We start from the raw sequence: 59811 nt of genomic DNA, 5'->3' as shown, positions 1-59811 counted from the left end.
TAATGATCTAATTCAGTAGCTGATGAACTATTTCTGAAACTTGTTACACAATCACAAGGCAGCCCATTCGTTAAAGCTTGTAGGGGTCACTAGATTGTGTGTTTACAGTGGCATACTGATGAACTTATTTATTTAAAACAATGTTGGAGTCCAGGTTTAATCACTTTGAAAACAAGTGTCTGTTTCAGTGTTTTAATGAAGACCTAGGCAGAAATTCTCAGTAATAATCTGCATACGAGGAAGAATGGTGAATAATTGACCCTATGATCTTGAAAATTACTACTTAGGTAGTCTGAGGGCTACTATGAATTTCAAACACTGCTTATGGAGGGTTAAAACTGAAAAGAGAAGCTAAGTAAACTTGCAAAACTCTTTAAGTTGCAAATATTACAGTTACAGTAACCTTTAAGACTATTTTATAAAACTCCATGCAAGAGTGAATTTTCATATCCAAATATTCTAAGGATATTTCATCTTTTGGAAGGAATTCCTAGTAATTCCTGCTGCTTGGAATGGTGGGGGAGGGGGGGAAATGGAGTGCGGTGGGGAAAGTATTGCTTTCAATTTGATTTTCTGTAATTACCTTAACCATGTTTATTGAAATTAAATAGCTATTTTCAACCTACTTATTGACAGTCCAGCAGCATGTTCTAACCCTCTCCACCATGTGCACTGTTTCAAATGATTTTAAATCAACATTTCTGAACATGAACGATAGCAGTTTGTGCAACTAAGTTTCGTATGACACAAGCGTTATGTTATTCCACAGTAGATTTCAATATTACAATGTGTTATTGTGTATTTATATTTCAAGTTTATTCAGAAACTTCTGGAATACCGAAATTAGTTATAGAAAATATGCAATAAGCTTTGCTTCTAGTTGGATTACTCTGTTTTTCCTCTGAACAGGACGCTGTCTACCAGACCCACGCAATTGTGACCCTGCTGTTAACAGGAAATATGTCCCTGTTTTATATTTGTTTCTAAAACATCTCACTAAGTGATGAACATTTTCAATAAAACTTCTTGAAAAATGGATTTTCTCTGACCAGTAGATTTATAAAGTATGAACAGGGGCTTTTGTGCTAAGTTGCTTTGTGCACATTTTCTTTATTGCAGACTCTGTTTTAAACCAGCAGATATCTGGAAATTTAGAGAATTAATTACAGCCTCATAATATCTCCATATATTCCAGATCAGAACTGCCTTGAACAAGAGCTCATTAGAGTAATCATTCTCATCATTAAAAAACCTATTAAAAAAATTAAACATTTGCAACATGTGCATTAAAAGTGAGCGTTTATTTTTGGGAAGCTTTTATTACAGTGGTTTATATCAAAGCAACAGTTTAAAAACAGGTTAGCAAAGGTGAATTACACTGAAATGTACTAGGAATTTATTTTACGGTGGAGTATTTTGACTTGACGGCAAACGGAGATGCTTGATCAAAGTAAAAATGTTCAGGATAAAGGGGTTAATAAAATGGTGAATAATTTTGCTGCAGATTAGGAAATGATTGTCAAGTGATCGATGTTGGAAATTCAAATTGGCAGCTCAGCTCAAACTAATGAATGATCCCAGATCAAGATCATCTATAACATCACATACCATACTGAATTGGAAGGAGATCGCCGTTCCTTTCCCGAAGAAGGTAATTAGGGATGGGCAACAAATGCTGACCTTGCCAGCAATGATCACATCCCATGAAAGAATTTTTTAAAAGTGTTGAGAACTGCTGGACTGCCTGGTCTAAGCTCACTGCCTGGTCTCCCAGACTGACACCATAGTTTACCCTGTCAAAGTATGGACTAAAAAGTAGGGTGGATTGATCCTTTGGGTGAAGAAGGAAACCTAGGGCCTTGAACTAGGCATCCATTCTCACTCATTAAAAACACAATATGTACCACTTCCCCAACCCCCACCAATTGACAGTTTCAGATCCCTTTTGCTGAGACTTAGCCAAACTGCTGGGGACCGTTCTTGTGAGTCCACAGCAGCGGCCTCCTGATCCCCAAATTAGTGATGCTGCCAGCCGACCAGGTAAGCAATCCTTGTCCAGGTCAAGCTGAAATTCAATTCCCAAGTCCAAATCCAAATATGAAGTTAAATTCTCTGGCAGAAGTGTTTGTCACTTGCTCAGACACCTCCCTCTCGCCAACTCTGAAAATCAAGGCCATTGTTTTTTTAAAAGTAAGGAGGGAATACAAGTGCCACGTCACAGGACACTCCAAAGCACTGGAGTGTGGTCACTATTGCATTGTAGGAAATGGGATAGCCAATTTGTGCACAGCAAACAATGATGTGATAATGACCAGATTTTCTAGTTTAATGATGTCGATTCACAGATAAATATTGGCCCACCAGGGTAACCACCCACCACCACCACCCCCCTCCCCCCCCAAATCCCCCAACTCATTTTGGAATACTTTTAACTGCAGCTGAGAGGCCAAACTAGGCTTTGGTTTAAAGTTTTCATCTGCAAGGCAGCACCTCCAAAAGCACAGTACTTTGTCAGTACTGCATTGGATTATTAGCCGAGATTTTTTGCTCAAGTTTCCTGGATTTGAACTCCACCTTCTGACTTAGTGGTGAGAGTGCTACCAACTGAGCCATAACTGATAGATAAACATGGTGAGCTTAGTTCCAAAGCTATTGAAGTTAACCCCAGCTGACTGCAGAACAAAATAATAAAAATTACAAAATAAAATAAACAGCTGGTTTGTATTGAACTGGAGCAAATAGGTTAAGAAATGACTGGCCTTAAGTTCTCTTGATAGTGATTTAATTTGCCAAATATTTATCATGCACATTGGCAATCTCCTTCAAGTATGGGCACCAATGGAAAATTCAAATAGGAATGAACCATAGAACATTACAGCACAGAAGACAGGCCATTCGGCCCTTCTAGTCTGTGCCGAAATATTATTCCGCTAGTCCCATTGACCTGCACCTAGTCCATAACCTCCAGACCTCTCCCATCTATGTATCTATCTAATTTATTCTTAAAACTTAAGAGTGAGCCCACATTTACGTCAGATGGTAGCTCGTTCCAAACTCTCACCACTCTCTGAGTGAAGAAGTTCCCCCAGACCTTTCCCCTTTCACCCTAAAGCCATGTCCTCTCGTGTTTATTTCTCCTAATCTAAGTGGAAAGAGCCTACTCTCATCTACTCTGTCTATACCCCTCATAATTTTGTAAACTTCTATCATATCTCTCCTCATTCTTCTACACTCCAAGGAATAAAGTCCTAACCTGTTTAATCTTTCCCTGTAACTCAACTCCTTAAGACCCGGCAACATCCTAGTAAATCTTCTCTGCACTCTCTCAATCTTACTGATATCCTTCCTGTAGTTAGGTGACCAGAACTGCACACAATACTCCAAAGTTGGCCTCACCAATGTCTTATACAACCTCACCATAACACCCCAACTCCTATACTCAATACTTTGATTTATGAAGGCCAGTATGCCAAAAGCTTTCTTTACAACCTTGTCTACCTGTGACGCCACTTTCAGGGAACTATGTATCTGAACTCCCAGAACCCTTTGTTCCTCTACACTCCTCAGTGCCCTACCATTTACTGTGTATGTCCTACCTTCCGAAATATAACACCTCACACTTTTCTGCATTAAATTCCATCTGCCATTTTCTGGCCCATTTTTCCAGTTGGTCCAGATCCCTCTGCAAGCTTTGAAAGCCTTCCCCGCTGTCCACAATGCCTCCAATCTTAGTGTCATCAGCAAACTTGCTGATCCAATTCACCACATAATCATCCAAATCATCGATATAGACAACAAACAACAATGGTCCCAGCACAGATCCCTGAGGCACACCACTAGTCACAGGCCTCCAGTCTGAGAAGCAATCATCCACTACCACTCTCTGTCTTCTCCCACACAGCCAATTTCGAATCCAGTTTACAACCACTCCATGGATACCAAGTGTCTGAACATTCTGAACTAACCTCCCATGTGGGATCTTGTCAAAGGTCTTACTAAAGTCCATGTAGACAACATCCACAGCCTTTCCTTCATCTACTTTCTTGGTAACCTCCTCGAAAAACTCTACAAGGTTCGTTAAACAGGACCTACCACACACAAAGCCACGCTGACTATCCTTAATCAGCCCTTGGCTGTCCAAATAATTATATATCCGATCATTTAGAACACCTTCCAATAATATACCTACCACTGACGTCAGGCTCACTGACCCTGTAATTACCTGGTTTACTTTTGGAGCCTTTTCTAAACAACGGAACAACATGAGCTACCCTCCAATCCTCCAGCACCTCACCTGTGGCTAAGGACATATTAAATATTTCTGCCAGGGCCCCTGCAATTTCTACACTAGTCACCCTCAAGGTCCGAGGGAATATCATGTCAGGCCCGGGGGATTTATCTACCTTTATTCACTGTAAGGCAGCAAGCACCTCCTCCTCTTTAATCTCTATATGTTCCATGAAACTACTGCTTGATCCCTTCCTTCCTTATACACTATGCCAGTTTCCTGAGTTAATACTGATGCAAAAAAACTGTTTATGATCTCCCCATCTCGTGAGGCTCCACACATAGACGACCACTCTGATCTTCAAGGGGACCAATTGTGTCCCTTACTATCCTTTTACTCTTAATATAATTGTAGAAACCCTTCGGGTTTACCTTCACATTATCTGCCAAAGCAACCTCATGTCTTCTTTTTGCCTTCCTGATTTCCTTTTTTAGTATTTTCTTACATTTTCTATACTCTACAAATACCTCATTTGCTTCTTGTTGCCTATACCTGCTATACCTCTCTCTTCTTCTTAACCAGATCGCCAATATCCCTTGAAAACCAAGGTTCCTTATGCCTGTTAACTTTGCCTTTAATCCTGACAGGAACATGCAAACTCTGCACTCTCAAAATTTCTCCTTTGAATGCCTTCCACTTACTGAACACATCCTTGCCAGAAAACAACTTATGCCAATCCACTCTTCCTAGATCCTTTCTCATTTCCACAAAATTGGCCTTTCTCCAATTTAGAATCTCAACTCGAGGACCAGACCTATCCTTATCCATAATTAGCTTAAAACTAATAACATTGTGGTCACTGGACTCAAAATGTTCGCCTACACATACTTCTGTCACCTGACCTGTCTGGTTCCCTAATAGGAGATCAAATATTGCATCCTCTCTCGTTGGTACCTCTATATATTGATTTAGAAAACTTTCCTGAACACATTTGACAAACTCCATGCCATCCAGCCCTTTTACAGAATGGGAATCCCAGTCAATTTGTGGAAAGTTAAAATCTCCTACTATCACAACTTTCTGTTTCTAACACCGGTCTGCTATCTCTCTACAGATTTGCTCCTCCAATTCTCTCTGACTATTGGGCGGTCTATAATACAGCCCTATTAGTGTGGTCACACCTTTCCTGTTCCTCAGCTCCACCCATATGGCCTCTGTAGACGAGCCCTCCGGGCTGTCCTGCTTACACACAGCTGTGATATTTTCCCTGACTAGTAATGCCACTCCTCCTCCTTTCATCCCTCCCGCTCTATCATGTCTGAAACAACGGATCCCCGGAACATTGAGCTGCCAGTCCTGCCGCACCTGCAACCATGTCTCACTAATAGCAATAAAGTCGTATTCCCACGTGCCAATCCATGCCCTAAGCTCATCTGCCTTTCCGACAATACTCCTTGCATTGAAATAGATGCACCTGAGAACATTTCTATCACGTACGGACCCTTGATTTCTGTCTATACATGCATTCCTCGCTTGACCTTTATCCTCCTCCACCTCACTATCTGCTCTAACACTCTGGTTCCCCTCCCCCTGCAAATCTAATTTAAACTCTCCGGAGCAGCACTAGCAAACCTACCCGCAAGGATGTTAGTCCCCCTCCAGTTCAGGTGCAAACCATCCCGTCGGAACAGGTCCCACCTTCCCTGGAAACAGAGCCCAATTGTCAAGAAACATGAAGCCCTCCCTCCTGCACCATCTCCTTAGCCACGTATTTAGCTGCATTATCCTCCTATTTCTAGCCTCACTAGCAGGTGGCACGGGTAGCACCCCTGAGATCGTAACCCTGGAGGTCCTGTCCTTCAACTTAGCACCTAACTCCCTAAACTCTCTTTGCAGGACCTCCTCCTCCTCCTTCCTATCCACGTCATTGGTCCCTACATGGACCACGACATCTGGCTGCTCACCCTCCCTCCTGAGAATACTGAGAACTCAATCCGAGATATCGCGGACCCTGGCACCAGGGAGGCAACAGACCATCTGGGATTCTCGATCTCTCCCACAGAACCTCCTACCTGTCCTCCTAACTATCAATTCCCCTATCACTACTGCTCTCCTCTTTTCCCTCCCTCCTTTCTGAGCTGAGGGTCCAATCTCGGTGCCAGGGATGCGACCACTACAACTTGTCCCTGGTAGGTCGTCTCCACCAACAGTATCCAAAACGGTATACCTATTGTTGATGGGAACGGCCACAGGGGTGCTCTGCTCTTTCTGTCTATTCCCCTTCCCTCTCCTGACATTCACCCAGCTGCTTGCCTCCTGACTTTTGGGGGTGACTGTCTCCCTGAAACTCCTGTCTATTACTGCCTCTACCTCCCGTATGATCCGAAGTTCATCCAGCTCCAGCTCCAGTTCCCTAACTCGGCTTCTCAGAAGCTGCAGCTGGATGCACCTTTTGCACGTGTAGTCATCAGGGACAATTGTGCTGTCCATGATTTCCCACATGCTGCATTCGGAGCACTTGACTGCCCCAACTGCTGCCTCCATTACCTATTCCTAACTTACTTAAAGGACTTTACGCGGCCGTACCCCACTGGGAGCAAGCAAGATTAAATTCCTGATTCAACAAGGGATGAATGAATAAACTAGACACTCAGACAGAATTGAGACAAAAGTGTTTGGAATGGAGTTGACAGCAGGCTAGTAAAAAAGTCTGAAACGCCCAGTGTTACTTGACACCACTGTGCATCTCGTATATAAGTCAGTCTTTGACCATATAGAGATTTTTTTGTAAATTTGTAATGATTAACATGGTTTTCCAGCACATTTTGGAACTTAGGAGGACTTAATCATCACAACTCGGACTTGTTTTGTGAATGCCCATTTGCCAAAATGAAGCAAAAAGCTAAGCCCAGGAAATGCATAGGGAAGCAAGATGAACACTTAGGGTGGCATTTTACAGTGCCACTGGTAGGTTTTAAGGTGATGGGTGTCTAGTAAAATGCAGCGTGTCACCTGCATGCTGCCTACGAATCCGCCCCTGATGAGTCTTGTGTTTTATAAGGGATGGAAGAGGCGTTGGGCAACCCGCCCACCCTGAGGCCATGATCTTATTGAATGGTGGAGCAGATTCGAGGGGCTGAATGGTCTACTCCTTCTATTTCTTATGTTTCTTAGGCTTATTGAGGCCGTTAAGTGAAATTTGAGTGTCTCCACACCTCTCAAACCCAGCCGCCCAACTTCCTCAGTCCTCTCACTGGGGTCAGTTAGCCAGGCCCCTGCTGATACACACGGGATTACCTTCAGTCTGGCCTTCGTCTTCTTCGGGAACAAGCTGCAGTTCCAGCAGTGGCCACCACACAAACCTAGCACTGCTGAGATTATAGAGCTGCTGGCCATCTGACTGGCCAGCTGGTCTCCAAGGAGGGATTTCTTCCATAGATGTAGGCAGATGTCTCAGCCTTAGTCAACTAACACCCCACTGACCGTAAAATGGCTGAAGGGCAGCCGGTATTGGCAGGGAAGGGTTCCCGCCAATGTTTCATGTGGCAGGGTGGGAAACCTGACCATCCAAAAAATCCTACCCTTGATTACAATCATGATTGCAATGTCAGATTCACTAAATAGACAGAATAATCTTGCAAAGTGTCAAATTGTTTTATATGCATCATTTCAAATACATAAAACTATACAAAAATTGCTTTATGTTTGGACAAGACAAATCTTCACATAAATTGTTTTACAAGTATATGTGAGGTAGAGCCAAGACAAATTTGATAAACTTATTACAACTTTTAGCTATTCTAGATTTAATCAGACATGATTAATTCTCTAAATTTAAACTGAGCAGCATTCATATAACTCATTTGCAAAAATTCTTCTTTTTCATTCTTGCGACAGGGAGAAAGACAGAGTTTGAGTCACCTTGTAAGCAATCAATGTGACCTCCAACAATCGATCTCAAGCTTTATGGGCTCCACTGTGCAAATCTGGCCAACAGTAGTTTCTAAAGTAAATACATTTCATTGAAGTAAAAAACCTGACCTTGTCCAGAATAATATAATCCCCAATCCCTGTCAGACACCATGTAAGAAATGGTGGGAATAAAGGCATTGCAATCTTTAACGAAGCTCACATCTGGATTTTCAGTTCAATTAATATCATTTTAAAATCCCATGATCTTTCAGCCATAGTACACACAAAAGCATCTATGTTTTCCTAAAAGAATGCATGTTTAAGGCATTGATCAAGTCAGATTAAAAAGTTTGGTAAGACTGATAAGACACGTGGCATTCTTAAAAGGGAAGGCAAGTCTGAGATGAAGCAAAATTTTTAAAAGGGCGGTGTGTATCTTTTACACAAAGAAAAAATACACCAACTAGAATTTGCTGATATTTTTGGAAATATGTTACTTTCATGGTTCACAGAGAGCGTCATGTAGGGTACCTCTTCTTGCTCTACTGCTCCAGTGGCTTCTCAATAGTGATCATTCCTATGCTGACAGGGAAGAAAGTGCAAAGCCTCAACTTCAGATTGGCCTGAGAATTATTCTAGATTTATGAGCCCGAGGATACCATGCAGTTAGATTAATATGCTGCATCCATGGAGAGTCCCATTAACCTTGGGGCTCCCATAGTTCTCAATGGCAGCTCACACTGGCCAGAGGTCTCAGCCCCCATCATTTTCAACAGTCTAGCTCCTGGACTCAAGGGGACACACTAAGTTGGCAAAACTACCACAGTGGCCTAGAAGGCACAGCTACTCAATTAGACAGTCTTCAATAAAATAAAATGAATTAAAAAAGGAAAACTCTGCTAACTATTATTTTATATGAAATGTACTCTTTAAGAATCATGGAAGTGTAATTCAAGTACTGCAGCCTTGTCTAAATACCTGAGTGGATGCCAAATGAAGACATTTTCCCCAACAACACAGAAAAACAATTCCTGGATTCAGTGACAATCCTTTAGCTTTAATATAGCCCATTTATTTGCTCCAAGGTGATGGGACTGTCCTGTCACCCTTCTCTCATTAGAAGGGGTGAGAACTGAACTCCTCTGGTAACATCTGGCAGTAGGCTGGAAGGGCATACAAAAGCAGTAGAGCTGCTGAGAGCCACTGATGAAGATCCATAAGAGTGATCCATAATCAGTTTATAGACGAAATTACAAATGCTGCAAAACCCAACCCCCAAGGCAAGCATGGACATGATCAGATTTTTTGTCCGTGTATCTCAACTTAAGAGAAATGAAACTGAAAATAAAATATTCAAATATCCTAGAATGTGGGTGAAGAATCATATTTAAGTTATGCAAAAAGTTGCAATTTTTTTTGCGAGCCAATAAATCACAAGCTATAGTAATAAAGCCAAAGTGATACAGATTTCTACTGGCCATTTGAAATTCAAACTTGAAACATGATCCAACTTATGTCTATAAATGCCAGTACCTGGCAAATTTACACCATCAAGGGTGTAGCTAAAATAGATGCTGTGTGAACCTAAATACTAATGCGTAAGCTTAATTCAAAAGAGATGCCTCACACTGGCTCAGCAATTGTCCACATCCAAATCCATACAAAAAAGAACGAACATAATCTCAAGCGGAATTCATACCAGTCGTCTCTTTTTGGAGCAATTTTCCATTGAATCATCACCTGTTGTAGTGAAGTTAACACCAATTGGTGAAATAAAGTTCAATAATGCATCATCTGTTGCACGACCAAACAATGCTAGAAGAAGTGCTACCCCATAGCCTGTAGCACGTGCTCCCTGATGGAAAAAATGTAAACGTTAGTTTTCCTGTTCTTACACTCTTTGCCCTGTTTACAGAGAAATGTGAAAATCAACTGCAATGGAACTGGGATGAGGAGAAACTTCTTCAGACAGAGGATTGTGAAGCTTTGGAATTCTCGAGAGAGCTGTGAATGTTAGGTTGCAGTCTAAGGGAATCATGGGATATGGGGATAGATTGGGAGAGAGGAGTTGAGGGAGAAAATCTGGCATGATCTTATTGAATGGCAGAGCAGGCTCAAGCAGTCATATAGCTTACTCCTATGCCCCATGTTTTTAATGGAGAATCCTCCTCAGGAAGCTTCTTAAATGCGCACTTAGAAAAAAATCCTTTGCATAGAGAGGAACAATTTTACATTATCCCATCTTTTTGAGCAAAATTAAACCTTTACAATAAACTATTATAAATTAAACCTCTAAAATGAGACTAAAATAGTACAGGAGATTTGAAATGTCAACAACACTAAAATGTCACTGTAAAACTGAAAAACAATTCTCTTCCAAAATCAATTTGCCTTGCTGCTGTAGTGGCAGGTGATTGGTCACCATATACCCTGCTCTTCATTTAAACCACTCCGAACATTCTCAAACTGCCAACACCAACCCCCCTCCTCCACCACTCCCGAGTTCTCCTCAGGCCTACCTGCCTTGAGCAGTCTTGGAGCCACTGTGGCATCCATGTTTTCCCAGACCCAGGCATCATTAATCCCTCTCCTCCCAAGAGCAGAACTGAGAAATAGATGTAGAAAGAAGTAGAAAATAGAAGAGCATAGAAGTAGTTGCAGAAAAAAATTTGGCTGAACACCACCACAGAGGAAATAGTATGTAAATATCTGCAGCTTTAAGTTCACAAAATTAAATTAAAATGGAATTTCAGTCAGTCAATTACACTTGAAGATATAAACAAATTGGTTTACTACACTAATATGCATTTGGAGATATGGTATAGATTTTACTGAAAGCCTCTGTACCGTTGGGACGGTCTCTACCTGAACCGATCTGGGACCAATGTTCTAGCGAACAGGGTAAATAGGATGGTCAACAGGACTTTAAACTAGAAAGTGAGGGGGGAGGGAAGGGTAAAACTCCAAGAATTATGGCTAATGGGAAACAAAGCAGCAGGTTAGCGTGTAGGAGGGTGGATTCAATTTCATGGAAAATTATGAAAAAACTGAAAAGAAAGGAGAGCCCAGGAGAGGCTATTAAAATCCCCAGAACAAAAAATAGGACAGAGTGTTTGGAAAGAGCTAGGAATCTAACTTCAAGCACATCAGATAAAGGGACGACAATGAGAAAGGAGATGGGAAATATAGGACTGAAGGTTTTGTATCTGAATGCACCCAGTATACGAAATAAGGTAAATGAGCTTGTGGCGCAGATTGAAATTGGCAGGTATGATGTGGTGGGCATTACGGAGACATGGCTGCAAGGGGATCAGGACTGGGAGCTAAATATCCAAGGATATACATCCTATAGAAAAGATAGGCAGGTTGGCAGAGGGGTTGGGGTAGCTTTGTTAGTAAGAAATGAAATTAAATAGATAGCAAGAAATGACGTGGGGGTGAGATGATGTAGAATCTGTATGGGTAGAGTTGAGGAACCGCAAAGGTAAAAAAAACATAATGGGAGTTATGTACAGGCCTCCGAACAGTAGTCAGCATGTGGGGCACAAGAGACACCAGGAGATAGAAAAGGCGTGTAAGAAAGACAAGGTTACACTGATCACGGGGGATTTCAATATGCAGGTAGACTGGGAAAATCAGGTTGGTAGTGGATCCCAAGAAAAGGAATTTGTGGAATGTCTACGAGATGGCTTTTTGGAGCAGCTTGTGGTGAAGCACAGTAGGGAACAGGCAATTCTAGATTTAGTGATGTGTAATGAGGCAGATTTGATAAGGGGGCTTAAGGTGAAGGAACCCTTAGGAGGAAGTGACCATAATATGATAGAATTTACCCTGCAATTTGAGAGGAAAAAGCTGGAATCAGATGTAACGGTATTACAGTTGAATAAAGGCAACTACAGAGGCATGAGGGAGGAGCTGGCCAGAATTGACTGGGAGATGAGCTTAGCAGGAAAGACAGTGGAACAGCAATGGCAGGAGATCCTGGGAGTAAATTTGGAGACACAGCAAAAGTTTATCCCTAGGAAGAAGAAGCATACTAAAGGGAGGATGAGGCAACCATGGCTGACAAAGGAACTCAGGGACAGTATAAAAGCTAAAGAGAAAGCATACAATGCGGCAAAGAGCAGTTGGAAACCAGGGGATTGGGAAGCCTACAAAGACCAACAGACGACAACTACAAAAGAAATAAGGATGGAGAAGATTAAATATGAGGGTAAACTAGCCAGTAATATAAAAGAAGATTGCAAGAGTTTTTTAAGATATATAAAGGGTAAGAGAGAGGCAAAAGTGGACATTGGGCCGCTGGAAAATGATGCTGGAGAAGTAGTAGTGTGGAACAAAGAAATGGCGGAGGAACTGAATAGGTACCTTGCATCAGTCTTCCCGGTGGAAGACACGAGTAACATCCCCAAAGTTCAAGAGAGTTGGGGGGCAGAGGTGAGTATGGTGGCCATTACCAAGGAGAAGGTGCTAGGAAAACTGAAGGGTTTGAAGATGGATTACACCCCAGAGTTCTGAAAGAGATAGCTGAAGAGATAGTGGAGGCGTTAGTGGTGATCTTTCAGGAATCACTGGAGTCAGGGAGGGTCCCAGAAGGCTGGAAAATCGCTAATGTAACCCCCCTGTTTAAGAAGGGAGTGAGGCAAAAGACGGGAAATTACAGGCCGATTAGCCTGACCTCGGTCATTGGTAAGATTTTAGAGTCCATTATTTAGGATGAGATTTCAGAATACTTGGAAGTGCATTATAAAATAGGGCAAAGTCAGCATGGTTTCATCAAGGGGGGGGTCATGCCTGACAAATCTGTTAGAATTCTTTGAGGAGGTAACGAGTAGGTTACACAAAGGAGAGCCAATGGATGTTATCTACTTGGACTTCCAGAAGGCCTTTGACAAGATGCCGCACAGGAGGCTGCTCAGTAAGATAAGAGACCATGGTGTTAGAGGCAAGGTACTAGCATGGATAGAAGATTGGCTGTCTGGTAGGAGGCAGAGAGTGGGGATAAGGGGGTCCTTCTCAGGATGGCAGCTGGTGACTAGTGGAGTTCCGCAGAGGTCAGTGTTGGGACCACGACTTTTCACTTTATAATTAATGATCTAGATGAAGGAACTGAGGGCATCCTGGCTAAGTTTGCAATTGATACAAAGATAGGTGGAGGGACAGGTAGTATTGAGGAGGCGGGGAGGCTGCAGAAGGATTTGGACAGGTTAGGAGAATGGGCAAAGAAGTGGCAGATGGAATACAACATGGGGAAGTGTGAGGTCATGCACTTTGGTAGGAAGAATAGAAACATAGACTATTTTCTAAATGGGGAGAGAATTCAGAAATCTGGAGTGCAAAGGGACTTGGGAGTCCTAGTCCAGGATTCTCTTAAGGTTAACTTGCAGGTTGAGTCGGTAGTTAGGAAGGCAAATGCAATGTTGGCATTTATTTTGAGAGGACTAGAATATAAAAGCAGGGATGTGCTGCTGAGGCTTTATAAGGCTCTGGTCAGATCACATTTAGAATATTGTGAGCAATTTTGGACCCCGTATCTCAGGAAGGATGTGCTGGCCCTGGAGAGGGGACCAGCGGAGGTTCACGAGAACGATCCCAGGAATGAAACATATGAGGAACGTTTGAGGACTCTGGGTCTACATTCGATGCAGTTTAGAAGGATGAGGGGGGATCTGATTGAAACTTACAGAATACTGAAAGGCCTGGATAGAGTGGACATGGGGAAGATGTTTCCATTAGTAGGAGAGACTAGGACCCAAAGGCACAGCCTCAGAGTAAAGGGAAGATCTTTTAGAATTTAGATAAGGAGAAACTTCTTTAGCCAGAGAGTGGTGAATTTATGGAATTCACTGCCACAGAAGGCTGTGGAGGCCAGGTCATTGAGTGTATTTAAGACCGAGATAGATAGGTTCTTGATTGGTAAGGAAATCAAAGGTTACGGGGAGGAGGCGTGAGAATGGGGTTGAGAAACTTATCAGCCATGATTGAGTGGCGGAGGAGATTCGATGGGCCGAATGGCCTAATTTTTGCTCCTATGTCTTATCGTCAAAAATAACTCATGCTACTGCTGTATAGAGATAAACTAGTATTACTTACAGTGTGGACTGGGGAAGCCATGTCAATATGCACCCAGACTCCTGGCCAATCAAAACCAATATGTGCTTCAATAAACAAGCCTGCACATGAACTCATAGCATTGGCTCGATCCTATAATAAAACAACCAGATTAGATTTGAGTTAAATCCATTCAGCTGGTTTCCTTCTGCAATTAAACACAGTTTGCAAGAAAATGCTTGTTTATAAGTAATCTCTATGTGTTCATATATTGAACATTTGTGAATAAAAACATAGAGCAAAATATAAACTAGTTTACAGATACTCTTATAAAATCATAGAAATTTACACCACAGGAGGCCCATCATGTCTGTGCCACTGAAAAAGAGCTATCCAGTCTCATCCCACTTGCCAGCTCTTAGACTGCAGTCTTAAAGGTTACAACACTTCAAGAACCTTTGCGAGTACTTTTTAAATGCGCTGAGGGTTTCTGCCTCTACCCCACTTTCAGGCAGTGAGTTCTAGGCCTCACTAATGGCTGAGTGAAAAAAATTCTCAACTCCTCTCTAATCCTTCAACTAATTCCTTTAAATCTAACCTGTTAGTCATTGGCCTCTCTACTAAGAGAAATAGGTCCTTCCTATTACCTCAATTATACAACCTCAAATCAATTCATACAGGCCAGTGCAAAAAGACAAGGCTGAAGCATTTTCAACCAACTTCACCCAAAATTGCCGAATGGATGATCCATCTCGGCCCCCTTCAGAGGTCCCAGCATCACAAATGCCAATCTTTAAACAATTCGATTCACTCCACGTGGTATCAAGAAATGGCTGAACGCACTGGATATGGCAAACGCTACAGGTTCTGACAATAATCCAGCAATAGTACTGAAGACTTGTGCCCAGAACTAGCCACGCCCCTAACCAAGCTGTTCCAGTACAACTACAACACTGGCATCTATTTGGCAACGTGGGAAACTGCCCAGGTATGTCCTGTCCACAAAATGCATGACAAATCCAACCCGGCTAGTTATCATCCCATCAGTCTACTCTCGATCATCAGTCAAGTGTAAGATGTCGTTGACAGTCTATCAAGTAGCACTTACTCAGCAATAGCTCACTGATCCTCAGTTTGGGTTCCACCAGGGACACTCAACTCCTGATCTTATTACAGCCTTGGTCCAAACATGGACAGATAAGCTGAACTCCAGAGGTGAGGTGAGAGTGACTGCCCTTGAAATCAAGGCAGCATTTGACAGAGTGTGGTGTCAAGGAGCCCTAGCAAAATTACATTTGTTGGGGATCAGGGGGAAAAGCCATTCACTGGTTGGTTCACTAGCACAAAGGAGGATAGTCGTGGTTGTTGGAGGCCAATCATCTCAGCTCCAGGACATCACTGCAGGAGTTCCTCATGGTAGAGTCCTAGGCCCAACCATCTTCAGCTGCTTCAAAAACTTGCCTCCATCATAAAGTCAGAAGTAAGGATGTTCACTGATGATTGCGCAATGTTCAATACCATTCGCAACTCCTCAGATACTGAAGTCCTTGCAGCAAGGCCTGGACAACATTCAGGCTTGGGTTGATAAGTGGCAGGTAAGATTTGCACCATGTAAGTGCTAGGTAGTGAACATCTCCAGCAGGAGATAATCTAACCATCTCCACTCAAGATTCAACAACATTACAATCGCTGAATTACCCTACTATCAACATCCTCGGGGTTAACATTGACCAAAATCTTAACTGGACTAGCCATACAAATAGTGTGATAACAACAGCAAGCCAGGTGATGGGAATTTTGCAATGAATAACACACCTTCCAACTCCCCAAAGTCTATCCGCCATCTATAAGACACAAGTCAAAATTGTGATAGAATATTCCCCACTTGCCTAAATGAGTTCCAACAAGACTCGAATCTTGACTCAATCCAGGACAAAGCATCCTGCTAGATTGGCACCTCATCAACCACCTTAAATATTCACTCCCTCCACCACTGACACAATAGCAGCAGTGTGTACCATATCCAAGATGCACTGCAGCAACTCATCAAGGCACTTTTGACAGCACCTCACAAAGTCATGACCTTTACCACCTATTGGGACAAGGGCAGCAGACTCATGCGAACACCACCAGCTGCAAGTTTCCCTTCAGGTTGCACATCGATCTGACTTGGAATTATATCACTGCTTATTCACCGTTGCTGGGTCAAAATCCTGGAATTTCCTTGCTAACAGCATAGTGCGTGTACCTATTACAGACGGGTTGCAGCAGTTCACCACCTTCTCAAAAGCAATTAGGAATGTGCAAAAAATGCTGGCCTTGCCTGCAAAATTCATAGCCCATGAAAGAGTTAAAAAAAAACCTAAATCTCCCCTCAGCATTCTCTTTTCCAAAGAAAATCAACCCAGACTGTCCAACTTTGCCTCCTAGGTAAAATTTTTGAGTCCTGGCAATACCCTCATGCATCTCCTCTGTACCCTTGCTGAGGTCACATTCTTCCTGTATTGCAGTGACCAGACTATACACAGTACTCCAGCTGTGGCCTAGCTAGTGTTTAATAAAGTTGTAGCATAAATTCCTATTCTTATATTTTAAACCTTGGCAAGTAAAAGTATCCCACACACAACCTTAACTTGCTTACCAACCTGTCCTGCTACCTTTGAGAATCTGTGGGCATGTATTCCAAGGTCCTTCTGCTCCTCCACACTTCTCAGTATCCTATCCTTTATTGTGTATTCCCTTGACTTGTTTGCCCTCCCCAAATATATTACCTCACACTTTTCGAGGTTAAATTCCATTCGTCACTTCTGTTTAGTCCATTTTTATTGTTCTTTCATGGGATATGGGTTTCCCTGACAAGGCCAGCAATTGTTCCCCATCGCTAACAGCCCTTGAACTGAGTGCTTGATAGGCCATTTCAGAGGACAATTAAAAGTCAACCACATTGCTGGGATCTGGAGTCACATACAGACTAGACAGCAGATTTCCTTCTCTAAAGGACATCAGTGAATCAGATGAGTTTTTGCAGCAATTGATGATAGTTTCATGGTCACCATCACTGAGACTAGCTTTCAATTTCAGATTTTTTTTAACTAAATACTTAAATTGGGATTTGCACCCATTGTCCCACAGGATTAGTCTAGGCCTCTAGATTACTAGCCCAGTGACACTATGCCATCATCTCCAATACACACACACCACAAAAAGCAAGAATTTTCTTTAAGATTCTAAGGCTCATCCTATAACTATACAATCATCCCCTTACTTATTTTAATTTAAAATCATTTAAAATCAAGAAAAATGTGCAAAGTGTCCAGGTTGTTAAAGTTCTGATGACAGGTTATCGACCTGAAACAGTATTTCCAGCATTTTCTGCTTTTATTTCAGATTTCCGGTATCCACAGTATTCTGCCTTTCAATTTTTGTCATAAAGGCCCAACAAATTCACTAATATTCTTGTAGGACTCGAGTATGGTCTGGCCTGGTCTCTTTATTAGATCGACAATATATAATTGACTCATTCCCTTTTGAAATGACATTGCAAGCCACTCAACTATGGGACAATAAATACAAAATAGGATCATAAGGGAAGTACTGGACAGAATTATTGCCAACAACCAGAAATTAAATCTTCACAAGAATGTTGTGATGAAGATTTTGTCCATGGTTCACATTAGTATTTTGGAGGTAATGTTTAGTTCCAGGAAGATTAAAGTTTAACTGTAGAAAATACACTTAAAAGACTGGGCCATATTGACTTTAGGGGTTAACAGCTAGAAAGGTAAGAGCCATAGCAGGTAGGCTTACTTAGCTGGAGACATGATGTCTACACTGTTTGCAAAGAAGTTCAGTCCAGAGAGACGTTTTGTTTTGGGAGTTTGAGCTAAATTAGTTTAAAAGCATTCAGCGGACCCTGAAAGGCTACGTTGTTGGGTCAGTTTCAACCCAGTTCCTAGCAATCCTTCGTCTTACAGCAGAAAGCTGACCCTGACTGACAATCTATTCAGAAATGTCAAATGGATGGAGGGCAAGGGAAGTGGATGTAGGATAGAATGTTAGTTAGATGATGGTGTTAAAGATCATTGTTGGGACAGACCTTACCTCTGCATGCAGCGATTATAAGTTTGAAGCGAACTCTGGGTACTTAAAATGAAAGATGTTTAATTTCCCAACTCTGACATTCCTCACCTTAATAAAAGCTGTTTTTACACCTTCATTTGGTACAAACATTAGGACCTTGTAAACTGAATAGCAGTTATTTAGTTTCTTCAGTATAGTAAAGGTGAGGATGACTGGATTGACCAGTTAGTTCTTCTGTTAAATTTTACACTAGAGTCTACTTTGCAAATCAATGAAGAATGCTCTATATAGAACAACTATGTCTCACAGAGAAGCTACACAAATCTAAAATAATGAACAAAACACAATCATCCCAACTAGAGGTGCCCATCTGGTTAGCTTTGTTTAGTCCATTAACTTACGGCCACAAAATTTTTCATGTCTGCCACAGCAGAAGTAAATTCGCTGAAATGCAGTTCAGGACAGTAAACCATCGGCTGCACAAGATCACCACTGTTCTGCCCGGCTTTTACACAGGCGCGTTCCCATTCTTCACTATTGGTCAGCAATCCAGCATGGTATTTTCCAGTAGCAATACCCTAGTTAAAAAAGAAAAATCATGCAAGATTTGTTCACTTAGCTACAACGTATTGAGAGCGAATTCAGTAGTCTGATACGATCATAAAGGTATCACCTATTAACCATATAGGAGCCAAAATCTGAAAGTAGGACAAGTTGGATTGGCGAAAGACAATTTATACACCAGTTTTATAAATTACTTCCATCCAAAAATGAATTGGAAGGCTCTACATTGTGACAGAGGACTAGTAGGAGAGTTTGTACTCAGAATCCTCTAAATAAGGCTAGCAGAAGTGCTTAAATTTTTTTTTTACTTTTGGGCTGATGTTGCACATCACCAATGGTCAACTGCAAGTGTCACTAGGAACAGACTGCCCTTCTTGACCAGCAAGTGGGCAGAGTAAGGACATTGCACAATGATGAGGGGGATACTAACAAAAGAATTCTGGTGTGACTGACTCCCAGAACCAACTAAGCTTCCCAAGGCAAACAATGCGTTTTTAGTCAAACCTTGTACTCAACAGTAAGTTGGGTTTTCACATTAAACAATTCTCCGACATGATTATAACCATCCTACGCCCTCAACCGATGTGCAATTGAGCAAATTCCAAGTAACTCTATTGTTCACTGAATAGTAAATAAAATGCAAAACAGTTGCTGGCGTAAGGCTTAATGCCTTGAAAATATAAATCAGCTAGTAATGATATTGCTTATATTTAACAGCTGCTTTTTTTTATCTTCAATTGTTCATAATTAGTGCTACACGCCCAATGGAAACTACTACTTCCAGTTAAAATACCACTCCAATAAAATGCACTCCAACATTATTGGGGGGGGGGGGGAGTGGGGGGGTGGTGGTGAGGAGGGCAGGAGCAGGCGCGTGCAGGCACACATCCGATCAGCGCCCCCAATTGGGGGTGCGCCGCCGTTTTACATGGACGGGCCATTTAAGGGCCACCCATCGTGACGCCAGCCAGGAAGCGCTATGCACTCCCTGTGCGGGAGGGGAGGGTGGGAATTCCCTCAGCCGAGAGTGCGTTCTTTTGCGCATGCACACGAAGGAGCACACTCATCTCTCTGAGGCTAAGTGCTGCCTCAGGGAGATCAGCACCAAATTCAAAAATGGTCAATGCACAAAATTAAAATTTCCCTGACATGTCCCCTCGTGTGGCACTGTCACACGAGTTGTGACATGTCCATCACTTTCATTCAAACGTTTATTAAATTTTTTAAAACCTACATGAAACCTCATCCCCCCAGAGCTCCCGGCCTGCCCGCCAACCTTATGGTTGGACGGGCAGGTCCATTAACTAGCTCAATTACTTTTTAAATGGCCTCAATTGGCGTTGACAGGTCGGCGGACGGACAGCTGATTCGGCTGCACCCTTGCCGACCTGAAAATTGAAATGACGCGGGGCGATGTCGTTAGTTCTGCCCGACATCATCCTGCATCATTTTACGTGTCGGCGAGCAGGCCCCGCCCCTCGCTCGTCAACCTCAATATCTTGCCCTTGGAGTTTATGTAAATTAAGACTAGGATCAGAATATATGAATGCTTGGCTATTGTAATTGGAATGTTTACCTACCTGAGCTCCAGTTAAAGTAGCGATATCTAAGATGATGTCTGCTTTGAGATCTTTACAAGCATACGACACCCCATCAGCCAAAACCAGGCGACCCTCTGCATCTGTGTTATTGACCTCAACAGTTCTATTGAATAATGAAGCTTTGGTAAGCTGAAGATTAGAACTGATATTGCTTACATCTTGAGTTAAAACCTCACTTCATTTTGTTCATACAGCCACAGCGTTTGCAAGATTAGGATGTGGAAAGTAGTCATGGGTTGTAGAAAGCATAGAATTGCAAATATCCAAAGCAATAAACCAGTCTGAGCACCTAACCAAAATATTAACAAACAGCATTCAAGTCAACTTCGTAATCTCTTCTAAAAGCTACTGAAAGAATAAAATCCGATAATAAAAGTGATCTTACTATTTTACATCCTGTATTCTGATTACACATTCAAGTGAACCAGTAGATGCACATTACAAGATATTACTAAGAGAACTAAGTTGAAACAAAACCTACTCCTGCTCCTGATTCTTTTGTTCTTGTTCTTTTTTAAGACAAAACTGAAGGACTATGCATTTCAGCGTGTCACTCCATTAACTCACTTTCCAGAGTACAGCTGGTGAATGTCATCTGGTCTTGTTGCATTAGCTCCAACAGCATTCTCAGCCAAGCAGAACAATGCATGCAAGTTCTCTTTAAAACCCTGATTTAAAAAAAATAAAATTGTTGAACGAGTGCCCTTAAGCACAAAAGGTTATTAACAACACATTTTAAAGTAGAATCTAATTGTAAATAGATTATGTAGTTTAGTAATCAGCAACACATTTTGAGTTGCAACCAAATTCAATAAATCACCAACATGTAATTTTTCTTCATTATATGCACTACATAATTAGGCACCATGTAAGATACTTCATGAAGATAATATATGAATTGATGCAAATATGCCATATGTTAGAGAAAAACAGAAAATGTAAACTGCAGGGGTAAACACGTTTTCTTTATAAATATTATATATGTAAAGTATATATGGGAGGGCGTGGCAAATTGTGAAACATATTTTGAAAGAAAGATTAGGGAAATAAACTACACCTTAAATGATAACACTTTAAAGTTGAGAAGTAGAGGGAGCTTGGTGAACAGAACATTAAAAGCAGTAGCTCAAACCAATAAGGCCATGAGAAAGGCAAACTGAATCTTGCTTTAGCATCTTTGGCAAATAGTGAAAAAATAAATTCGATCATTAGATTAGATAGGATTGGAAGTGTTTTAGAAACCAGCAAAGGGCTTCCAAAAAGTTGATAAAAAGGGGAAAAATATAATATAGTTAGCAATATAAAAACAGATTGTAAGTATATAAAAAGGAAAGGAGGAGCTAAGCGAGGTTGACAAAGATGTCATGGACACAAGACAAAGGGAGTGTTAAAAGTAGTGGTAAAGGCTGAAGAAAGTGCTGATAGTTCCATAAAAGTAAGATAACAGAATGTTAATAGCAGAACAAGGGCCAGCGGTAATGAAAGCACAACATAGAAACAAGTGACAGGTGGCCCTGGGGGTGGGGGGGGGGGGGGGGGGGGGGGGGGGGAGGGGGCGGGGGGGGGGGGGGGGGGGGAAGACTTTTTTTAAAAATGCACAAACATATAAAAAATAAAAATAAAAGGAAATAAAAATTAAACTTTAAAAACATGGGTTAAAAAAGGGTTAAAAGTCAAGGAGAGAGTTCATGATCTGAAGTTGTTGAACTCAATGTTAAATCCGGAAGGCTGTAAAGTGCCTAGTCAGAAGATGAGGTGCTCTTCCTCCAGTTTGCGTTGAGCTGCACTGGAACAATGCAGCAGGCCAAGGATGGACATGTGGGCATGAGAGCAGGGTGGTGTATTGAAATGGCAAGCAACAAGAAGGTGTGGGTAATGCTTGCGGACTGAGCGAAGGTGTTCCGCAAAGTGTTCACCCAGTCTGCGTTTGGTCTCCCCGATGTAGAGGAGACTGCATTTAGAGCAGCGAATACAGTAGACCAAATTGAAGGAGATGCAAGTGAAGCACTGCTTCACCTGAAAGGACTGTTTGGGGGCCTTGGACAGTGAGGGGAGAGAAGGAAAAGGGGCTAGTGTTGCACCTTCTGCGATTGCATGGGAAGGTGCTGTGGGAAGGGGGTGATGAGTTGGGGGTGATGGAGGAGTGGACCAATGTGTCTTTATCACTTATTTACACCATTAACACTCTTATGTCCATGACATCTTTGTCAATCTCTCCTTGGTTCCCACCTATCCCTGACCTTGCTCCACCTGCTCCAGCCCCTCTTAAACAGTAAAAAATCCATCACATTCTACTTCTCTTTAGCTCTGAAGAAGTCATATGGGCTTGAAATGTTAACTCTGTTTCTCTCTCCACAGGTGCTGCCAGACCTGCTGAGTTTTTCTAGCATTTTCTGTTTTTATTGCTGTCGTTCCACACACTCTTACTCAGCATGGCCATAAACTGCAGCTTTTGCAATGCACATGTTGACTTCAGCATCAAGTGACAGATTGTTGGTGATTGTGGAGCCTAGATATGTGAAGGCATCAACAACCTCTGGGATCACATTGCTGATTGATGGTGGCAAATTCCCATTTTTAATGCCTCAATTGAACCTGCCTCCACCACACTCTCACGCAATGCATTCCAGACCTTAACTACTCTCTGCGTGAAAAGGTTTTACCTCATGTCATTTTTGCTTCTTTTGCTAATTACTTTAAATCTGTGTCCTCTCGTTCTTGATCCCTTCACAAGTGGGAACAGTTTCTCCCTATCTACTATGTCTTGACCCCTCATGATTTTGAATACATCTAACAAATCTCCTTTTAGCCTTCTCTTCTCCAAGGAAAACAGTCCCAACTTTTCCAATCTACCTTCTTCACTGAAGTTTTTTTTTATTCGTTTATGGGATGTGGGCATCACTGGCTAGGCCAGCATTTATTACCCATCCCTAATTGCTCTTGTTCAGAGGACATTTAAGAGTCAACCACATTGCTGTGGGGCTGGAATCACATGTAGGCCAGACCAGGTAAGGACAGCAGATTTCCTCCCCTAAAGGACATTAGTGAACCAGATGGGTTTTTACAACAATCTGGAATTAAAAGTCTAATGATGACCATGAAACCATTGTCAATTGTTGTAAAAACCCACCTGGTTCACTAATGTCCTTTAGGGAAGGAATTCTGCCACCCTTACCTGGTCTGGCCTACATGTGACTCCAGACCCACAGCAATGTGGTTGGCTCTTAAATGCCCTCTGAACAAGAGCAATTAGGGATGGGTAATAAATGCTGGCCTAGCCAGCGACACCCACATCCCAAGAACGAATAAAAAAAAACTGACAATGGTTTTATGGTCATCATAAGATTCAAATTCCACCATCTGCTGTGGCAGGATTTGAACCCGGCTCACCAGGGCATTACCCTGGGTCTTTGGATTACTTGTCCAGCGACAATACCACTATGCTATCACTTCCCCCGATCCCTGAGACCATCCTTGTGAATCTTTTTTGCACTCTCTCAAATGCCTTCACTTCTTTCCTAAAGTGCAGCGCCCAGAACTGAACACAATTCACCAGCTGAGGTCTAACTAGCGTGTTATACAAGTTCAATAATAACCTCCTTGCTCTTGTACTCTATGCCCCTATTAAAAAGCCTAGGATACTGTGTGCTTTATTAACCACCCTCTCAACCTGTACTGCTACCTTCATTGACATACACACCCAGGTATCTCTGCTGCTGTACCTCTGTCAGGGTTGTATCCTTTATTTTATATTGTCTCTCCATGTTCTTCCTAACAAAAATTCATTTTAAAAAGAGCACAGTGAGCGAGGCGAGTTCGTTTTAAAAAGAGCGCGGTGAGCGAGGGGAGTTCATTGTAAAAAGAGTGCGGTGAGCGAGGGGAGTTCATTGTAAAAAGAGCGCGGTGAGCGAGGGGAGTTCATTGTAAAAAGAGTGCGGAGATTGAAAATAAAAGGAGGGGAAGCTGAAGAGGAGCGGATGGTGTGTGAGTGGCCCAGTGAAGGAGTGGAGCTTTGAGGCTTTAGCTCGAGAGGCTTCGGTGAGCAGAGGCTGAGGACGAGCTTGCTCCCAGTGGGGTAGGGCCGGGTAAAGTCCTTTAATTACATTAGGAGTAGGTAATGGAGGCAGCAGTTGGGGCAGTCGAATGCTCCGAATGCAGCATGTGGGAAGTCGTGGACAGCACAATTGTCCTTGGTGACTACACCTGCAAAAGATGCATCCAGCTGCAGCTCCTGAGAAGCCGAGTTAGGGAACTGGAGCTGGGGCTGGATGAACTTCGGATCATTCGGGAGGCAGAGGCAATAATAGACAGGAGTTTCAGGGAGACAGTCACCCCTAAAAGTCAGGAGGCAGGCAGCTGGGTGAATGTCAGGAGAGGGAAGGGGAATAGACAGAAAGAGCAGCGCACCCCTGTAGCTGTTCCCATCAACAATAGGAACACCGTTTTGGATACTGTTGGTGGGGACAACCTACCAGGGACAAGTTGTACTGGTCAACTCTCGAGGCTAGACCCTCAGCTCAGAAAGGAGGGAGGGAAAAGAGGAGAGCAGTAGTAATAGGGGATTCGATAGGGGGACAGAAAAGAAGTTCTGGGGGAGAGATCGAGAATCCCGGATGGTCTGTTGCCTCCCTGGTGCCAGGGTCCACGATATTTCGGATCGAGTTCTCAGTATTCTCAGGAGGGAGGGTGAGCAGCCCGATGTCGTGGTCCATGTAGGGACCAATGACGTGGATAGGAAGGAGGAGGAGGTCCTGCAAAAAAAGTTTAGGGAGTTAGGTGCAAAGTTGAAGGACAGGACCTCCAGGGTTGCGATCTCAGGAGTATTACCTGTGCCACATGCTAGTGAGGCTAGAAATAGGAGGATAATGCAGCTAAATACGTGGCTAAGGAGATGGTGCAGGAGGGAGGGCTTCATGTTTCTGGACAATTGGGCTCTGTTCCAGGGAAGGTGGGACCTGTTCCGACGGGACGTTTGCACCTGAACTGGAGGGGGACTAACATCCTTGCGGGTAGGTTTGCTAGTGCTGCTCCGGGGGAGTTTAAACTAAATATGCAGGGGGAGGGGAACCAGAGTGTTAGAGCAGATAGTGAGGTGGAGGAGGATGAAGGTCAAGCGAGGAATGCATGTATAGACAGAAATCAAGGGTCCGTACGTGATAGAAATGTTCTCAGGTGCATCTATTTCAATGCAAGGAGTATTGCCAGAAAGGCATATGAGCTTAGGGCATGGATTGGCACGTGGGAATACGACGTTATTGCTATTAGTGAGACATGGTTGCAGGTGCGGCAGGACTGGCAGCTCAATGTTCCGGGGATCCGTTGATTCAGATGTGATAGAGGGGGAGGGATGAAAGGGGGAGGAGTGGCATTACTAGTCAGGGAAAATATCACAGCTGTGCATAAGCAGGACAGCCCGGAGGGCTCGTCTACAGAGGCCATATGGGTGGAGCTGAGGAACAGGAAAGGTGTGACCACACTAATAGGGCTGTATTATAGACCGCCCAATAGTCAGAGAGAATTGGAGGAGCAAATCTGTAGAGAGATAGCAGACTGATGTAAGAAACAGAAAGTTGTGATAGTAGGAGATTTTAACTTTCCACATATTGACTGGAACTCCCATACTGTAAAAGGGCTGGATGGCATGGAGTTTGTCAAATGTGTTCAGGAAAGTTTTCTAAATCAATATATAGAGGTACCAACGAGAGAGGATGCAATACTTGATCTCCTATTAGGGAACCAGACAGGTCAGGTGACACAAGTATGTGTAGGCGAACATTTTGAGTCCAGTGACCACAATGTCATTAGTTTTAAGCTAATTATGGATAAGGATAGGTCTGGTCCTCGAGTTGAGATTCTAAATTGGAGAAAGGCCAATTTTGTGGAAATGAGAAAGGATCTAGGAAGAGTGGATTGGCATAAGTTGTTTTCTGGCAAGGATGTGTTCAGTAAGTGGAAGGCATTCAAAGGAGAAATTCTGAGAGTGCAGAGTTTGCATGGTCCTGGATGATTATGTGGTGAATTGGATCAGCAAGTTTGCTGATGACACTAAGATTGGAGGCATTGTGGACAGCGGGGAAGGCTTTCAAAGCTTGCAGAGGGATCTGGACCAACTGGAAAAATGGGCCAGAAAATGGCAGATGGAATTTAATGCAGAAAAGTGTGAAGTGTTGTATTTCGGAAGGACAAACCAAGGTAGGACATACACAGTAAATGGCAGGGCACTGAGGAGTGCGGAGGAACAAAGGGATCTGGGAGTTCAGATACATAGTTCCTTGAAAGTGGCGTCACAGGTAAATAAGGTTGACCACCTTAAACCAGCTTATATTTCACCCCTTCCTGGGATTCGCCTAGTTCTGTCGAAGGGTCATGAGGACTCGAAACGTCAACTCTTTTCTTCTCCGCCGATGCTGCCAGACCTGCTGAGTTTTTCCAGGTAATTCTGTTTTTGTTCTGGATTTCCAGCATCCGCAGTTTTTTGGTTTTTTGTAAAGAAAGCTTTTGGCATACTGGCCTTCATAAATCAAAGTATTGAGTATAGGAGTTGGGATATTATGGTGAGGTTGTATAAGACATTGGTGAGGCCAACTTTGGAGTATTGTGTGCAGTTCTGGTCGCCTAACTACAGGAAGGATATCTTTAAGATTTAAAGAGTGCAGAGAAGATTTACTAGGATGTTGCCGGGTCTTAAGGAGTTGAGTTACAGAGAAAGATTAAGCAGGTTAGGACTTTATTCCTTGGAGCGTAGAAGGATGAGGGGAGATTTGATAGAAGTTTACAAAATTATGAGGGGTATAGACAGAGTAAATGCGAGTAGGCTCTTTCCACTTAGATTAGGAGAGATAAACACGAGAGGACATGGCTTTAGGGTTAAAGAGGAAAGGTTTAGGGGGAACGTTAGGGGGAACATCTTCACTTAGAGTGGTGAGATTGTGGAACGAGCTGTCATCTGACATGGTAAATGTGGGCTCACTCTTAAGTTTTAAGAATAAATTGGATAGATACATGGATGGGAGAGCTCTGGAGGGTTATGGACTGGGTGCAGGTCAATGGGACTAGCGGAATAATATTTCGGCACAGACTGGAAGGGCCGAATGGCCTGTTTTCTGTGCTGTAGTGTTCTATGGTTCTAAAATGAATCACCATATATTTCTCCACATTAAACTTCATCTGCCACCTCTCCACCCATTCCACCAACTTGTTTATGTGCTTTTGAAGTTCTACACTATCCTCTGCGCATCCAATGCTTCCAAGTTTCGTATCTGAAAATTTTGAAATTGTGCCCTCTACCCCCAGGTGTAGGTCATTAATATTGATCAGAAGGAGCAAGGTCCCAACACTAACCCCTGGGGAACTCCATTACGGACCTCCCTCCAGCCAGAAAAACATCCATTAACCACTACTCTCTTGTTTCTGTCACTCAGCCAATTTCGTAGCCATGTTGCTACTTTCCCTTTTATTGCATGAGCTATAACTTTGCCCATATGTCTGTTGTGCATCACTGTATCAAATGCCTTTTGGAAGTCCACGTACACCAGGTCAACAGCAATGCCCTCATCAATCTTCTGTTAGCTTTTCAAAAGTCTCCAGCAAGTTAGTTACAAGATTTTCCCTTAACAAATTTGTTCTGGCCTTCCTTAATTAACCCGCATTTGTCCATCTGACTATTAATTTTGTCCCAAATTATTGTTTCTACAAGTTTCCTCATCATCGCAGTTAAACTGACTGGCCTGTAGTTGCTAGACTCATCTTTACACGCTTTTTTAAACAAGGGAGTAACACTTGTAATTCTCCAGTCTTCTGGAAGTCTAAGGAAAACTGGAAAATTATGGCCAGTGCTCTGCATTCCCACTTTCTCTTCCCTCAGTATCCATGGATCCATTTCATCCAGTCCTGGTTCTTAATCAACTTTAAGTATAGATACCCTACCTAATACCTCCTCCTCATCAGTTTTAAGTCCTTCTAGTGTATTAATTACCTCCTCTTTCACCATGGCCTGGGTAGCATCTTCTTCCTTGGTAAATACAGTTGCAAAGTATTCATTTAACACCTCAGCTATTCCCCCTACTTCCCTGTGTAAATCCCCTTTCTTGTCCCTAATGGGCCCTACTCCTCATTTTACCACCCTTTTACTACTTATATGCTTACAGTAAACCTTTGGATTCCTTAGTATTTTGGCTGTCTCTTCTCATACTCTCTCTTTGCTTCTCTCATTTGCTCTTTCACTTCCCATTTGAACCTTCTATATTCAGCCTGGTTCTCCATTTTATTATCTGCCTGACATCTGTCATAATCACACTTTTTCTTCTTCATCTTAATTTGTATCTCTTTTGTCATCCCGGGAGCTCTGGATTTGTTTACCCTAATTTCCCTTTCGATGGAATATACCTTGGTTGTGCCCGAATTATCTCTTCTTTGAAGGCTGCTCAGCCACAGTTTCGCCTGCCAACCTTTGATTCCAAATTATTCGGCCCAGATCCATTCTTGCCCCATTGAAGTTGGCTTTCCCCCAGTTAATTATTATTACTCTATATTGTTCTTTATCCTTTTCCATAACCAACCTAAACATTATTACACAATGACCACTGTCCCCTAAATGTTCTCCTACTGATATTTGATCCACTTGGCCCAACTCATTCCCAAGAACCAGGTCTAGCAGTGCCTCCCCTCTCGTTGGACGTACTACTGTACAAAATTTTCTAAACACACTTAAGGAACTGTTGCCCCTCTCTGCCCCTTACACTGCTAACATCCCATTCTATATTCGGATAATCCAAGTCCCCCATTACAATTACTCTATACTTCTCAAACCTCTCTGTAATTTCCTTGTAAATTTGTTTCTCTACATCAGGCTTGTCCAAGCTTTTTTGCATGGGGGGGCGGGGGGGGGGCACATTTCAATTTTTTCTCACACTCAATGAGCCGATTAACAAGGTGCAGAAAGATAAGGTTTGGCACAACATTAAATAGGAATTTCAAACAAAAAGCTGATGTATGAAAAGAAACAACTTGCTGAGCAAAAAAAAAGCCAAAACAATAAATTGATAATTTTTTTAAAATGGGAAATAAAGATGACGATTAGAGTGTGAAAGGGTGAGAGTGTGTGTGTTCAACTCCAAGCCTGTGTGTGTATGTGCGTGAGGAGTGAGCGTGAGTTTGTGTGAGGGGTGAGTGCGTGTGTGCTTACAGTGTGTGTCTGCATGTCTAAGGGGTGTGTGTGTACTCGTGTGTGGGGTGAGTGTGTGTCAGGCATGTGTATGTATATGTGTGCTTGTGTGCACATGCATGTGTGCATGTGTGTGAGGGGTGAATGTGTGTGCGTGCACGTATGAGCAGTGTGTGTGTGTGTAAGTGTAAGGGATAAGTGTGTGAGGGAAGAGTGTTTGTAAGGGGTGAGGGTGAGAGTGTGTGTGTGTGTACGTGCATGCGTGCACAGGGAGAGTGTGTGCGTGCGTGCGCATATGTGTGTGAGAGGGATGTTCCTGTGTATGAGAGTGTGTGTCGCCTCTCTCACACACCCCCCCCACACAGACACACTCACCTCACACACACGTACACTCACCTCTCACCCACACAGACACACACACCCTTCACACATACTCACCCCTTACGCGCGCACACACAAACACACAGTAAAGAATATATCTTTTTATTTCTGTTGAGCTGCGGATTAAAATTACAATGGCCACAGTTTGAAAGACATGTCCACTGGAACAATGTAAGGGATATATACAATGTTGCTGTCCTGAAACAGAGTGTGCCATGAAAGACAGGCTGGTGCTGAGGAGGGGTGTGGTCTGTTGGGGAACTGCCTGGCAACATCGTTTTAATGGGCTGACCACTGGGATGAAGGGGTTGGCTTATCAAGAACGGCTAAACAGGTTCGGCCTTTATTCATTAGAGTTTAGAAGAATGAGGGGTGATCCTACTGAAATGTACAAGATTCTGAGGGGGCTTGACAGGGTAGATGTTGAGAAGGTGTTTGCACAATTGGGGGAATCGCGAACTAGTGGACATAGTTACAGAATAAGGGGATACTCTTTTAAAACTGAGATGCACAGGAATTTCTTCTCTCAGAGGGTAGTGAATGTCTGGAATTCTCTATCCCAGAGAGCTGTGGAGGCTAGCTCACTGGAAGTATTTAAAGAGGAGTTAGATAGATTTTTTAAAATATCGGGGAGTTGAGGGCTATAAGGAGCTGGCATGAAAGAGGAGTTGAGACCTGGGGCAGATTAGCCATAATCTTAATGAATTACGGGGTGGGCTTAAGGGCCAAATGGCCTACTCCTGCTCCTATTTCTTATGTTCTTATGGTTCCTGACCAGGTGACTAGGGTTTATGTGAGAGAAGTGCAGCAGAATAGCTCCTAGCCTGAAAGTAAAAAGACCTAAAACCTCTTGCACCTATATGTTTAAGATTCTAGTAAATCATAGCTAGCTGGCTTATTCTCCTCATATCTCTATAACCTGCTCTCTCTGAAAACCACTGTCAAGAGGCAATGGGGAAAATCACTGTTAGAGACATTGAAGGGCAAGTGCTCAACCAGTGAACTAAACACTGAAAGTGCTGGAAGACCACCTTGTGTCATCAACAAGAACCAAAAGGAATTTGGAAGACATCGATCAAAATCAACCCACCGGAATTGGTGCTATTGAACTGTCTTATCCCACCCTTAAAATCCATATTTTTATGTGTCTTGTATGTGGATTTATGAATGGGGTAGAGTTTGGGTTACAGTTAGAAACCAGCAGTTCATATTTATTTTTTTTGCCACTGGTTAAAGACAAACTGTTCAATAAATAGATATTTACTTATTAAGTTTACAAACCTGTATTCTGTTCATATTCTGTTAACCTAAATTAAACAATCGGGCGAGTCGATCAAACCTTTTCACATTTGTTGCATCTCGGGGAGCAGTAGGGCAAGATATTGCAGCGCACTATCCCCAGTGGGTCTGAACAACACGTACACATTTACCCCTCACACACACACACATACACATTCTGCCCCCTCTCTCACACACACTCTGCCCCCTCTCTCACACACACACTCTGCCCCCTCTTTCTCACACACACATACACTCTGCCCTCTCTTTCTCACACACACTCTGCTCCCTCACACACACACACACACACACACTCTGCCCCCTCTCTCACACACACACTCTGCCCCCTCTTTCTCACACACATACACTCTGTCCTCTCTTTCTCACACACACTCTGCTCCCTCACACACACACACACACACACACACACTCTGCCTCCTCTCGCACACACACACACTGCCCCCTCTCGCACACACACATACACACACTCTGCCCACTCTCGCGCGCACACACACACACATGCTCTGCCCCCTCTCTCACACGCTCACGCTCTGCCCCTCTCTCACACGCGCACGCTCTGCCCCTCTCTCACACGCGCACGCTCTGCCCCTCTCTCACACGCGCACGCTCTGCCCCTCTCTCACACGCGCACGCTCTGCCCCTCTCTCACAGGCGCACGCTCTGCCCCTCTCTCACACGTACACGCTCTGCCCCTCTCTCACACGTGCACGCTCTGCCCCTCTCTCACAGACACACATGCTCTGCCCCTCTCTCACACGCGCACGCTCTGCCCCTCTCTCACATGTGCACGCTCTGCCCCTCTCTCACACACGCACGCTCTGCCCCTCTCTCACACGCGCTCAGCCCCCTCTCTCACACGCGCACGCCCTGCCCCCTCTCACACACACGCGCGCGCCCTGCCCCCTCTCTCACACGTGCGCGCTCTGCCCCCTCTCTCACACACGCGCGCGCCCTGCCCCCTCTCTCACACACGCACGGACCTCTCGCGCACTCGCACTCACACAGCCTCGCGCGCACTCGCACTCACACAGCCTCGCGCGCACTCACACTCACAAAGCCTCCGCGCACTCACAGCCGCCGCGCACTCACACAGCCGCCACGCACTCACACAGCCGCCGCGCACTCACACAGCCGCCGCGCACTCACACTCACACAGCCGCCGCGCACACACACAGCCCCCACACACACACACACACAGCCCCCACACACACACACACAGCCCCCACACACACACACACAGCCCCCACACACACACACACAGCCCCCACACACAGCCCACACACACAGCCCCCACACACAGCCCACACACACAGCCCCCACACACACACAGCCCCCACACACACACAGCCCCCACACACACACAGCCCCCACACACACACAGCCCCCACACACACACACACACACCGCCCCCACACACACACACACACCGCCCCCACACACACACACACACACAGCCCCCACACACACACACACAGCACCCCCACACACACACACAGCCCCCCCACACACACACACAGCCCCCACACACACACACACAGCCCCCACACACACACACACAGCCCCCACACACACACACACAGCCCCCACACACACAGCCTCCACACACACACGCACACACAGCCCCCACACACACGCACACACAGCCCCCCCACACACACACACAGCCCCCCCACACACACACACAGCCCCCCCACACACACACACACAGCCCCCCCACACACACACACACAGCCCCCCCACACACACACAGACCCCCCCACACACACACAGACCCCCCCACACACACACAGCCCCCACACACACACACAGCCCCCACACACACACACACAGCCCCCACACACACACACACAGCCCCCACACACACACACACAGCCCCCACACACACACACAGCCCCCACACACACACACAGCCCCCACACACACACACAGCCCCCACACACACACACAGCCCCCACACACACACACAGCCCCCACACACACACACAGCCCCCACACACACACACAGCCCCCACACACACACAGCCCCCACACACACACACAGCCCCCACACACACACACAGCCCCCACACACACACACAGCCCCCACACACACACACAGCCCCCACACACACACACAGCCCCCACACACACACAGCCCCCACACACACACAGCCCCCACACACACACAGCCCCCCCACACACACACAGCCCCCACACACACACACAGCCCCCACACACACACACAGCCCCCACACACACACACAGCCCCCACACACACACACAGCCCCCACACACACACACAGCCCCCACACACACACACAGCCCCCACACACACAGCCCCCCTCTCTCTCACACACACACACACACACACACACACACACACTTATAATTAACATTTTATGAATGGTCAATTCTGTATTTGGATGGGTAATAACAGTAAGCATTACATCAATCAGGTATCTGGTTTGGGTATTTTCAGTAAAAATGTCAGTAATCCATATGGATGGGTGTTCAATGCTTCAGTTTTGCTAAGACAATTTGGATTGTGCCGTAACAAACAAACCCAGTTGAAAATCCACCTGCTGCATAGTTCAGGGGCATTGGGTGGAGGGGTGGTGCTGGAGGGGTAAAGCGGGGAGAGCCGAGGACAGTGGACAGAGCTGGGGTGGGGGGAAGAAAAGCGGGGAGAGTGCAAGAAGAGCCGGGGGTTAGTGACAAGAGCAGGGGCAAAGTGTGTTGAGCAGTGGCCCCAGCGCGCCCCAGAGTCTCTCCTTACCTCCACATGCTCTCAGTTGTTGGTGTTCACTGTTCCTCCAATCACAGCTTGTTTCTCTCCCACGTTTGCAGCTGATAGGCTCAGCCCATTTGCAGCAAACATGGGAGTGGAACAGTCTGTGATTGGAGGAGTGGCCCTTGCAGAAATCTTCATCTCACTGATCTGTCTTACAAACATTTTGAACAATCATTTCTGGGGCCACATAGGGGGGCTTCACAGGTCACAAAGCAGCCCATGGGTTGGACAAGCCTACTCTACATCCTTTCTACTAGTTGTTGGCCTATAGACTATATAAGCAGTGTAATTGCACCTTTTTTGTTCCTTTGTTCTAGCCAAATAGATTCTGTCCTTGATCCCTCTGGGACATCCTCTCTCTCTAGCACTGCAATGCTTGCCTTCAGCAATATTGCCACTCCACACACTTTCCTGAATACCTAGCATCCAGGAATATTTAACACCCAGTTCTGCCCTTTGACCAGGTCTCTGTTATGGCCACATCATCATATTTCCACATGTCTACATGTGCCAGTAACTCACCAATCTTATTAACCACAATCTGTGCATTCACATACATGTACATTAACCCTGATTTAGACTTTATTACTTTCTCCCTTACTCTAATCAGGTCCAATAACTTACTATTCCCTACTCTAGTACTACCTGCCTCTCCCAGTATTCTGTGTACCTTGGTATTCCTTTCTGATAATTCCTCCTGATCCCCATACCACTACCAATTAATTTAAATCCTCCCTAATAGCATTCATAAATTGCTCGGAAAGGAACTTAATCCCGGCTCTATTAAGCTGCAACCTGACCTGCCTAAAGCCACTTAGAGGAGTAGATGTTGCCCCGTGCTCATTAAATTGTATCCAGCAAGAGTCAGCTTCAGGAAAGTAAGGCAAAGAAAAGAGAAAGAATCTCTGAAACATATTTCACAAATAAAATTTTTTTAAAAATCCCTCATTTAATACAATTTCTGGGGTCCCTTACTACCGGAAAAACGAAAGGTACATACTCACCTGTTTCACAGCAGCTCTGAAGGCTCCTAGGACGGCAGCAGCACCCCCACAATCCCTCTTCATACCTGGCATGCATGTCTACAAAAGGAGACCAATTCAACTCTCATGCTTACAAAGGTATGGTTAAAACCCAGTAAGTTAATTATGAACATGTAAAATAAATGACAAATTTAACTGGTTATTGGTTATGCTTTATTACTGTCTGGTCACAGTAGTGAATAGTTTTTTTTATATCTATTGGGGTTACTGAGTTTTTCACTGTATTCCTCATACTGTACTATTTAACTACACAGATTCAGGTAGTGTTCTGAACTATAAACAAAAGTCACAGTTTAAGGTCATCAAAGCCAATACAATGTTAATCTGGAGCTTTGATTGTTTCAGTAGGTCTGTTGTCAATTTGTCACCAGATCAAATTGGTGAGCTATAGCATTTAATCATGCTCAAATATGAGCTCTTGCACTTTGTACAGTTTTTTTGTTAGTCAGTCGGTGAGGATTTTTAAAATATTTGCAGTGTTATTACTAAACATAATACCAAACAAACTATTTACACTGAAAGCTAACAAAAATTTTAAATTGTTTACTCTTAACTCAGACACTAAGGAATTCACACAAATGCAACAAAAATAAGACCATAACACATAGGAGCAGAAGGAGGCCATTTGGCCCATCGAGACCGGTCCGCCATTTAATGAGATCATGGCTGATCCGATAATCCTCATTAACTTTCCTGCCTTTTCCCCATAATCTGCTTGATTATATTATTATATTAATTAATTACTCTAGTATCCCTGCTCTTTATACTTGAAGAATCCTCCCCTTTATACTTTATTGTAATTGATTTTTTTTTACACCAGTATCGACTGTATACTTAACAAGCTATATCTAAGAAAGAGAGAAAAAAAAGACCAGAGACCTAAACACAAACTAAAGACCTTAATTTTTACATTAAAGACTAGAAATACTCACCAATACTACTCACCAATCAGCTGCTTTCCGAGCACTCCCTGCCTCGCTTCAAACATGGACAAAAGAACTGAGCTCCGGAAGTGAGAGTGACTGCCCTTGACATCAAGGCCACATTGGACAGGGTGTGGCATCGAGGAGCCTTAGCAAAACTGCAGTCAATGGGAATTGGGGGAAAGCTCTCCACTGGTTAGAGTCATACCTAGCACAATGGAAGATGGTTGTGGTTGTTGGAGATCAGTCATTTCAGCTCCAGGACATCACCACAGGAGTTCCTCAGGGTAGCTTCCTCAGACCAACCATCTTCAGCTGCTTCATCAATGACCTTCCTTCCATCATAAGGCCATAAGTGGGGATGTTTGCTGATGATTGCACAACGTTCAACACCATTTGCGACTCCTCAGATACTGAAGCAGTCCATCTCCAAATGCAGCAAGACCTGGACAATATTCAGGCTTGGGCTGACAAGTGGCAAGTAACATTCGCACCACACAAGTGTCAGGCAATGACCATCTCCAACAAGAGAGAATCCAAGGTCCACCTCCTGATTTTCAATGGCATTACCATCACTGAATCTCCCACTATCAACATCCTGGGGGTTACCATTGACCAGAAACTGAACTGGACTAGCCATATAAATACTGTAGCTACTAGAGCAGGTGAGAGGCTAGGAATCATGCAAGTAACTCACCTCCTGATTCCCCAAAGCCTGCCCACCATCTACAAGGCACAAGTCAGGAGTGTGATGGGATACTCCCACTTGCCTGGATGAGCGCAGCTCCCACAACACTCAAGAAGCTTGACACCATCCAGGACAAAGCAGCCTGCCTGACTGGCACCACATCCACAAACATTCACTCCTTCCACCACCAAAGCACAGTAGCAGCAGCAGCAAGATGCACTTCACGGATTCACCAAGGCTCCTTAGACAGCACCTTCCAAACTCACGACCACTGCCATCTAAAAGGACAAGGGCAGCAGACAGGTGGCACCACCACCTGGATGTTCCCCTCCAAGTCACTCACCATCCTGACTTGGAAATATATCATCCCTGCATTGTTGCTGGGTCAAAATCCTAGAATTCCCTTCCTAACAGCACTGTGGATGTACTTACACCACATTGATTGCAGTGGTTCAAGAAGGCAGCTCACCACCACCTTCTCAAGGACAACTAGGGATGGTCAGTAAATGCTGGCTCAGCCAGCGAAGCTCACATCTCATGAATGAATAACAAAAAACTCGCATCAAGCTGCGGTTCATGATATTACTCTGCCACTTATTTAACTGAACTCTCCCTGCTCTCTTTTTAAAAGCAAGCCTCCCCGCTCTCTTTTTAAAAGCAAGTCTCTCCACTCTCCTCACCCTTATTAAAATGAAGTCTCCTGCTGTCTGTGCTCTTCTTACAATGAGCTCTCCCCACTCTTTTTAAAACCATATGCTAGTTGGGGTATTTTAAGGATAATGCCAATTGACTTGCAGCAAAACCTAGGGCTGAATTTTGACCCCAGTCAGGGAGGTTGTGCGGGGGTGGATGGGAGTGAGCACAAGCCCGATCAGCGCCCCCCCATTGCGTGCACGCCGCCATTTTACATGGGCGGGCCAATTAAGGCCCACCCAGCATGATGCTCGGCCGGAAGCGCTGATCGCTCCTTGTGCAGGTGGGGGGGGGGGGGGGGGGGGGTGGGTGGGGGGGAGGGGAACTCCCTGAGTCGGGAGTGCGATCTCTCGCGCATGCGTGCAAAAGAGCGTAGAAATTTCCCTGAGGCACAGAGATGCCTTAAGGAGAGTTATTTAAGTTTAAAATTTCTAAATAAAGTATTTGAAAACTTTTTAAAACATGTCCCCTCATGTGACAGTGTCACATGAGCTGGGACATATCAATGATTTTTAAAAAAAATTTTATTGCATTTTTAAACACTTCATGAAACCTCAACCTCATTCCGCCCGTGGATGAGGTTTCATGAAAAATGTGAAGGCCGTCTGGGCTCTTCACCTGCCTGCAAACCTTAAGGTTGGACGTGCAGCTCATTCAATTGTTTAAATTAGTTTTTAAACAGACCTTAATAGGTTTTTGACAGTTCGGCAGCCGAGTTGGCTATGCGCCCGCCGAACTGAAAACCTAAATAGCACGCGGTGACGTCGGGACCTCCGCCTGACATCACCCCCTTGTCATTTTACACGTCGGTGAGCAGGCTCTGCCCCCGCTCGCCGACTGGAGACTTCAGCCCCTAGTGTTGTAAACTCTTATTAGTATATTCAGTATGCAAGTCTTCATGCACATTTGTCTCCTCTAAATGTATGGAAGACAAAATATGTTGGGTTTCATCTTACTTGCATACCTAACTTTTAATTCATAAAAAATGCAACGTTTAACAATTAAAACACTGGATCAGATTTGTTCATTCTAAATTTGGTGTAGTGAGAGTGATCAGCAAAGGTAAGAACACAAAAAATAGGAAAGTCGCATCACCTTTGATTTGATGCTGAGACCACCAGTGTCATAAACAATACCCTTGCCGACCCAGGCTATAGTTTGTGTAGCATCCTCTGGTTTGTGACTAAGTATTGCAAGAGCAGGTGGGTTCACTGCAGCTTTTCCAACTCCATAGATACCTGAATAGCCAAACAAACACAAATCAAATGGATACTCGACGGAAACAAAGTGAAAGGATTGCTAACACATATTGCAACAATCCAATTACAAGGAGAGGTGAAGTCCAATGAACTTTGCAGTCAGGATCTCAGTTCACCCTCAAATATACAGTTTGGCTATGTATTCAAGGGAACCAGGTATAAGGCCACAAACCTAAACAACACTAGGGCTAATTCTGCACCTCAACGTAATTTTTTACAAAATTCATTCGCAGGGTATGGGCCCTGACAAAGTCATAATTTATTGCTCATTCCATTGAGCAGGTGGTGCTGAGTTGCCTTCTTGACAACTGAGTGGCTTACTATGGCCATTTCAGGTGGTAGTTAAGAGTCAACCACATTGCTGAGGGTCTGGAATCACATATAGGTCAGACTGGGTAAGGATGGCAGAACTCCTTCTCCAAAAGGACATTTGTGAATCAAATGGGCTTTACAACAGGCCACTAGTTAAAGGGCCATCTTTACTAATTCTAGCTTTTTATTCCAGATTTATTTAATTAAACTAATTTAAATTCTCCAGCTGCTGAGGTGAGATTTAACCTCATGTGTCTGAATCATTAGCCAAGGCCTTTAGATTGCTAGCCCTATAAAGAACCACTATGTTCCCATTCCCTAATGGTCTATATAGCATAATGGTCTACTCCCAAGGTTATATAAGGTTACATAAAATTTCTGCAAAGAATATTTCATCTTGGCAACAGGAATACTGATCACTTGAAAAGGTATAGAACATTTTAAAAGTTTATTTTATGTGGAAAGTTGAACAGAGAAAATGTGCAGAACTGGGAACAGCTGTGCCTGGTCAATTTGGCTAGATCCAAAGCTTTTTTTTAAAAATATCCATGCCTATACTCTATATCTTAGTTACTGTTTGTTCTTGAATTCAGCAATACCAGACATCTCTACTGTCTATTCCACAAATTCACCAACTTTTCAATGAAGCAGCTAAATCTAAACTCAACCCTCCTTTTCCAAGCTGAAATACATGGCCCTGGTCACAGTTTGTGATTACAAACAATTTATCAAGGTTAAATTTACCTATTTATCTTCAAATTCTGAAAATTTCAATCAGCTATCGCCTATGTTTTCTTTCCTTTAGCACAAACACTTTCCATTTCTGCATTTTCTCAAGTCCTTCATCCCCAGCTTCATCCCTTTCTCTGTATCCACTGATAATCAAAATGCCCGACTCCAGTCACCCAAATTGTATAGAGTTACACCAGGTAGGATTAAATCAGCTCACCTCTCCTCCTTAGTAATCCCTAGCTATGCGTTCAGAGCAATAGGTGTAATTGCACATTCCTGCATTAGGTTAGGATCCTCACAATCAGGAAGCATGGATTCTGTAGTCCTGTCACTGATCCAAGCTTATTAGGAGCATGGAGTCATCCTGATGTTACTTACTGTGCTTATGATTTTAACGTGCTATCCATCAATAACCTCAGCAGCCCTTTCTGTGTAGTTTCCTACTACCATTCATCTTAAAATATTTATTCTACTTTTCCCAGCGCCTTGGTACCTGTTTACATTAAATAACGCCTGCCTGTTGTCAGCCTGGTTCCTAAATCTAAATTTCTCCATATTCTTTTGATGGCCAATTTCCCACTCCTGCATTCAAAAGTTCTGCAAGGATGTCTGCAGGGAGCAGCTGACAGGAAATCATGGATAATTTTCTTCATTATAACTTACATTTCCTGGCACCTGCAGCCTCCCACAATTTTTTTTAAAAGCAAAGGAAGTCTTGGATAAGGTCGTGAGCCCAATCCTGCTTTTAGCCACATCTGGCTGTACAATGTTTACCTTCCAGCTTTAACAATACCATAATGTTTATCTCCTAAAAGCAGCATTTACTGTACAACAGACATTACCTCCAAATCCCTTGTGATTAAGCTCTTCTCCACGGATAACAGTGGGAATAATGCCCAGCTCAGATCCAACAAGTTCAATTTCCTAGTCAGAAGAAAATTAAAATGCTAAATAAACCTCTCACAAGGAAAAAGAGTTTCAAGTTGAAGTGTGTGGGATGTTGGATGCGATTGTAAAAAATTCAGTAAAATGAAAAGTCAGAATGTAAAAATCAATCAAGCTCATTCTCCAAGATCCAATTTGATATCATTTTTAAAACCTCAAATATTCATTACTCAGCTAAATTAACAAGTACCCACTTCTTTGCTGTAGTAAAATTAAACCAGCTCATGACTCAGGGCTACATTAGGTAACTCTGGACCACAGCATTTCTATATCAGGTTGGAGTACCATTGAGCTCCATAAGAGTGATGGACTCAACCAATGGCCACCATCATGCAGCACAAGGACAAACTTTAATCCAGAAAATGCTAATGTATACAAATTAAAAAAAGAACATTCATAAACTGGTAATAAGCAGAAAAGCATTACAAATTATTTAAAGTCATCCTACATGATACTTCTACCTTACTGAATTTGCAATGGGCAAAAGCATACTGTACTCCCACCATCAAGAAGATTCGCTGATACAACTAAGCCACGTTGCAACCTCAATGTATGCACAAGGCATGTGCTACTGAATCAGACACCTCCAGTCCCCACCCATTAAATATAGTCATCTTGCTCAATTTCTAAGCCCGCTGGGAGCGTCATGATGCATGCAATGTCAGCTATTTCTCTGTGGTAACACTGTTGTCTCTGAATCAAAAGGTTACAGGTTCAAGTTCGACTCTAGAGACTGAAGTACACTCAGGAGCAGTACTAAGGGATTGATGAGCTGTCAGAGGTACCATCCTTCAGGTTAAACCAAAGCCCCATCTGCACTTCTTGGTGGATGTAAAGGAACCAAAGATATTATTTGGCCCATCAAGTCTGCTCCGCCATTAAATGAGATCATGGCTGATCCGATAATCTTCAACTCCACTTTCCTGCCTTCTCCCCATAACCTTTGATTCCCTTACTGATTAAAAATCTGTCTATCTCCACTCTGAATCGACAAATCTGAGATATTAAACTGTTTGAATCATCAAACCATGATGTCCAAACAACCACACTGGAAGAAGTCTCTCCATATTCTGATGTAGCATCGAATAATATGAATGGGAGAAGAACAAGGCAGGGAGGCCATTACAGTATTGTATTCCTGAAACTGACTACAGTTCAGCACTATGGCAAAGTCACTCAAGGACAACAAATTTAGGCAGTTGGGAAAATCGTTCATACATGATTATTATTTTCTAAACTGCTAGATACATAATAATCACAGTATGTTATCTATTAATTGCTGCAGGTCTGGCAAAACTTGCTATGATAGGAAATATATAGTTGATGACTTGGCTTTTGACATTGAGTGGCAGTACTGAAAAAAAATAGCTGTTTATGCTGCTGCTGTCTACATTAGCTAAAGTTTCAGACATTCTCACCGCAAGGAAGTCATCTGTATTCATCTCATTGCATGGTGTATCCACAATGCGACTGGCCATTTGAATGCCTTCAGCAGCACTTAACAGGCACTATGGAAAAATAACAGTAAATACTGGAAATCTATTAGAGCAATCAATGCATATACCTGAATGAGATTATTCTATAAGCATTATAACCTAAATAGGCTGCTTTTCTCTGCAGAAAAAAATTGAAATTGTTACAACTGGGGCTCCTCAAGTTACCATTAGGATTTATTTTATGGCACCAGAAAGCAATTACTCTAAACAATCACTTGAGACGCTATATAAGCCGCAAGGCTGTACGCAAATTATTGCTCCTTCTAATAAATTTTGAAAAAGAAAACAGATAAATAAACTTTATAGATCAATAAAAGTGAATAAACTTTTTGCATTTTATGCTAATACAAAATTTGTTGCAGTCATTGTTGGGAGAGTAATTTGAGGCTATGGAGTATTTCCATAATGCTGATTCCACAACAACTTACAGTTATATCGCACCTTTAACATAATGAAATGTCCCAAGGTGTTTCACAGGAGCATTATAAAACAAAGTATGACACTGAATCACATAAGGAGATAGTCATTTGGTAGTACAGAACTTCAGTATTGCTGAAAAGCTTCTTATCTTGCACTCATCAGGACAACCACAAGAATGTTAATGTCAGGTAAAGCAACAATTTTATACTGTATGAGAAGAGAGTGCTGATTGGTTGGCAAGTGGACACTGATTTGAGGTGTTGCCATGGAGAATGCACTAGTTAATGGTGACTGACAGTTAACTGCCAAGCATTGTTTGAAATTTCAAACCAGGCAGCTTTGCTCTGATTGGCCAAGGCATTGCCCTGAGAAATGAACCAGCGGATGGCTGTCACTTATTTTGTTTAGCTGAAAAAGGCACAATGCATGTACGTTTTCTTTCTGTCTGCAAAGAACAGGGCCCTGTGTACTAATATATGTAGCTTCCATTACATGCAAATGTGCCACACTGCGAACCCGACTGACAATCTTAAGTTGGTTGTGAGAATGAAAAGCTTTTTTTATTCATTCACGGGATGTGGGCTTCGCTGGCTGGGCCAGCATTTATTGCCCATCCCTAGTTATCCTTGAGCTTCGACAAAATGCCTTTTTTCAGCAATACACTTAAGGCGATATTAGGTCAGATGACCAAAAGCTTGATCAAAAGGGTAGGTTTTAAGTAGTGTCTTAAAGGAGGAAAGCACGGTAGAGAGGGAGAGCGGTATAGGGAGGGAGTTCCAGAGCTTGGGGTCTTGACAACTGAAGGCACAGCCATGATGGAGCAATTAAAATCAGGGATGCAGTACAGGTCAGAATTAGACAAGCTCAGATAGCTCAAAGGGTTGTCAGGTTGGAAGAGATTATAGAGATTGGGAAGAGCAAGGCCAAGGAGGGACTTGAAAACAAGGATGAGCATTTTAAAAATCAAAATGTTGCTTTACCAGGAGCCAATGTAGGTCAGTGAACACAGAGATGATAGGGGGACAGGATTTGCTGTGTTTCAGACACAGGGAGCAGAGTTTTGGATGAACTTAAGTTTATGAAGGGTTGACTGTGAAAGACCAGCCAGGATTGCATTGGAATGGCCAACTCTAGAGGTAACAAAGGCAAGAAAGAGAGTTTCAGCAGCAGATGAGCTAAGACAGGGGCAGTCAAGCAAGGTTACGAACATGGAAATAGGTGGTCTTAGTGATGGCATGAGTATGACGTTGGAAGCTCCTTTTGGGATCAAATGTGACACCAAGGTTGCGAACAGACTGACTTAATCTCACACTGTTGCTATGTAACAGAGTTTGGAGCAGGAACCGAAAACAATAGCTTCAATCTTCTCCATTACTTATATTACTATTTTCATAGAGACCAATAACTTTTAGAAAGATATTTGAATTTCCAGTGACTGACTGGAAGGATCACACGACAAGATTTCAAGTTGTAGGACTTTTACTGTAATAAACAGACTAAGAGTAACATTGTCTAAACACCTCAGTAGGCAACTTATACTCTAAACTACAGGAAAGACCCCCCCCATTTAAATATCCCCCTCCACAATTATACTTTACTATTAAGTGGACCCTTCATTCTCCAGAAACGAGTCCGCAGCTATTCTCAGCTCCTGATGGCTTGCTTCCTTCTTCCTTTTGCAGCTGGATCATTTCTAACCCCAAAATGACTTCCATGGTGAGGCTTACCCTGGGGATTCCTCCTCTAGCCAAAGCTAGGCAAATCTTCCAGCCATGTTTAAATCCGCACAAACTTGGTCTCTTCAATCCGAGCATGAACTCCCACCCTCATTCTGCATGGTTAATGATAGAGATTGATTATCTCTATCTCTCTGCTCTCTCTCACTCAGATTTGTGCAGACTGAGCGTGCCTGAGAGGTTCAGGGATCTCTTAGGAAAACCTGCAACATGATCCTACAATTACATTAGTTTTCACTTAGCTCTACCTCTACCCACCTCTCCTGACTCCTTCACTGTTGCTAAATTATAAGATTATATCATCAGCATCACATATAAAATTAATTAGTGAAAGGGGTCATGTGACCTCTGAATCCTGCTTGATAACAAGCCTGGATGGCTTGATTGCTATGGGGTCAGTGAGGCCCAGATTGTTTTACTGTGAAGAAGGTACAAGATATTCACACCCGTAGACAACAGCAAGACCATCTATGCTGGCTCTGGGGAGAATGGCTTCCTATACACCTCTCCCTTTTCAAGGCTCACCACCATGGCAATGCGAATTACATGGGCCTTATATTCAGGTAGAAATGTTAATTAGCCAGCGTTTAGACCCCAATTCCATTCTATCTTGAAATCAAATAGACAGGTTAAGGTATAACCATTTACATAAACTGACATTCCTAACCTTCTTATGTGACTTACTCCATTCTATCTTGAAATTAAATAGACAGTTTAAAGTTTAACCTTTTACAAAATCTGATATTCCTAACACCTCTCTGTGAGATTTAAGAGACTAACAATCTCCCCAGAGCCAGCATAGATGGTCTTGCCGTTGTCTACGGGTGTGAATATCTTGTACCTTCTTCACAGTAAAACAATCTGGGCCTCACTGTCCCCATAGCAATCAAGCCATCCAGGCTTGTTTTCAAGCAGGATTCAGAGGTCACATGACCTCCTTCACTAATTAATTTCACATGTGATGCTGATGATATAATTTTATAATTTAGCAACAGTGAAGGAGTCAAGAGAGGTGGGTAGAGGTAGAGCTAAGTGAAAACTAATGTTGTGCCTTTGGATGATGGTGCCAAATGGCAGCATGTAGATACGCAATAAAGGGGACCCAAGGATAGATCTTTTGGGTACACCAAAAATAACAGTGTAAGAGAAAGAGAAGCCATTGCAATAACTCTCTGGTTATGATTAGATAGAAAAGAACAGAACCAGGTGTGAGGAGTTCCACCCAACTGGATGACAGTGGAAAGGCATTGGAAGAGGACGACATGGTTAACTGTGTCAAAGGCTACAGGCAGATCTAGAAGAATAAGGAGAAAGTTTACCTCTTAGTAAGTGTTTTATTATTGTCAAAGGGTATATGAAAGAAACCTGGTGGTCAATGAAGTAAAATAGCAAGGGCTTCTATAAACACGTACTGAGTGAAAAAAAGAAAAATCAAAGCAGGGGTGGGACCACAAAAGATCAAAAGGGCTGTCTGGTGATTCGTAGTGAGAGAATGACAGAAAGGATTAATAAAATATTTTAACATTTGATTTTATAGAACAAGGTGAAACGAGGACTAAAGGAATATCTGATGAAGACGTGGAAGAGCCACTGGAGATAAATATACAAAAATGTATTTTATAAAAAAGCTAATAGGACTAAAAGCAGTAAAATATCAAGATCCAAGGTGACAGGATCCCAGAATAATAAAAGGAGTCTAGAAAGTATATTGAGAAGGTACCAACCATAGGATTTGTGCTAAAAGACTTCAAAGTGCAAGTGTGAACCCTGTCCTTCTTCCTCCTCCGTACTCCAGTTCAAAGAGGATAAGCAAGACAATAATGGCAAAATTACTCTGACCATCACCTATGTCTGGAGTTATACATGGTAGTTTTACAAATTGTACTGGTTTTAAAAAACTCAATATCTACTGAGTACAGCTTTGTAAAATACCTCAGTGGGGGGGATGCGGTGGCCGGGGTGGGGGGGGGGGGTAAAAGAATTAGAAAAGAAGTTATGCACGATATGGTAAGATAAATATAGAACAGATATTGGAGTCCTGCTGCATAAAGATGGGACTGCAAGCAGAAAAAAATAAACACTACTAAAGATAAATTAATAACTGTATCATCTCAGATCCTCTCATCATCATGCTAATCACACAGAGCAGAAGAGGCCCTTTGGCCCATCGAGTCTGTACTGACATGTGAGAAATACCTGACCTACCTACATATGAACTGCCAAGTGCTCATCCAGGTACTTTTTAAAGGATACGAGGCAACCCACCTCCACCACCTTCCCAGGCAGTGCATTCCAGACCATCACCAACCTCTGGCTAAAAAGGTTTTTCCTCACATCCCCCCTAAACCTCCTGCCCCTCACCTTGAGGTTATGTCCCCTCGTGACTGACCCTTCAACTAAGGGGAACAGCTGCTCCCTATCCATTCTGTCCATGCCCCTCATAATCTTGTACACCTCGATCAGGTCGTCCCTCAGTCTTCTCTGCTCCAACAAAAACAACCCAAGTATATCCAACTTCTCTTCATAAGTTAAATGTTTCATCCCAGACAACATCCTGGTGAGTCTCCACTGCATCCCCTCCAGTGCACTCACATCCTTCCTATAATGTGGTGACCAGAACGCAGTACTCCAGCTGTGGCCTCATCAAGGTTCTATACAACTCCAACATGACTTCCCTACTTTTGTAATCTATGCCTTGATTGATAAAGGCAATTGTCCCATATGCCTTTTTCACCACCCCACTAACATGCCCCTCTGCCTTCAAAGATCTATAGACACACACACCAAGGTCCCTTTGTCCCTCAGAACTTCCTAGTGTCACGTCGTTCATTGAATACTTCCTTGTCAAATTACTCCTTCCAAAGTGTATCACCTCACACTTTTCAGGGTTAAATTCCATCTGCCACTTATCTGCCCATTTGACCATCCTGTCTATATCTTCCTGTAACCCAAGACGCTCAACCTCACTGTTAACCACCCAGCCAATCTTTGTGTCATCCGCAAACTTACTAATCCTACCCCCCACATAGTCATCTATGTTGTTTATATAAATGACGAATAATAGGGGACCCAGCACAAATCTCTGTGGTACGCCACTGGACACTGGCTTCCAGTCACTAAAGCAGCCTTCTGTCATCGCCCTCTGTGTCCTACAACTAAGCCAATTTTGAATCCACCTTATCAAGTTACCCTGTATCCCATGGGCATCTGCCTTCTTTATAAGTCTCCCATGTGGGACCTTGTCAAAGGCTTTGCTGAAATCCATATAGACTACATCAACTACACCACCCTCAGCTACACACCTGGTCACCTCCTCAAAAAATTCAATCAAATTTGTTAGGCATGATCTCCCTCTGACAAAGCCATGCTGACTATCCCTGATCAAACCTTGCCTCTCCAAGTGGAGATAGATTCTCTCCTTCAGAATTTTCTCCAACAGTTTCCCTAACACTGACATGAGACTCACTTGCCTGTGGTTCCTAATACTTACCGCAAGAGTAGATTCAGTAAGCGGGTTGGTATTCTCTCCCACCAGAATAAACTCTACTGTAACAGTGAGTTTCTCTCCTTGTTCCAGCAATCCAGTGCGCCGAGTGAATAGGGGAAATGCCCTTGTTAGCGCACAAGCTGATGCAAAAACCTCTGTGTATTCACAGACTAGCTGAAATAAAAGTTATAATCACAGTAAGAAGTCAAAAAAGAATTTTTTTAAAAATGTACATTTAATTTACGAAGCACAATTATTCTGTACTATTATTCTGCAATGAAAATATTGTCGCTCTTCTTTAAAAGCAGGGCCAGAGAAGTTTCTTAATAGAGCCAAAAAAGTTCATCAGACAGAAAATGCTGGAGAAAACTCAGGAAGTTAGGCAGCCTCTATGCAGGGAGAGAAACAGAGTTAGTGGCGGGATTTTGTGGTCTCGACACTGGCAGGCATCATCGTGGGCGGGATGAGAACATTTGGAGAGCCAGTAAAATCAACAGCTCTCCGAATTTTCCCATCCCGCCTGCAATGATGCTCGCCAGTGTAGGGGCCAGAAGATCCCAGCCAACATTTCATATCTGTGATCTTTCATCAGAACAGTCACAGACCTGAAACGTTAACTCTGTTTTTCTCTCTCTATACAGATGCTTCCTAATCTGCTGAGATTTTTCCCCAGTATTTTCTGTTTTTATTTCATATTTCCAGCATTTGCAGTTTGCTGCTTTTCAATTTTCAGCAGACTGCATGTTGAGTTAGGTGATGAGACACTTTCCAATCTTGCTGGTCACCTTGCACCATTTTTATAAATTGTTACTCACAGGGTTAAGTGACTACTTTTCCCTGATGGTTTGTGCCAGAGATCATTATCCAAATTACTAGCCTCTGTTGGGTTCAGTTTGTCTATTGTATTTTCTAAACTGTAAATTTTCCAAATACCTAATTTAGCAAATACTAATGGTTCAAGTTCCATTGTGTTGAGTGACAGATTGACATTTCCATTAAAAATTAATGGTTTCCAGAATGTAAATAAAACTTTGGCAATATTAATTTTTTTTTATTCTTTCCTGGGATGTGGGCAAGGCCAGTATTTGTTGCCCATCCCTAATTGCTCTTAAACTGAGTGGCTTAAGTCATTTCAGAGGGCAATTAAGAGTCAACCACATAGTTGTGGACCTGGAGTCACATATATGCAAGACCAGCAAGGACCTTAAAGGACATTAGAGAACCAGATGGGTTCTTACAACAATCGATGATAGTTTCATGGTCACCATTCCTGAGACTAGCTGCCAAATTCCAGATTTAATTCATTGAGTTTAAATTTCACCAGTTGCCGAGATAGGATTTGCACCATTGTCTCCCAGGTATTAGCTTGGGCCTCTGTATTACTAGTCCAGTGACATTACCACTATGCCACCGGGGGTTTTGAGAAGGGGAGACAATGCCAGAGCTTTACTTCTGTCATGCAGATATTTAAAAATATTTAATTGTTTTAAGGATGAGGAAAGTCAGTCAATTCTAGCTCATAACATGAAAAACAAAATTAAACAAGCTCCCATCCAACTGTTAGTTAAAAAAAAAAATGGATTTTTGCCTCCACTAACTTCAATAAAGTCCAATGGTTGACAAGCATACTTTGTGCCACTTTCTTTGGTCCACTGCCATGATTTAATTTAATTTTTATCTGCCATTTACCATATACGTCAAGCCTGAAAATCCAAACCTTGCTCATTCCTCCCCATAACCAAGTTCTCTGATTTCACAGATTAATCTTGTGGCTCTTCTCTCAAGTGTCCCGGGGCTTAACCAGGACAAATCACAGCTGCAAGTACTCTATTTAGCCTTAAAAATAAGCTAATCAAAAAGTACTGTTACATTGTACAAGACGTACATTAGATCCTTATCCATATTGGTCAAATATATTTGGTCTGTTCCAGAAATCCTGCGGATGTTCAATATATTCAAGACAGAGGTTGAAAGCTTTTTGGGTGCTAAGTGAAATAAGGGTTAAGGGGATAGTGCAGGATGGTGGAGTTGAAGTAGAAGATCAGTCATTATCTCATTAAATGGTAGAGCCAAATGGTCTACTCCAATCCTAGTTATGTTCTTATGGAAGCAGGCACTGAATGTTATTTTTTCGAACCACGACAGGTATAGAATCTAATAAAATACATTTCTAATGGTGCATAATAAATTCACTCAAATAGTTATTCCAATTAGAGATGCCACTAGTAGTTTGGTATATTCCTGAAAACCATTTTAAGCAATGTGGAGGCAGAAGACTAGAGTTGGAATACCATCTCCATACTGCTCTCTAATCTGAAAAGCAAGAAGTGCTAGTCACTAGCATCCAATGTCAATTCAGCAAAATCTGTTTCCAGTCTAACTGGTTTTTGCATCAATGTGACACAAAGATGCTGAATAGGTCCGTGTCTGCATGCAGCAAGGCCTGGACAACAGTCAGGCTTGGGTTCATAAGTGGCAAGTAACATTCATGCCACATAAGTGCCAGGCAATGGGCACCTCCAACAAGAGAGAATCTAACCTTTTCCTCTTGACATAAAGTGGCATTACCATCACTGAATCCCCCGCTATCAACATCCCATTAAGCGGATACTGAACTGGACTAGCTATATAAATATTGCGGCTACAACAGCGGGCCAGGGGCTGTAAATTTTGCAGTGCATAATTCACCTACTAACTTCCCAAAGCCTGTTCATCATCTACAAGGCACAAGTTTTTTTTTAAATTCCTTTACAGGATATGGCCATTTATTGCCCATCCCTAATTGCCCTTGAGAAGGTGGTGGTGAGCTGTCTTGAACCACTGCAATCCCTGTTGTATAGATACACCCACAGTGCTGTTAGGGAGAGAGTTCCAGGATTATGACCCAGCGACAGTGAAGGAATGACAATATATTTCCAAGTCAGGATGGTGAGTGGCTTGGAGGGTAACTTTCCAACTGGTGCTGTTCCCATGTATCCACTACCCATGTACTTCTAGATGCAGTGTGATGGAATACTCTGCACTCGCCTGGATAAGTGCAGCTCCAACAACACTCAAGAAACTTGGCAGCCTCCAGCACAAAGCAAAAAGCAAAATACTGCAGATGCTGGAAACCTGAAGCGAAAACAGAAAATGCTGGAAAAACTCAGCAGATCTACAGCATCTGTGGAGAGAGAAACAGAGTTAACCTTTTGAGTCCGTATGACCCTTCTTCAGAGCTGAAGAGAAGTGGAAATGTGATTAAATTTATACTATTTAAGGGAGGGTGGAGCAGGTGAAGCTGGATAGAAGGTCAGTGATAGGTGGGGACAAAGGAGAGATTGAAAAAGATGTCATGAACGAAAGAACAAAGGGAGTATTAATGAAAGTGGTAAGGGCTAAAAAAAAGGGTGCTGATAGTGGCGTAAAGGTAAGAAAGCAGAATGTGATAATAACAGGACAAGGGTAGCATTGTGTGAAAGAACAACATGGAATAAATAACAGATGGCCTTTTTGGGGATTGGGTGGGCGGAGGGGGCAGTGGTGGGGAAAAAAAGATAGAAAATGGGATAAAAGGGGGGGATAAAAAAGGAGATAAAACCAAGAATAAATCAATAAAAATAAGTAGTTAAAAAATAAAAATGAATGTAGAAAAAATGGAATAAAAAAAAGGGGTGACGATAGAAGAGAGTGTTCATGGTCTGAACTTGTTGAACTCAATGTTAAATCCGGAAGGCTGTAAAGTGCCTAACAGGAAGATGAAGTGCTGTTCCTCCAGTTTGCACTGGGCTTCATTGGAACATTGCAGCAGGCCAAGGACGGCATGAGAGCAGGGTGGTGTGTTGAAATGGCAAGCCAACAGGAAGGTCTGGGTCAAGCTTGCGGACAGATCGGAGATGTTCCGCAAAGCGGTCACCCAATCTGCGTTTGGTCTCCCCGATGTAGAGACCACATAGGGAGCACCGAATGTAGTAGATCAAATTGAAGGAGGTGCAAGTAAAGCACTGCTACACCTGAAAGGAGTGTTTTTCATCACAATTGCACTTCTCTTCAGCTCTGAAGAAAGGTCACACGGGCTCGAAACGTTAACTCTGTTTCTCTCTCCACAGATGCTGCTAGACCGGCTGAGTTTTTCCAGCATTTTCTGTTTTTGTTCCAGCACAAAGCATTTCACTTCATAGGCTGGCCATCCACCACCTTAAATATTCATTCTCTCCACCACTGATGCACAGTGGCAGCAGTGTGTACCATTTACATGATGCACAGTAACAACTCACCAAGGCTCCTTCAACAGCACATTCCGAAACCATACTCTCTAGAAGGACAAGTGCAACATACACTGGAACACCACCACCTGCAATTCCCCTCCAAACTCATATCATCCTGATTTGGAAATATATTACCTTTCCTTCACTGGGGTGGGTCAATGGGTTAAAATCCTGGAACTCCCTTCCTAACATCACTGTGGGTGTACTAACACCCATGGATGCAGTGGTGCAAGAAGGAAGTCCACCAATACCTTCTCAAGACAATTAGGGCTGGGCATAAAGGCTGGCCTTGCCAGTGTGCTCGCATCCCATGAAGGAATACAAAAATAGTGTATTACAAATGAGCCAGGGAGCACTAGGTTTATGTAGGAAGCAGAAATCTGACTCAGTGGAAAATTGCATTAGATGAGAACTATCACACAGAATAATTCTATGGACAAAGTTGCTCAAGAATATTGATCCACAAGCAGTATCAAACCTGCTTATACATTACTTCCCTTGACAATTCCTACAGCTTTTAAAAGTTACAAAAACTATTAGGAAAAGCATCAGTGACAGGGATGCATTCAATTGACACTAAATATCTTTTATGATCAATTAGGGAAACTTGAAGTTATAGTTCTGGAAATAAGAATGGTTGCAAAGAAAAATTAGGAAGAACATACATATGATCAGGGTGTTACTGTAAATGAACAAGAGCCTAGGTGATCACTCACCACGATGCACCGGTTGGTTCTTCTAGATGAGCAATTGCGAATCAATCGTGTGAGAAAGTGAGCTGATGAAGGGCTGTTGTGGCGGCTGACTTTGGATGGGAGTGCTGCCACAAGAGCATAATCGAGCCAAAGAGAACAGGTATCCACTGGATTTGGATTCAAAGTGCTCAGTGCAGCCTGCCAGACCTGAATGACAAACAAGGTGTTACTACACTGCAGATTTGGAACTTCACAGGAAAGAATTAAAATGATCATATACACACTAGCCACACTCAACAGGAACAGGCTGCCTAGTGGTGTCCCACATCAGGATTTGCAACAGATTTCAGAGTGGACAAGTTACAATAATTGGGAAAAAGCATAAATCCAAGTTCAATTTGAAGTGAGTAAAGCAATTTAGATCAGAAAAACGTATAATCGCTTAAAGAAAAAACACAAAGCATATTTTAAAGATGTGTTAAATATCTCCCTTGTCTTAGTGGATAAATGTATTCCATGGTGGGTTGCACAGTAAAGCAAACCATAAGGATTCCTACTTTGATTTGTGTTGAGTCAAGCTATTTGCAGTCATAGTTGCAGTTGGGGTATTACAAACAGCTACAGTACCACTGAACCCAGCGTGGTACCTGGTGGTGGAAGTGATGGAAAAAGTTAGCGTCAGCTCCAGCCTGAAAATGGAAATGGAGACAATGAATGATTTCAAAAGGAAAATGCATGGGCAATTGAGGAAATAAACTTCCAGGGCTAGAGGAATAGAGCAGGGGCAGCGGGATGATTGGATTACTCTACAGATAGCCGGTATGGACCCAATAGGCTGACTGGCCGCCTTCTGTGCTGTAATGACACTATGAGAATGATTATCCAGCAATCCCTGCTAAAACCTGCAGGAGCATGGATATCAAGTGAAGTAAAACAAAAACAGAATTACCTGGAAAAACTCAGCAGGTCTGGCAGCATCGACGGAGAAGAAAAGAGTTGACGTTTCGAGTCCTCATGACCCTTCGACAGTACTGTCGAAGGGTCATGAGGACTCGAAACGTCAACTCTTTTCTTCTCCGTCGATGCTGCCAGACCTGCTGAGTTTTTCCAGGTAATTCTGTTTTTGTTTTGGATTTCCAGCATCCGCAGTTTTTTTGTTTTTATATCAAGTGAAGTACTTGGCAAGAACGATATTAGACTAGAAGTGAAAAGATTAGAGAATGTGAAGTTAGTCACATTTCTCCCTACAAGTTACCGATAAAAGTTAAATTATAGTGCAAAAGTTACTGTTGCAATAGATTCAGGGGCTAATTTTATTCATGCCGACATTTTTGAGGCTTCCCCCCAGGAATGTGCGAACATAAAATGAGACCTGTAATTCCTACTGCAGCACAGCACAGGTTTATCCAGGAAGACAAGAACTACTCCAGCAGTCTAGGAATGAAGATAAACTGAGCACAATAGATATGGCTGTACATGAATGTAAAGGTTTCATTGTGCTTCAGCAGTAACATGGGTGATTACACTCCCCAGCACACTAATACAATAGCCATCTCCCCTAACAGTTAGTCTGACAAGAAGCCAGCACAAAAATTGCATATTAAAAGTGCCCATGTACTCTACTAGATTCACTAGGGATCTTCATAACCTGATTTTTAAATTCATCTTAACGTTTGAAAAAAGCACAGCTCCTGTTCGCTCTCTGATCATGGAATGTACTTCTGCATATATACAAGCACAGTAGCATTGAAATTCTGGACAACTGAGTTCAGGGTGAGATGTAGTTGATGGGGTAAATTGGAGTCTGCCAATTCACCTGAGACTGGTCTCTATACTATAACTGCAACATTTAGCAGCAAGAATTCACCTTAAACCATTACACTGCACTGAGTTCAAGTAAAGTCCTGTCTTTTAAAACTAAACAATGTTGTTTCCTGCTCACAGAGTAGTATAACAACAAATAGCGCCTCCAACATAATAAAACACCCAAAGGAACTTCACAGGTGACATCAAGCCACAGATGACTAAAACCTTGGTGAAAAAGGTAGGTTTCAAGGAGTGTCTTTAAAGGGGGAAAGAGGCTTACAGAGGGAATTCCAAAGCTCAGGGCCTAGGCAGTTTAAGGCATGATCACCAATGAAGTGTTTAAAATCTAGGATGCTCAAGTGCCCAGAATTAGAGGAGCACAGATATTTTGGAAGGTGGTGAGTTTGAAGGAGATTACAGATAGGGAGGAGACAGGCCGCTGAAGGATTTCAAAACAAGGATGAGGATTTTAAAAGTCAAGGCATTGCTTGACTGCAACACAATGTAGGTCAGCGAGCAAAAGGTTGATGAATGGGGCTTGGTGCAAGGTAGGGCATGAGGAGAGTTTTGGATGATGTCAAAATAATCAAACAAACACGAATAACACTGTTCAAACTTGAACCAATGACAGTTACAATGAAACTGGATTCTACAGGGAAGTAACACGAGCGTACAAAAGCTGAAAAAATGTTTCCAAAGTACACACAAAACTCAGTGAATTCTATAAGGTCACTTCTATAAGGAAAGGGCAGTAGCAGTACAGACACAAACAGATTTATAGCAGCCTGTTTCATTAACCATCTATTGGTCTAAATCCAACAGTCAACACTAACTGTTTATAACATTCAACATTGTCTCCAGTAAAAAGTGTTCATTATAGATACTGCTCCCATTAACAATGTAAAAAAGGGAAAGGAGCTGCATGTTGACCATGAAGCTTATTGGGTTTAAAAACACACAAGCAGGGATTATTCAGCAACACAACTCATGCAGCCTTTACAGAAAGAGGGGTCTAGGTGGAGCAGCACAATTCAAGGAGGAGATTCCATTGTAGGAGGAGCATCCTTAGCATCGTAAAATGTTCCGAAGTGCTTCACCAGAGAGTTACAAAACAAAATCTCAAACTGAGCCACATAAGGAGATAGTAGACCAGGTGACCAAAGGTTCAATCAATGAGGTAGGTTTTAAGGAATGTCTTAAAGGAGGAAAGATTAGAGGGGTGGAGAGGTTTAGGAAGGGAATTACAGAGCATAGGACCCAGGCAGCTGAAGGCATGGCCACAATAAAAATAAAGATATTATTTCATTCAAGAAACACATTTGCAGCCCAAAGGCTAAATAGCAGTGTGATTTACATCAGAACATTCATACGTAGACTAAGTCATCACTTTAAAAATGTGCAAACTTGTAACAAGCATATTGAAACAAAAATACTCAAGATAATTCAAGGTTTTATGCTATGATGGTTCCATCATGCCAAAATTTGAATGATGGAGCAACTGAAGTTGGCATTCTACAAGAGGATAGAAATGGAAGTGCAGTGATTTCTCAAGGTTCTGGGTTTGGAGGAGATAAGAGATTGGGATGGTCAAGGACAGGGAGGCATTTGAAAATCAGGAAGAGAACTTTAAAATCAAAGTGTAAAATGAGAGCTTTTTTAAACTGCTTTACTCTAATTCCAGGCCACTGAAGCCCAATATCTGCAGGGTTGGCTAGCGAGCTGGTAGAGAGGCTGATCAGTCAAGGTGGGCTAGCATGCCAAGTAAAAGGTCTGATTGGTTGGGGTGGGCTAGCAGGCCAACTAGAGGGGCTGATTGGTCGGGGAGGGCTAACAGGCCAGCTAGAGGGGCTGATTGACCGCCTCCAGTTCCTGAGCCAAAACCACCATTTTGAAATCACTCACCTCCTGATTCACCCGGGTCTGCAACTTCCCTTTCACTTGGCCCCAGGTGAGCTTTTGCAGATTTGGCAGCTGTCCCACCAACAACACCGGCCGAGACTGAGGGTCGGCATCCCCGGCACTGGCCGTGAACACCAGGTGCTCGATCACAGCCCCGCCGCCACCACCTTTCATCGCACCGCCTCTGTCAGTTCGACAGTGCCTGCGCACAGCCGACGTCTGCCGGACCCGGAGTGCATGCGCACTTCCCCTCGTCGCAAAGCTAAGTACAAACAGCAGATTGCAACATTGCAAAGTGTTGCCGTCATTTGAAGGTCTGTTCTGTTCATATTTGGTTGAGAAGTTAGTATGCAAAGTTTTTGTTTTAAAACAAAAATAGCGGGAGTTGGTCACTTGTAGACAAAGCATGTGAATCTATATGGGTAGCTTTAAAGTCTAATAGAATTTTTGATTTTATGGCTAGTAAACTCTCCTAATATATTTTTTCTTCGCAGTTCTGCATTTTATCTTATAGAATCAGAGAGCGGTTTCAGCCCAGGAGGCCGTTCGCCCGCTGTGTCTGTGCTGGCACTCAGGAGGAGCAATTCACCGAGTGCCATTCCTTTTTCTGTTGCCCCTGCAAATCTTTTCTTTTCAGGCAATGATCCAATAATTTTCTTTTGAAAGCCTTAATTGATTCTGCCTTCAAACATTCTCAGGCAGTACATTTGGATGGTAACTACTCGCTGCATGAAAAAGTTTTTCTTCGTGTTGCCAGTGCTTCTTTTGCCAATTACCTTAAATCTGTGCCCTCTGGTTTTCAATCCTTCCACCAATGGGACCAGGTTCTCCATTTCTACTCTGTCCAGACCCTTCATGTTGTTGAACATCTCTATCAAATCTTCTCCAAGGAGAACAGTAAAAACTTCTCAAGTCTCAGTGGTAATCCAGAGACCAGGGGATAATGCTCTGGGGATATGGGTTCAAACCCATGGCAGAAGGTAAGATTTGAATTCAATAAAAATCTGGAATTAAAAGTCTGATGATGACCATGAAACCATTGTTGTAAAAAGAAACAAAACAAATAAAAATCTGTTGTCCTTATCTGGTCTGGCCTGGGTCTGGCCACAGCAATATGGTTGATGCCCTCTGAAATGGCCTAGCAAGCCACTAAAAGGTCTCAGGAATGAAACCAGACAGACCACACGGCATCGACCTAGGCACCGGAAACAATAATGGCAAATTCAGCCCTGTTGACCCTGCAAAGTTCTCCTTACTAACATCTGGGGCAAAAATTGGGAGAACTGTCTCACAGACTAGTCAAGCACAACCTGACGTAGTCACACTCATGGAATCACATCGTACAGACAATGTCCCAGACACCACCATCATCACTATTCTGTACAAAAGTCCTTCATTCATCTAAGGGATATGGGCTTTGCTAGTTAGGCCAGCATTTATTAGTGGTGGGCTGCCTTGAACCACGGTAGTTCTTGTGGTGTAGGTACATCCACAGTGTGGGAGTTCCAGGATTTTGACCCAGGAACAGCGATATAATTCCAAGTCTGGAGGGGAACTTCCAGGTGATGGTGTCCCCATGTATCTGCTGTCCTTGTCCTTCTAGACGGTAGTGGTCATAGGTTTGGAAGGTGCTGTCTAAGGAGCCTTGGTGAGTTTCTGCAGTGCATCTTGTAGATGGTACATACTGCTGCCACTGGTGGTGGAGTGAATGAATGTTTGTGGATGGGGTGCCAATCAAGCGGGCTACTTTGTCCTCTATGGTGTCAAGCTTCTTGAGTGTTGTTGGAGCTGCACTCATCCATGCAAATGGAGACTATTCCATCACACTCCTGACTTCTGACTTGTGCCTTGCAGTTTGTGGACAGGTTTTGGTGAGTCAGGAGAGGAGTTGCTCGCCGCAGGTTTCCTAGCCTCTGACCTGCTCTTGTAGCCACAGTATTTACCTGGCTTGCTAGCCCATCCTGACTGATCAGCCTCCCTACCTGCCCTCTAGCCCACGCCACAAATATCAGCCTGTGCATGCCCACATCCCATGTAAGAACAAGGACCTCCCCCTTATCAATTTTTAATCCTTCAAGTATCTAAACTACCTCCTCTTTCACTATGAATTGGGCAACATCTTCTTCCTTGGTAAAGTCAGATATAAAGTATTCATTTCATACCTCAGCCATGTCGCTCTGCCTATATGCTGCTCATGTCTAGTCCCTAATCAGCTCCCTTCTCTTCAACACCCCTCTACTATTTATTTGCCTACAGAAGACTTTTGGATTCCCTTTTATGTTAGCTGCCAGTCTCTTCTCATACTGCCTTGGCTCCTCTTATATGCTTTTATCATTTCCCCTCTGAACCTTTCATATTTGACCTGGTTCTCAATTGTATTATCCACCTGCCATGTGTCCTATGCATAATTGTTCTGCTTTATATTAATCTCTATCTCTCTTGTCAACCAGGGAGCTCTGGATTTGTTTGCCCTACCTTTCCTCTTTGTGCGAATGTACCTTGCCTGACTTGAACTATCTCCTCCCCAATAGGATAAACAATTCAGACAGCACTCTTCCTTTCTGAGTTTTCACTGGTATTCCATTTTAAGGTACACAAGACCAGTTTGGATCAGTATCCTTATTTCCCAGTTTTTATTGTTTTTTCCTTCTTGGAAAGCAGCCATTGTTCAGTTACATTTTTGCCTGCTAGTCTTTGATTCAATTTATCTGGGCCATAACCATTCTTACCCCCATTGAATTTGGCTTTCCCCAGTTAATTATTCTTACTCTGGATTGTTCCTTGTTCTTTTCCATAGCCGACCTAAACCTTATGATACAATGATCACTATCCTCTATATGTTGCCTCGCTGACACTTGATCCACTTGGCTCACCACATTCCCATGAACTGGGTCTAATTATGCCTCCTTTATCATTGGACTGGAACACACTGCTGCAGAAAATTCTCCTGAACACACCCTAGAACTCTTGTCCCTCTTGCACTTTGTACTACCAGCTATCTGAGTCTATATTCGGATAATTAAAGTCAGCCATTGTGACTATAATTCTTGCATTCTCTGTAATTTCCTTGAAATGTGTTCCTCTAGTTGGTGGCCTATAGACTACAGTGAGCAATGTAATTGCACCTTTTTTGTTCCTTAACTCTCGCCAAATAGATTCTGTCCTTGACCTCTCTAGGACTCCTCTCTTCAGCCCTGCAATGTTCTCCTTAATCAATACTGCCATCCTTTCTCCTTTCCTATCTCTCCTGAACACCTTTTATCCAGGAAAATTTAAATACACAACCCTGCCCTTCTTTGAGCCAAGTCTCCTACAGCATCATATTTCCAGATAGCTATCTGTGTCAGCAACTCATCAGTTTTGTTTACCACACTCTGTGCA

The 59811-nt window shown here is 43.1% G+C and overlaps 1 protein-coding gene across 1 annotated transcript; it reads right to left on the bottom strand.

Moving 5' to 3' along the window:
* Positions 1-7868: 7868 nt before the first annotated feature.
* On the bottom strand, positions 7869-56652 carry LOC121279309 (probable aminopeptidase NPEPL1). The gene is made up of 12 exons (XM_041190454.1): positions 56434-56652; positions 52747-52932; positions 47787-47957; positions 42063-42152; positions 40542-40623; positions 38492-38634; positions 35054-35131; positions 21004-21104; positions 20416-20539; positions 18673-18849; positions 14234-14344; positions 7869-9995 (listed from the first exon to the last, which is right to left on the bottom strand). The coding sequence occupies exons 1-12, from the start codon at positions 56602-56604 to the stop codon at positions 9834-9836; spliced, it is 1596 nt and encodes a 531-aa protein (XP_041046388.1). The 5' UTR covers positions 56605-56652; the 3' UTR covers positions 7869-9833.
* Between the last annotated feature and the right edge of the window lie 3159 nt (positions 56653-59811).

This window comes from Carcharodon carcharias, chromosome 6, assembly GCF_017639515.1.
Source record: "Carcharodon carcharias isolate sCarCar2 chromosome 6, sCarCar2.pri, whole genome shotgun sequence".
In the NCBI taxonomy this organism is placed as follows: domain Eukaryota; kingdom Metazoa; phylum Chordata; class Chondrichthyes; order Lamniformes; family Lamnidae; genus Carcharodon; species Carcharodon carcharias.
The sequence above is the reverse complement of the archived record's forward strand: the minus strand, read 5'-3'. Positions and strand labels throughout refer to the sequence as shown.

Bases quoted from the DNA above. Each gene is read 5' to 3' on its own strand.
- LOC121279309 (XM_041190454.1), bottom strand. From the start codon at position 56,604: ATGAAAGGTGGTGGCGGCGGGGCTGTGATCGAGCACCTGGTGTTCACG. The intron at 38,635-40,541 runs GTAATGTCTGTT...TTGGCTATTCAG, and splicing joins TAATCACAAGGGATTTGGAG to GTATCTATGGAGTTGGAAAA. The intron at 9,996-14,233 runs GTAAGTAATACT...TTTTTCCATCAG, and splicing joins TGGCTTCCCCAGTCCACACT to GGAGCACGTGCTACAGGCTA.